The 72089-nt window shown below is 36.3% G+C and overlaps 4 protein-coding genes and 1 pseudogene across 5 annotated transcripts in view; 1 reads left to right on the top strand and 4 right to left on the bottom strand.

Annotated features, from left to right (window-relative positions):
• Positions 1–4033, bottom strand: part of LOC130989436 (peptidyl-prolyl cis-trans isomerase FKBP18, chloroplastic-like) — a 4163-nt gene extending 130 nt beyond the window's left edge. The window contains exons 1-7 of the mRNA XM_057913441.1: positions 3897–4033; positions 1617–2072; positions 936–1006; positions 738–824; positions 468–617; positions 331–390; positions 1–204 (exon numbers count right to left, since the gene is read on the bottom strand). The exon at positions 1–204 is cut by the window's left edge and continues 130 nt beyond it. Coding sequence (XP_057769424.1) covers positions 142–204; positions 331–390; positions 468–617; positions 738–824; positions 936–1006; positions 1617–1848 — 663 coding nt within the window. The 5' untranslated portion in view covers positions 1849–2072; positions 3897–4033 and the 3' untranslated portion in view covers positions 1–141. The remainder of the gene's footprint in view (positions 205–330; positions 391–467; positions 618–737; positions 825–935; positions 1007–1616; positions 2073–3896) is intronic.
• A 16465-nt stretch (positions 4034–20498) lies between these two features.
• LOC130989419 (uncharacterized) lies at positions 20499–21941 on the top strand. Its single transcript, XM_057913420.1, has one exon. It carries the CDS (start codon positions 20675–20677, stop codon positions 21716–21718), a length of 1044 nt encoding a protein of 347 aa, XP_057769403.1. The 5' UTR covers positions 20499–20674; the 3' UTR covers positions 21719–21941.
• A 769-nt stretch (positions 21942–22710) lies between these two features.
• Positions 22711–26498, bottom strand: LOC130989438 (uncharacterized). Its single transcript, XM_057913443.1, has 2 exons — positions 26217–26498; positions 22711–23381 (listed from the first exon to the last, which is right to left on the bottom strand). Exons 1-2 carry the CDS (start codon positions 26337–26339, stop codon positions 22905–22907), a joined length of 600 nt encoding a protein of 199 aa, XP_057769426.1. The 5' UTR covers positions 26340–26498; the 3' UTR covers positions 22711–22904.
• A 9165-nt stretch (positions 26499–35663) lies between these two features.
• LOC130989375 (probable phospholipid-transporting ATPase 8) lies at positions 35664–42279 on the bottom strand. 2 transcript variants are annotated; one of them, XM_057913335.1, is made up of 11 exons: positions 41154–42279; positions 39083–40440; positions 38850–38960; positions 38478–38754; positions 38279–38367; positions 38096–38204; positions 37818–38018; positions 37568–37693; positions 37138–37236; positions 36815–37006; positions 35664–36439 (listed from the first exon to the last, which is right to left on the bottom strand). In XM_057913335.1, exons 1-11 carry the CDS (start codon positions 41544–41546, stop codon positions 35882–35884), a joined length of 3513 nt encoding a protein of 1170 aa, XP_057769318.1. In that variant the 5' UTR covers positions 41547–42279; the 3' UTR covers positions 35664–35881. The 2 variants fall into 2 exon arrangements, with proteins under 2 accessions (XP_057769318.1, XP_057769319.1); XM_057913336.1 differs by having other exon boundaries at positions 39083–40489; positions 41154–41289.
• Positions 42280–53414: 11135 nt separating this feature from the next.
• On the bottom strand, positions 53415–54022 carry LOC130990873 (geranylgeranyl pyrophosphate synthase, chloroplastic-like; annotated as a pseudogene).
• Positions 54023–72089: the final 18067 nt, after the last annotated feature.

Genomic DNA, 72089 nt, shown 5'->3' with positions numbered 1-72089 from the left:
TTCTCAATCGTCAAGCTAAATGAATGCACAAGCTCACCTCAAACACATTTTGTTCAGCTAATAGCATAAATGAATCAAGTTACTCGTGAAGTTATGGGAACATGAGATTATACACGAAACATTCGATCCAGCCGTGTCTTGTCACTTGCCTTCGGGTGGTACTACTTCCAAAAGCTCGATATTTAGCTCAAATTCAGCCCCCGGCTACAAGGTAAATCACGAGATGAACCGCATCAAATCACACTTGATGATCTATTGACTAATGAATCAATCTAGTTAACTCAAGCCTAAACCAAGTTCATCAAGCAACATAAGGGGTGGAACTGTTACCGGGATTTCATTCATTCCTTTCGGCCCATAACCAGCATCCGGGGGTACAATCACAGTTCTCTACATTCCACAAAACAACAACACAATGAAATGAAAGAAAAACAAACAAAAAAAGCACAAAAACGAACAAAAATTACCTTCCCTCCAACTCTCATGCCCTCTGTCACCACATACATAGCTTTTGGAGGTTTTGGTGCAGCCTGTGCAGAGAACAAACCATTCGGGCTGTCCACAAACTCACGCTTTCGCTCTTTCCCCGGCACAGCTCCAACTTGGAACACGTAAGGCTACTTGAAACGCACAAAGAACACGAGCATCAGCTATTCGTGCAGTAGTGGCTATCCAGTCGTTCCTCAACACTGCAAGAGGGGTGAGTTAAGATTAAGACGTGATAAGAATGTAACCACCTGGGCAATGCTTCTATTCCCGGCCAAGAGCTTGGATTCCCGGCTCGACACAGCTGTAATGCCGCGATATAAACAATCAAAATGCACCTGTTTAGACACCAAGAGGGCAAATAAGAGGGGGTTTTATTGGATGAACATAAAGGGGAATGAAGATTTTCATGTAAGCACAGAACAGTATTCGTCTCATTCTAAACGAACCTGCACAGTCGATCCTTTTTCGGCAACTGGACCCTTCCCTTCGACAATATCATAGTACTTAAGCCCATCAGCTGCTCTACAGCTGAACTAATTAGTAAATGGAAATAGCTAGATGCAATTTTTTCTTTTTTCTATTGTATTTTATGTCACATTTTACATCATTACGCGATGCAGCTTGATTGATCTAAATAAACAACTGGTATCTATTACTCCACATACAAGCTAAAGATATGAAGAGTGAGAGTGTTTATTTATATACATTTATCCAATCGAAGTAGAAACATTCTTAGCAAATAAATAAAGAAAAAAACATAAGGCACTCCAAAAGAATAGCACAAATTGATATTCGATTCCAAACCAAACAAAAGAAAATGTAATTTTACTGATTTTTCATCTGCCATATACTAAATTGGCGATCTTCACCTCATAAAAATCCCAATCTTGAAACAGCTCGCATTTTTTTTGAGAATTATCATAAACAAATTAAGTAGAAGCAAATAAAATTAGGCAAAACTTGCATTACTATGGAAATCGGGAAGACAAAGATTCAATAAATGGCAGATGAAGAAATCAGCTAAAATCCACTAAACCACAACCCCTTTAAAGTTCAACATAGACTTGCAGAGAGTCAGAGACACAAATTCTAGAGAGATAGAGAGAGAGAGAAAGAGAGAGACTAACGAGTAACGATATAGTCTTCAATAGGGATGGTCTTCCTACTGCGTCTCTCTCTAGCTAGTAATGTCTGAGGAAGAGCAACGATGCAGAATGGTAGAACAGAGATGAGAATTGCACACCTTCTTGAAACTGGCAATGGCGGAACAGCAGCATTTTGGTATACGTAAATTGTGGGTTCTGAAAATAATTGGGGGATTTTGGGAATAAATTTTTGGAGGGTTCTTGAAGAAGCCATGACCGTTGGAGAGACACCAACTAACCAAAGATAATGCAGTTTTCTTATGTTTATCCAAACAGAAAGAGTGTCACATCCTAATCTAACTAAACATTTAAATGTAATTTAAATATTTTTTAAAAATAATATTAGATAATATATTAGGTATAACTACACATAATAATTTTTAAAAAGGTGACTTGATGCACCCATTTGATCCTCCACGCGCCTCCAACTATAATTACCTGAAAATATTAAATATGAGATGAATATATAAAATCTATATAATATATAAAAAAGCAGTTTAACGGCATCCTATTTACCGTCATTTTTCTAATAGAGTCTTCCTAATATTTAACGGAAGTTTGACAGTTTATTTAAAAATTTTGTTTCTTTTTTCAACTTCATTATCCTATTTTTTCGCTCAGAATACAATTTTTATCCTTTTCTTTCCATCACTTCCTAATTTTTATTATTCTCTCTCTATTATTCGTGGCTAACAAACAAGCCCACGATCCTCCACCAGATCTTCCAACATTTTTTTTTATTTAAGAATGAGATTTGTTTTTTTTTTTTTGCTTTGTTTTCTTCTAAGTTAATTTCTAAAACATTGTAAAAGGGAAAAAAAAAAAAGAGAAACGTTTGCCATGATCTCTGAAATTCATAGAATGAGAATGGAGAAAAGAAATCAATTCACACCCGGAAATATCGTGAACATAAAAGAAATCTCCTCGATAACAATAATATATATATATATATATATATATATATATGTGAAATAATGAAAATAGAGTTTTTGATTGTTTTTATATTCAACTAAGCTGTAGGAAATTATATTGATTCATTTTAGAACTCTTTAATACAATAAAGAAACAAAATATTTGAATTAATTAACATTTAATGAATAATTTTCAATTTCTCAATATACTATAATTATGATTACACTTTATATAAAGTTGAAAATTTATCTTTTTAAATTTTGGATTTTTATTCAGTAATTGATGTGGATTATTTTATTTCATTTTTAGAATATATTTGCATTTGTTTGTATTTTAATTTTATTTAATATTTATATTTATTTATTTTAAAATGTTATTTAATAATTCGATGTTCGTCGTGCATCGCACGAGTGGGTATACTAGTATACTCAATGTGGGAATATGTCATAATTGTCCACGTTAATACAATGGTCAACACATACGTACTACACTGAACATTCATAACTAAAATTCGCATGATGGCATACCAAGGACTTTAATGTCCTGGACCCATTGAGGCCTTGGCGAATAGGTTGCAATCTTAACTGTAACATGTAATCGCATTGTGGCATACCCAGGACGGTGAAGTCTTGGACTTATTGAGTAGGCCCCGAGCGATATAATTTAATTCACATATGATAAACACATAATATTAAAATGGAAAACAATTAACCACATCATGTACTTAAATAAATCCAACACCTGAAACTTGAACTTCAAAATTAACTGTGAGAATTTAAAGTTTACGTCCTAGTCGCGCCGCATCTAGTCAAATAAATTCAAATAATAATACATAAGGGCCTAATTGAACTTTAGAAAAATAATTTAAATCCTTGATATTTATTCCATGAGGCCATTAAAATCATTGGTCTAATGAATTAAATAGTAAAATATTTTTTCTTCTAAAAATTTGACTTATACTTAATTTAGAAATCGAGTACAAAGTATTAGAAATTCATGCCATAATGCAAGCCCAAAAGATGTGTTAAATAAAAGGCTAAAAACATTTAGCCCAGAATAAATCTGAAGCCCAATAAATCAAAATTAACCTAGGCCCAAGCCCATTTCACATCCGCCTTCATCCAAATTTATACTCACAAAACTCACGCACCAAACACACTCCCTCACAGTCACAGCCCCTGCTTTTCTCCTCTTCCCACCTATTCTATTTTCTTTTCCATGTAATTAATAATATTCATTCTATTTGATTTATCTTATTAATGCATCAATAAAAGCATAGGGTATTTCGTTTCTGCCTAAAATAAAATAATTGGTGTACTGAAATGAAACTACAGAAATATTTAAAGTTACCAGTTCGAAATTTGGAAGATGGAGAAGTCAGTTGCTGGCTTATGAATTGGGGAGGATAGAATGAGATTGAAATAGATAGGGTAAATTACACAAAAATGAAAAGTATAAACAAATAATACTTAGCTCTTCAAGAATTTGAAAGTAAAATATGTGGCTGCAGAATTGTGAGTGTTTAAAGGGATCCGTGGCTGAAAATGAAAGGTGAAATTAAATGGCTGAAGATGAAAAATAGAATTAGTTATGGGCTAAGGAAGGAAACACGTAATTGCTCTGAAATTCAAGAACCGGTAAAATGAAAGATGATGGGCTACTGAGCTCTTATTAAACTCTAGCCCAAAATAAGAAACTATGTAAATATTCATTCAAGGCCCAAACTTAGGATGTTTAAGAATAAAATTGAATTTCCAAAAGCATAATACCTAATTCAAAGCCATATTCTTAACTAGGGAGACAATTCATAATCTCAATATTGTTGTAAATATATCTTCTAGATATATCTTATGTGTGTTGACCAAGAAACCTAGAGGGAGAATAACACTTGACATCTTCAAGCCGCCGGAGTTGACTGTCCTCCGTTCACACCGGACGTTCACACCGGACGTGTGTGAACGTTCACACTGGACGTGTGTGAACGTTCACACCGGACGTTCACACTTGGTTTAACACCTATAAATATGGGTGTATTGTGAACTTCATTGAAAGCTCTAATCTATTCTCTCGCTTCTCTCAAGTTTATAACATCTCGCTTCTCTCTAGTTTATAACACGTTATCAGCACGATAGTTCTAGTCCTCTCATCTTCCTTCGATCGTAAAAGGATTGGAGGTATGCCCTAGGAAAGAATTGTGTCTTTCCAATGAGGTACGACTAATTTTCTTTTCATCTGAATTTCAATCCGTATAATTTTAGTAATATATATGCTTTGCATAACAGAGATTGAAAACGGAATCATGGTAACATATATGCTTTGCATAACAGAGATTGTTATTGAAATTTGTGCAAATTCCCCTTATATTTGTGGTTTGATGCAAATATGTTATATTTGTTTATTACAAATGATATAATTTTCGTTATTCTTGAAGAAATACAAATAATCCTAAAACTTATATTTTGATGCTATTAAAATAGCATTTGTTTGATCATATTAAATTAGTGATGCATTTCGAATGATATTGATCTTAATCATTCCACCAAACAAAAGTGAATTTTGATTGGAATTTGGAGGATATAAAGTAAATTTTTGATCTGTACTTAGAGGGAATATGTCATTTTATGTAAACTTGTATTTGATGTGGTATAAAAAGTCAATGTGAAATAGTAGATTTTAGAAAAATAATAAAGAAAAATATGAAAAGTTGACGCAAAATAGAAGACTATTTTGATAATTGGAGACATAATAGATTCGCCCGATTATGTTAAAAAGATAAGATGCCAATAGATTTAATCTCAATATTTTTGTGCACCCTTTCGGTGAGATGACAAACATATATAATTGGATTTTAATTTATTTTGTTTGTTAAGAGTGCAATATTTGATTGGATCTTATTCTACAAAATCTTGAATATGATTTACTACTACGTGGCAATTCTTGTTTCATATTATTTTATATAATCAGTAAACTTCGATGTTCTACTACTTGAATCACTATTGATATTATCACGTATTGGGAATTTTTTTTAATTCATAGTGGATATATACTTTGTATATTATATATATACAACGTATTTTTTTTAAATAATCTTGAAAAACTCATTGATGCTATTCAAATAGCACAAGTAGTATTCCTGAAGAATATTACATTCAAAATCTTAAATTGATGCTATTAAAGTAGCACAAGTAATATTCCTGAAGAATATTATATGCTCTAAGAGCAAGTAAATTAAATATTTGGATAACATATCCTTGAATCTTTATCTATTTGATTCATATTGTTGCTCCCGATGTAGCACAATCAATATTCCATGAAGAATATTACATACTCTTCAAGAGCAATCCATATTACATGCTCTTGAAAATTAGACCTTGAAGGTCAAACGGCCCTAAAGGTCGAATGGTTGTACTCTTTTTCCCTTACTAAGTTTTTTCCTACGAGGTTTTCTTAGTTAAGGTTTTTAACGAGACAACTAGTGTAATATATGAGTAAATATATATATCTTGTACTCTTTTCCTCTACCGAATTTTTCCCATAGGGTTTTTGCGGAGAGGTTTTTAACAAGGCATAAACATCTATACACTAACATCATATGGAATCTTATGATATTTGTCTTGGTGATAGTGACAATACACAAATTATTCTGCAAAAGAATAAGTATTTCCTTGAGTTGACATTAGATGAAAATAATGTTAACACAATATCAGGTGCATCAAACATCATTGAAGGCTCCGGAAGAGCTTGTATCATTATGCTAAATGATACTAAATTAGATATTGAAAATGCCCTGTACTCTAGTAAGTCTAAAAGGAACTTACTAAGTTTCAAGGATATCCGCAATAATGGATACCACATAGAGACAATTGCAGAAGGTAGCAATGAATATCTTTACATAAATTCTTTTGTTTCAGGCTATAAGCTGACAAAAGAAAAATTAGCAACACTACCTTCTGGAATGTATTACACATTCATAAAAGCAATTGAGACAAACCATGTCATGAACATAAAGTTCAATGATACAAAAAGCTTTAAGCTTTGGCATGATAGGTTTGGACATCCTGGAGCGACTATGATGCGCCGAATAATCAATAATTCATATGGGCACAATATAAAGAATCAAAAGATTCTTTCTACAAAGGAATTCCCATGTGATGCTTGTGCGCAAGGCAAGTTAGTTATTAGACCTTCATATACGAAGGTTAATACTGAATCTCCATCTTTCCTAGAAAGAATTCAAGGAGACATTTGTGGACCTATACATCCACCTTGTGGACCTTTTCGATACTTTATGGTATTGATTGATGCTTCTTCTAGATGGTCACATGTATGCTTGTTTTCTACTAGAAATGCAGCATTTGCTAGACTACTTGCTCAAATCATAAAATTAAGAGCTCAATTCCCAGACAATTCAATTAAAAGAATTCGTCTTGATAATGCTGGTGAATTTACATCTCAGGCATTTGATAACTATTGTATGGCTATTGGAATTGAGATTGAACATCCAGTAGCTCATGTCCATACTCAAAATGGTTTAGCGGAATCATTTATTAAACGTCTTCAAATTAGTGCTAGACCATTACTTATGAAATCAAAACTACCAACTACTGTTTGGGGTCATGCCATATTACATGCTGCAACATTAGTTCGACTAAGGCCATCAACAAATCATGAATACTCCCCAATGCAAATTATCTTTGGCCGAGAACCCGATGTTTCTCACTTACGAACTTTTGGTTGCGCGGTTCAAGTCCCAATTGCACCCCCACAACGAACAAAAATGGGTCCCCAACGAAGACTTGGGATATATGTTGGATTTGATTCACCATCGATTATAAGGTATCTAGAACCTTTAACAGGTGATTTATTTACTGCACGTTTTGCAGATTGTCATTTTGATGAAATGACATTTCCAACATTAGGATGAATAAATCTACATCCAGAAAAGCACAAGGAAATCTCTTGGAATGAGAAAAAATTATCACATTTTGATTCTAGAACAAATCAATGTGAACAAGAAATTGAAAAAAAAAATCATTCATTTGCAAAATATTGCAAATCAAATTCCTGATGCTTTTGTAGATACAAGAAAAGTGACACAATCTCACATACATGCTGCAAATACTCCAGCTAAAATTGATGTCCCTGAAGGACAAATAGCTTTGGCAGCAAATGAGTCCAAAATTCGTCAAAAACATGGTCGACCAGTTGGTTCCAAAGATTCTATGCCTAGAAAAAGAAAGGGGCAAGATGGAAACCAAACAATGACGAAAACGACTAATCAATCAAATGAAAGTGATGTAATTCCTGAAGAATTACAAGTATCTGAAAATCATGAGATCTCAATAAATTATTTACATCAGATACTAGAGAGAGAAAATATCATTGTTGATGATATATTTGCCTTTCATATAGCTCTTCATGTTTTAAATGAGGATCCTCAACTAAAGTCTGTTGCAAAATGCAAACATAGACTTGATTGGCCAAAGTGGAAAGAAGCTATAGAAAGGGAATTAAATTCCTGTGATAACCGGAAAGTATTTGGGCCTATAGCCTTAACTCCGGAATCTAAAATCCCTGTTGGATATAGATGGATTTTTGTTAGAAAGAGAAACGAGAAAAATGAAGTTACGAGATATAGAGCAAGACTCGTAGCACAAGGTTTCTCACAAAAACCAGGAATTGATTATGAGGAAACATACTCTCCAGTAATGGACGCTATTACTTTTAGATTTTTGATTAGTCTGGCTGTGTCACAAAGGCTTGATATGCGCCTTATGGATGTAGTGACTGTTTATCTATATGGGTCATTAGATACTGACATATATATGAAAATTCCTGAAGGATTTAAAATGCCTGAAGGATTTCAGTCAAAACCCAAAAGCATGTATTCAATTAAACTGCAAAAATCATTGTATGGGTTGAAACAGTCTGGTCGTATGTGGTACAATAGACTGAGCGAGTATCTTTTGAAAGAAGGATACAAGAATGATGAAATATGCCCTTGTGTTTTCATTAAGAAAACCGAAAGTGGATTTGCAATCATAGCAGTTTATGTTGATGATTTAAATTTAATTGGGACTCCTGAAGAGCTAAATAAAACTGCTGAATATTTGAAGAAAGAATTTGAGATGAAAGATTTGGGAAAGACAAAGTTTTGTCTTGGTTTGCAAATGGAACGTATCCGTGGAGGAACGTTTATCCATCAATCCACATATACAGAAAAAGTATTAAAACGCTTTTATATGGATAATGCACATCCATTAGCATCACCAATGGTCGTTAGATCTCTTGATACTAAGAAAGATCCATTTCGACCACTTGAAGAGGGTGAAACGATACTTGGTCCTGAAGTACCATATCTAAGTGCAATTGGAGCATTGACTTATCTGGCTAATAATACTAGACCAGATATAGCTTTTTCTGTTAATCTTCTAGCAAGATTTAGCTCTGCACCCACTTTGAGACATTGGAATGGTGTTAAGCACATTCTACGTTATCTAAAGGGTACCATTGACCTTGGATTATATTATCAAGAAAATTCTGATAATACTCTAGTGGGGTATTCGGATGCAGGATTTTTATCCGATCCACATGAAGCTAAGTCACAAACTGGATATATTTTCACATATGGTGGAACTGCTATATCATGGAAGTCTGTGAAACAAACATTGACTGCAACATCCTCAAATCATTCTGAAATCATTGCAATCCACGAAACAAGTCGAGAATGTGTATGGTTGAGAAATGTGACGAGTCATATCCAAGAGTCATGCGGGTTAGCTTTATCAAAGGCCAAACCAACTGTTTTATATGAAGATAATGCTGCTTGCATCGCGCAACTCAAGGAAGGATACATCAAAGGAGATAGGACGAAGCATATTTCTCCCAAATTCTTCTACACACACGACCTTCAAAAGGGTGGCGATATCGACGTGCAACAAATTCGCTCAAGTGAAAATCTGGCGGACTTATTCACCAAGGCATTACCAGCATCGACATTCAGAAAGTTGGTATACGAGATCGGCATGCGTCGACTCAAAGATATTCAATGATTTCAAGTTCAGGGGAAGCAGTTGTACTCTTTTTCCTTCGACTAGGTTTTGTCCCATTGGGTTTTCCTAGCAAGGTTTTAATGAGGCAACATCTTTTATTTTAGGGATTGGTCAATCAAGGGGAAGTGTTGTAAATATATCTTCTAGATATATCTTATGTGTGTTGACCAAGAAACCTAGAGGGAGAATAACACTTGACATCTTCAAGCCGCCGGAGTTGACTGTCCTCCGTTCACACCGGACGTTCACACCGGACGTGTGTGAACGTTCACACTGGACGTGTGTGAACGTTCACACCGGACGTTCACACTTGGTTTAACACCTATAAATATGGGTGTATTGTGAACTTCATTGAAAGCTCTAATCTATTCTCTCGCTTCTCTCAAGTTTGTAACATCTCGCTTCTCTCTAGTTTATAACAAATATATAAATATTTTCAATGACTTTATAATTTAAAATTTTAAATACTTTATAATAATTGAAATAATGATTTCAGATAATATTGTGGTTTCGGATTATTACAAGAGAAGTTGTACTGTCTGCTTTGAATATGACACGTGCGATCTGAAGAGTATAATTTGATAAAAAAGATAGCATACGGAAATTGTAGATTATTTTGATCACTTAATCTTCCATTCTTTTCTTACAAAATATCTCCATGCATAGAAGTTGGACAACATAATTGTCGTGTTTTCGGATTCGTTGCTAGCGGTACATGTGGTTCATGAGGATCACCAGGGTATGGACTCACTCCGTGACGAGATGTTTGAAGCTTTCCAGCATGCTAATGATCATATTGTTTTAAAAAAATTTCATGTTCGTAGAGAAGCTAATAGACTCATTGTTTGGCGAATTCTACCACTTGATCGGATGGTGTAATGATCTGTAGATTGAACTTTCCAATTTGACTTACGGATATTGTTCATCGTGATTTAATTTAATATCCTACGTTTCCCCCCTCAAAAAATGAGATCCTTCCTCTTAAATGAATATATATATATATATATATATATATATATATATATATATATATATATATATATATAGGAAGAGGTTCAAGAAAGAACCATAAATAAAAAAAGAACGGAGAACCATTTTCAGCCATTCGATCATCAAGATCTACGGTGGATGCATCATCTCGTTGGATGAATATAGAACCTGGGTTCGAATTCTAAAGGGAGCATTTTTTTTTTAAATTTTTTTAGGTGCATTAATTTTAACAGCGAATGCATTAATTTTTACAGTGAATGCATTAGATTTTATGGTTCTCTCGTTCTCACAAATAATGTAGTTCTCTCTAGAACCACACCCTATATATATATATATATATATATATATATATATATATATATATATATATATAGGCCAAAGTTCAATGAAGAAGGCCTAAATGTAAGAAAGAAGAGAGAAGTAATCTCATCCGTTGATCTTATCTAATCTAACGGACATGATTTGTTCACGCCATGTTCAACGGATTTTTTCGTTGAACATATGGGGGGTCGAAACCCATAACCCCCAAAAATATTGTATATGTTCACGAATGTTCAACGAAAAAATCCGTTGAACATGGCGTGAACAAATCATATCCGTTAGATTAGATAAGATCAACGAATGAGATTACTTCTCTCTTCTTTCTTACATTTAGGCCTTTTTCATTGAACCTAACCCTATATATATATATATATATATATATATATATATATATATATATATATATATATATATATATAGGGTGTGGTTCTAGAGAGAACTACATTATTTGTGAGAACGGGAGAACCATCAAATTTAATGCATCCATTGTAAAAATTAATGCATTCGCTGTTAAAATTAATGCACTAAAAAATTAAAAAAAAATGCTCCCTTCAGGATTCGAACCCAGGATCTGCATTCATCCAACAAGATGATGCATCCACCGTAGATCTTGATGATCGAATGGCTGAAAATGGTTCTCCGGTCTTCTTTTATTTATGGTTCTTTTTTGAACCTCTCCCTATATATATATATATATATATATATATATATATATAGGGGGCGGTTATTCAATAAACCACCCTTATTTTAAGAATTACGAACCAGCAAAAATGCATGAATTTTATGTATAACACGCATGAATAAATTGTACAAAGGCATGAATTGCGAAAAATAATTTTTTGTTACCTTTGGGATTCGAACTCAGGACCATGAATTTATCCAACAGGGTGATGAATCAATCGTAGATCTTGATGATCTAATTGATATTTTAAGAAGCGTTCTTATTTTAGCCTTCCCCTATATATATATGGTCTTATTCAACAAAAACAAACCCCTATATAGAGAAAGGAGACACATTTTAGTGCGTTAGAACAAGTTTGATCAAGGACTGTAATTAGTAGTTAGATTAATTAATATATTTTCTGATTTTTAGTTTCTATATAATCTGTTCGTAAGGTTAAATAGGTAAAAGAACAATGAACTGAATTTGGCAAGGTACATAGAATCCCTGAAATTACTCACCTTCCAAATCTGCAGAAAACTGTGGTTCGTTAGAATGAATATCGATTATACGTATACTTTTCATTTGTATTCAATCAATTATAAATTTAGGTTATTGAGTTTTTGTCTCCTCTACCGCCGTCGACGAACGCTGCTTTCATATCCGCAAACACCGAACAAGGAAGTTGGGTAAATTCTTTTTCACAATTCTTGTTCATGTGATTTTTGTTGTCTATTAGAGTATGCATTTAATTTTCAATCGCGTCAAACACAGGTTAGTGAATTCAACTTATTGATGAACACAGTGATAATCAAAAAAATTTAGAGATTAATATGTATTTTAGAATGTATATATTTTAAATTTATGAGATATGTGAGGCTTGAACTATTATAATAGTTGTGTCAGTGTATTGATTTAATACTAAAAATGTCTGTAGAAATGATATAATTTTGTAAATCTACTCATCAACTTATACATTCTAGACTTTCATAACTTATAATGATGCTCGAAACACAGTGATTGATGAACTAGATATCATATATTTCCTATAAGTTATTTTCATATAGTTAAAATGCATAACACAATGTCAAATTTGCTTTTATCACATTATATACACAAGTATTCGACATATTTATGTTGTGGTCACAAATTTATATAATACATTATTGTATGCTTCTGAATATGCTTCCAACAATTCATTGAAAGATTAATTTTTTATTGGTGACAACAATAGATCCTTTGCGGCGAGCAGAGATTGTGTATGCAAATTCATTTAGTTTGATGATGTGTCTAAGCATTACTCTGGAGATATGATTGGGGTCACAACAAAGAAAAAAAGAATGCAAAAAACTAAAAAATTGAGGTTCCCGTAGTTTGCGCATCAAAGCGGTTAACAAAACAAGAAAAATAAATAGCGCTCTACAACATTTATTCAGCTACATTTAACAGGTATGTTGTTTTTGTTGAATCCTATAATATGTTTTCAATTTATTCTTTAAATGATGTAGGCTTGATATACTATATTTTTGCATGAGGGTGCTGAGCTGAATAGATTTGAGGTCGAATCTCTGCGTAAAGGGTGCATTGTTGATCGAAGTATAGTAAATGCTTGGAATATATGTTTGAATAATAATGAAGATTTGCGATCCAATTCTTCACCTCTACACTTTTTTGCAAGTACAAATATCTACGTAAGTGTTGATTCATTATTATATTACATATCGGTCTATATTTAGAGTGATATTTTTCATTGTTTAATATAATGATTATTTTTCTATAGAATCATTGCATTTGTCGAACCGATATTGACTACAGCGAACAAAGCAATGCTTTCAACCTTGCATTGTCCACTGAATTGAAGATGTTACCTCGTGCTCAGTTGAATCTAATAGATCTTGTATATTATATATTACTAAAGTTATGTGTACGTGGTTTTAAAACTCTTTTTCTTCACACCTAATTTTGTATTTTATTGTATGCAATTTTTTCCTAGTGTATAGTAACCAACTATACTTCGTTGTTGATACGAAGAAAGCACAGATTTTCATTCTGGATAGTATGTTCGATGGGTCTGATCCATCTTCCAACACCAAATATGAAGTTGTATACACAAGCCTTGTAAGTGCAATTAAAATAAATTATCTTCGCGTAACGAAGATTACTGTATTGGTTCAAATTCATTAAAATTCTATATTTTTGCAGCGTCGTTTGGTATCGAGTTACTTGAATCATATGAGTCACGATCAAAAGGCATGGTTAGTGGGTAGATCTAAGATGCAAATTGTGAAGATGAAGTGGGCAGACAAAACGAATATAGAAGACATTGAGATTTACTTGATGAGGCACTTCGAAACTTTCATAGGTGATGTTTCAGTTGGGTGGAATTGCATGTCATCGGTCTCTCATGTTAAACAACTTCGTGTGATGCACGTACGATATTGTTCAACATTGCTGGTCTGGGAGGGGAATGAGTTTGCTGATCACGTTGTGAAAGGGAGTTCCAAAAATTTCAAAGATTTTTCGAGTAGATCTTCAATGAATGTTAACTCTATGTTATTAGGGTAAGAGTTGATCAGTTTATTTAATGGTTGTCGTTTTTTGGATCTTACTATTTGACTGGTCTGTTCGTCTATGAAACAATTAAATTCCATAGATATTTTTATTGAAGTAACTATTTTTGTTCATTCAAGTAAGTATTTATGTTCGAACATCCTGGACAATTTCAATTTCAAAAAGGAGTTGTTTGTAACGTTTGACACAGATGTTCATAGCGTAAAATATTTATGTTCGTTATAAAAATGAATTAATGGGAAATAAATGTTGACACATGTTCCAAATTTGTTCATTCAAAGATTTCTATCTTGACGTTTAATTTGAGCATGTGAATTTAAAATTGTCCAACCAACATGGTAAAATATGATTTGACAAACATATTGAAACTAGTAATTATGCTCTTAAACCCATTTTAGTAGATGTGTATAGTATGACCGTTTGTACCTGTTCATTTGTTACATAATTGAGGTTCGATACATATGTCTTTCATCTGCACTCAATTAGGTGTTATTGCTTGAAAGTATACAGTAAAATAAAAATTATTACAAACCTATAGAATAGTTAAATGTGTACGGTATGAAAATGTGGTACGATACATCTGCCGTTCACGTTGTTCCAGGTATGTACTAATGTTCATATGATTGATAAATGATGTTCGTGAAATATACTTTTCATGTTCGTTCGTTTCATTAGTTCAAATGATTTAATGCGCATATTCATTCAAAATACATAAATGGTTATCAAAAGTCATGCTTATAAAAAAAAATCAGTGTCATAAAATGTTCCACACATGTTCATTCGGTGTACTTGTTATCTCACTTAAATTGAGCATGAGAATAAAAAGTATTAAATTAATTAAATAAGATAAAGATTCCAGACACATGTTTATTGAGATTTGTAGTCATGTTATAGTGCACATATCAATAAATGTAAATATATCTGCCGTTCAATTTATCCATATTTGAGGTTCGATATATCTGTCGTTCATGTTCAGTCAGCACTCAGCAAGGTGTATTTGTTCGGTATCATATCAAAGTCATTGGAGTTCGTCGTTCAATTTATCCATAGTTGAGGTTCGATACATATGTTGTTCATGTGCACTCCTCCATATTGTTCAGTAGTATACAGTAATATAAAAATGATTACAACACTATAGAATAGTTAAATGTGCGCGGTATGAAAATCTGCTTATGTTTGAACATGTTCACTGAAAAATAAGTATATGTTCTTATTCCCCTTCAATTAATTATAGTATATAAAAAATTAATTATGATTGATAAATGAGGGACGATACATCTGTCGTTCATGTTGAATCACTTAAGTACTAAAGTCTGTTTGATCGATAAATGATGTTCGTTACATATATATGTTCATCCGGTTGCTTATTAATGTTCGGATATGTACAGTAATTTAATATTTTTTCAGAACTATATAATTGTTACATGGTATAGGGATCAACGTATATTGATTTTATTCAAAATGCATAGTTCAACTAATTTAATGCTAATATAAATTACTGAACTTGTTCACTTCTACAAATACCTATTAGAAATTGTGTTTTTTTGTTGTTTGGTACATTATGTTAATTGAGTATATGTTCATAATATACAACTATTATGTTCATTCATTTTCTTAGAATATTCACTATTTTAGTAATTTAGTATGAATATTAAATCAGATATAAACATTAAAAGTCTATATACTGTGTACCATTTCATATACTTCTACTAAATACATTAATCCAAAAAGTCTACGCAAATCGTCACTTGAAATCACACATAAATAAATATAAATAAATTATTTCATTATCTTAATAAAATATTTAAAAAATTCAAACTTGTGAACACAAGTGTTTTGTCATATATGATATCAAATCTTCTAAAAAAACGAGATTTGATTAAATCTATATAAGGTAATTAGCGGATATGATTAAATAACAATTGACTAAAATAGCCTTTGACTTTCTCTACTTATATAATTCCATCAGATTTGCTAATGAATCTCAACCATCAGATTTCATCAAATCAACGTACGAGATCATGTCTCCTTTCTCTATTTAACTTTGTGTTTCCATATAACTACCCCTTATATATATATTACTATAATTAGAGATGTCAATCGGGCCAGCCCACCGGGTTTCGGGCTAGCCCTATCGGGTTTCGGGTTAATCGGGTGCGGGCTAATCGGGCTGGGGATTTTGTTGGGTTATAAATTTTCAACCCTAACCCTAAACGTTCGGGTTTCGAGCTAGCCCATCGGGCTAGTCGGCTTAAATGTGTAAAATAAAATAATCATTTGTATTTTGTTATTTTTAATGATATAATGTATAAGAGCATCTGCATCGGTTACACGATAGCAGCCTACTCGTGTAAGGCTGCTATCGTGTAAGCCGATGCAGCCCTCACTTACACGACCATTGAAAATAGGCGCGTGTTTTACACGCGCCTTTAAAAAAAATTGAATATTTGAATTTTGAATTTGAAGGCAGCTTTGATTGCCTCGGTTTCCGTGCCAAATTTGACCGTTTGAATTTATTTATTTATTTATTTATTTTAATTTTATCTTTTCTTTATATTCCATCTTCCTCCTTCTTCTTCCTCACTTTCACTCCACAATTCTCCTCTTTCAATCTACACTTCAAGCCTTTTCTTCTTTTTTCTTCCGACAATGGCGGAATCCGACCACGGTTCTTCGTCTGATTCATCCGACGGTGTAGCTCACGCGATCATGGAGGAGATATAGTTGCAGAAATAATTGCTTGCTCACATCTACGCCCAGCCGGCGCCGGAGGCGGGACGTGTGAAACGTCCCCGGCCTTACGTCCACCGTGATCGAGAGGAAGCCCATCTACGTTTTATACAAGACTACTTCAATGACAATCCGACGTACGGACCTACATTTTTCCGACGGCATTTTTGAATGCAGAATGAGCTATTCTTGTGCATCGTCGAGGCTGTTCAAGGTGAAGATACTTACTTCCAGATGACCACTGATGCAATAGGTCGGTACTCTCTCTCCCCGTCGCAGAGATGCAAGTCGGCTATCCGCCAGTTTGCCATCGGCGTCAGTGCGGATACTTTTGACGAGTATCTCAAAGTCGCCGACTCCACCGGGCGTGTATGCCTCAAGAAGTTCTGCAAGGCGGTCATCCGGGCTTTTGGAGCCCATTATCTGCACCATCCAATGCTGGAGGACATCACACGCCTTACCTAGATGCACGAGGCGCGACACGGATTTCCCGGGATGCTCGGGAGTCTTGATTGTATGCATTGGGGGTAGAAGAATTGCCCTTTGGCGTGGCACAACGCATATACACGCGGTGATCAAGGGGAGCCAACCTTGATCTTGGAGGCTGTTGCATCCCACGATCTGTGGATTTGGCATGCCTTCTTCGGTGTCGCTGGTTCGAACAACGACATCAACATTCTCAACCAGTCGCCTCTCTTCGCTGACGTGTTGGATGGAACGGCCCTGCCTGTGCTCTTTCAGGTGAACCATCGCTACTACCAGATGGGCTACTACTTGTGCGACGGCATATATCCGGAGTGGCGTTGCTTCGTCAAGAGTCCACCGATGGCGACAAATCAGAAGGAGGCGAGGTTCAAGAAGATGCAAGAATCGGCACGAAAGGATGTCGAACGTGCCTTTGGAGTCCTTCAAGCTCGGTGGGGAATCATTCGCAGTCCCGCACGGAATTGGTACCTGGAGCACCCCCGGGACATCATGCTGTGTTGCATCATTCTCCACAACATGATTGTGGAGCACGAAGGTGAAGGAGCAACCAATTGGAGAGATGACGACGCGGGACATAGGGCGTCTAGCAGTGACTCGACAGAGAGTGGTTGAGCAACCCCAATTTCATTCGAGGAATATGTGCAAAGAGATACCCTTCTCCGAGATGGGCAATTGCACGTCGGGCTCCAATATGATTTGATGGAGCATGTTTGGGCACGTTTCGGACCTCTAGGGCTGGAATAGTTATTTGTAGGATTTGTTTTTATTTTATTAAGTTTTATGTAATTTTTAGGATTTCAAAATTAATGCAATTTAAATTTGAAGTAAATTGTGTGATTTAAATTTATGAAATTAAATTTAAATGAAAAATGGAAAAATCAATACTAAAACTATCATGTAACCCCAATGCAGCCTCTTTACACCATGTGGCCCCCCCTCATAAAGTAACCTATCATGTAAGCTATCATGCAACACCAATGCGAATGCTTTAATGTATAAAATATACATAGAAATCAAAGATATAAATTATATAGCAAGCATGAAATGCAAAAATATAAGATATTGAAAAAAACATCAAGATTGCATAACATATAAAATAAGTTGGTAACAATAAAATGTTCCAACTTTGTTAACAAAAAAATAATAAAACATCCAACAATAGTTTGAATTCATAGAAGCAAAGCATCTCAAAAATACAGAAAATTGAAATGATGAGACTTTATAATATTTTGTCATTTTTTTATTTTTATATCTAAATATTTAATATTAAGTATTCGGGTTTTGGGCTAGCCCATCGGGTTAGTCGGGCATGCCCTATCGGGTGCCGGGTTATTCGGTTACGGGCTAATCGGGTTGTAACTAACTTTTATCGAGTTGAAAATATTCAACCCTAACCCTCTCGGGTGGCGGGTTAATCGGGCCAGCCCACGGGTTTCGGGCTAGATTGTACTCCCTCCCTCCATCCCAATAATGTTGTCCTCTTTCTTTTGGGCACGGAGATTAAGGAGTGTAAAATTAGTGTTGTAAAATAGAAGGTCCCACATGTTTAAGAAAAAATAAGTATAGTTTAACTCCCTCCCCAAACATGTCTCTCTCTCTCGGCACTCTCTCCCTCATCATACACAATGCAGACGTCGCGCCGCCGACGATACCATGTTTAACTCCGGAGACGGCAACAGTAGGCGGAGCCACACCTGCGTGCAAGACCTAGTCCGACAGCCCCACCTCTTCACCTGATTTCTCTCCTCTTCGCTGCCTCATCTCTCCCCCTAGTTCAGCCCCAAGTTCTCATCTTTCAACAATTCCACGAAACCCTCAGCCCCCTAATTTTTCTTCAACAAAATTCTGCGAATGCAAAATTCACCCAACTACAAAACGAAATCAAGAGCACAAAGTAGAAACAACCACATTAAATTATACGTATCAAATACATATAATAAACCCAATAAACCCTAGAACGCAGACATACTCAGCAAATTTCGGGGAGATGCGAGAGGGCAGATGTGAGATTTACAAAGAGGGAAGGGGGAGACGGTGCCGGCGGAACAGAGGGGGAAAGGGGGAGGCGGCGCCTGTGAAGTTACAGAGAGGGAAGAGGGGGAGCGAATTTACAGAGGGGGAAGAGGGAGAAGGCGCCGATAGAACAGAGGTGAAGGGAGATGCGGCACTTGTGAAGTTATAGAGGGGGGAGAGGGGAGCGGATTTACAGAGGGGGAAGAGGGAGGCGACGCCGGCAGAATAGAGGTGAAGGGAGCGTGCGGCGCCGATGGAGCGAATTCAGAGAGGGGGAAGAAGGGAGGTGGTTAGGGATGGCAATCGGGTACGACGGGTACGGATAGTGACTATCCATACCCATACCCACGAACTAAATATATAGTGATTTTTAACCACGAAACTATCCATGGATATCAAATGGTATCCAAACCCGCCACCCGCGGATACCCTCTACCCGTCGGGTATCCGCGAACCCGCTATCCGGCGGGTATCCGTCACCCGCTATCCGTCGGATAACCGCAAAATAGAATTTAAATATAAATTTATAACAAATTTAATACAAAAAAAAAATCAACACAAATAACATAGTTCAAATATATTTTAAATCTAAAATGTGGTGGCCCATATCTAATAATGTAAATGCAAAGTCCATATTTTAAACATATTTTGTGGGTATTTCACGGATATATGACAGGTAATGGATGGGTATTTTTCGCGGGTAATCGGGTTTCGCGGGTATGGATAATAAGTATCCAAATTTATACCCACGAACTAAATGGATAGTGAATTACAACCACGAAATTATCTGTGGATATCAAATGCCTCTCAAACCCACCCTAATAGGTTCGAATTTTCGTGGATATCCGTTACCCGCGGGTAGATTGCCATCCCTAGAGGTGGTAGAGAGAGAGAGCCGAATTCAGAGAGGGGGAAGAAGGGAGGTGGTAGAGAGAAGAGAGAGAGAGATAGCCGAGTAGGTTGATTTAGAAGGGGGAGGGGGATTAATTAAGATAGTGTTTAATTAGAAATTAATTAGTCCCTAAAATTTTTCTAAAAAGGAAATGAGACAAGATTATTGGGATAAACAAAAAAAGAAAATGAGACAAGATTATTGGGACGGAGGGGTATAATAAATTGAAGCATAAAGAAAAGAAAATAGCAAAATATTATTAAAAGAAAATATCTTATCCGTGAATTATTTATTTTCTTTTTGGAATCTTGATTTAAAAATTCCTGAGTTAATCGGAACGTCAACACAACATCCGAATTCAAGCATTAGATTTAGATCCAAACCCTAACCGCAGAATCCATAATTCCTAAACATGTTGAAACAATTGGTAGTAATCCATCTCCTACTATTTTTCGCCGCTCCAATCCGCTGCGGCAAGCCCCACGCCATCAATTTCCGATGGCCGAATCTCTATCCGCAGTCCTTCGCCTGGGACCCCAAATCCGATCACTTCGTCGTCGGCTCCCTCCGCCACCGCCAGATCATCTCCGTCTCCGACGCCGGCGTCGTCTCCTCACTCCTCTCCGACGCCTCGCTCCCCGCGGACTCCTCCTTCGTCGGAATCTCGCTGGATCCCCGCCACCGCCGCCTCCTCGCCGTCGTCCGCCGCCTCTCCCCTCCCTTCTCCGCCCTGGCCTGCTACGACCTCCGCACCTTCCGCCAGCTCTTCCTCACCCCGCTCGATAACCTCCTCCCATCCGCCGTCGCCGCAAGCGACGTCGCCGTCGATTACTCCGGCGACGCCTACGTCACCGACTCCGCGAACGACGCGATCTTCAAAGTGAGCGAGCAAGGCGAGGCGTCGATACTGTCCAGATCCAAGCACTTCAAATCCGAGGCCGCCGCGGGCGGGCTCAACGGCGTCGTTTACGACACCAAAGGCTATCTGCTGGTGACTCAGTCGAGCACGGGGAAGCTGTTCAAAGTCTTCACCGACGACGGCTCGGCGAGGCGCGTGATTCTGAACAAGGAGCTGACGGCGGCCGAGGGCATCGCCGTTAGGAGGGACGGCGTCGTTTTGGTGGCGTCGAAGCGTAAGGTGTATTTCGTCAAGAGCGACGACAGCTGGAGCCAGGGAGCGGTGTTTGACGAAACTGCCCTCGAGGAGGGGCACGCCAGCGCCGTGACCGTCGGGGCGGATAATAGGGTATACGTGTTATATGGGAATGTCGACGAGGGCATGATGGGGAATTCGGAGAGAGAGGAGTTTGCCATTGTACAAGTGGAATCCGAAGCGGAGGGTAAAGAAGAGAATGTGTGGATTTTCGTATTGATAGGTTTGGGATTTGCTTATTTCTTGTTTTGGAGATTCCAAATGCGCCAGCTTGTGCAGAACATGGACAAGAAACATGCTTGATTTTTTTTTTTTTTTTTTGAGAGGAATGCTTGATTTTTTCTGTTATCTTTTCTTTCAGTAAGTTTGATTGAGTAATAGGTGATTTTATTTTTTTGTGGAGGAACTAGGAAGTAGTTCATAAGTTACTATGTGTTTTCTTACACTTTATCAGTGGACTTGTAATATGTAAAGATACATGCTCACTTGACACTTCTAACTCCGAAAAGAAACTTCTTGGAATCAAGGGAATGAGGCTACAAATGGAAAGTGAGATTCAATCTTGATCGCTTGGAACAAACTCTCTACTTATCAGGTGGGAGCTTAATATCATCTTCAACTTCTTTATTTACAATCACATCTCAGATGACTATCTTTATTTTCGACGAAAATCACGGCGCTTTCATGGGATAAATTCGGAATGGGGATTTTCCAAGTTTATCACTACGAAGAGTTTGACAGAGCCAAGCAATGGATACATTTTAAATGGCAAGTGTATGTTTGGAGCTCAAGTTATTGAAAAGCAACCACCACTCATTGAGAATGTGTCTGCTTACATTGTCAGGTTCACGTCTCCGTGAATGGAGGATTCAAAATTTCTCCAAAGTCGGAAAATTTTGGAACTTTGAAGAGTTCTTTGTTGGAGGATATAATTAAGAATACATGGTGATTTAAGGACTTCGTACAACTTGGTGTTATGCACAATTCCAGAAACGGGTTTCTTGTTTATTACTGCTGCCATTTGGAAATACATTTACGAGAATAAACATATACTATATTCTTTTTGTTATAAAAAACAGAAAATGAAAATCGTAATTTCTTTGGATGTTTAGTTTTCTCAGTTAGGGGAAGTCTTTAGTTTCTGGATTGTGTTTAACTTCTTTTACTATGCTATTGTTTGCTAGCTTAGATTTGATTGGGATTTAAAAAATGAAAAAAAAAAATGCTCCGTTCTAAATCCAAATAAGGGCGACTATCACTAAGTACAAGTACAACAATATGACCCGTTTCTGTTCTAAATAATATTTCATATTTTTATATTACGACCAGTAATTAAAGATCCTGAACAGAACAAGAAGACGAAGCAAAACAAATAATGTCGTAACAGAATGTCGTTATTGGCAATCCATTGGTGAACCAAAATGTCATGATACAGACAATGCGAATACCAGAATGGTAAATCTAGGTTTTCTGAAATGGCAGGATTAGGTCATGGGAAAGTGGTTTCAATAGATTTACCATTTATGATACCTGGAAGTGCTGGAATCACTGGCCCTTCACTTGGAGCTACTTTGGACTCTTGAGTTGTGCTTGGTTGCTCTTTTTCATCTTTTGCCTCCGCCTTCGTTTCCTTGCCACCGTGTTGTACCTTTGGTTTGGCTTCGCTCTCATCTTTTTCTGTTGGCTTTGCTTCTTTTGTGTCGCTTTGTACCTTTGACTTGCCTTCTGTCTCATCTTTTGGTTTCTTTTCTTCACCTTCATCCTTTGGCTTTGACATACCAGCCATTCGCCTCAGCTCTTCTAATTTCTCCAGAATCTTCTGTCTCATTGTCGCATTTCTAGTGCCCGCTTCAGCAGATGCTGGCAGCACAAGAGAGAGAAGACCTACAGACGCAGCTGTTAACTGCATCATTTCTCGTCTAGATGTAGCAGATAAGCTTCCCTGCAATAGTTCCTTTCCTTTCGCCTACAAGCGACCAACATAGATAAGACAGACAACAGGATTGAACAGTCAAAATGATGGTAATAGAGACAATTCATAAGTATCTTTTATCGAATTAGCCCAAAGTTTTTGGTTAACTTGGTGAATTCAGATGCTGCTCAACAAGACATGCTAAATTATTCTGTAATTAATCTACTCAACTCAAGCAAGTCTACCATTCAAAGGAAAAAAGTAGTTTGCATTGGCTCTATCTCAATTGACACAAGCATGCTTCAGCCTTAATAGAGCCAGAAGCAATCAAAGAGATAAAGTATAAATGCTGAGGCCGTGAGACTGAAGGAGATCCAAAACACCCTAGTTCAAAGTAGTACTAATTTAGTATCATATAACTTATAGATATACAATTTAGAAGTTGACCCATACTTTTAGCGGCAATGGCAAAGACACATGCAAACTGATAAGTGGATAACATGTACAGACAACAGCCATGGACACACATTAGGTATTTTCTCATAAGTACAAAGACTTGAGAGCCTTGCAAGATAAATTTTCAGTTAGATAGCACACTGGCAAAATTAATTGTCTAGTTACTATTGGACGGCAAACAACTTGCACTCTGGTGGGAGTAATTGAGCCAAGCTTCTGGGGGGTCTGGTTGAATGACTCCAAAACTCGCTGCAGTGTTATTATAGTAGTTATATTATTAATTTTTTTTAGGGGATAGTGAAGTGTTTGAATACGGGGTAAATATAGATTGGCAGCAAGCAAAATCTAGAAGCGCTTTTGAACTTGAAAAATGTAACTGAAAAATTGCTACAGGCGGATGTGTATCGCATTTTTTTTTAATTCAGCATATGTATCACAATAGTTTCACTATTATTGTGAGCATTGAACATCTAAACAAGTTAAAAAATTAAAATTCATTACTTGAACGAAGATGGTACAAACCTGGGGGCAAGCAAAACAATAGAGGAATATAATCCTGCTGAAACAATCTATAGCCCCAGTAATAATTTATATCCATGCATTAATTTGCGATGATAGATCCATGGATTTCAATCACCTAATCATCACTTTCACGTAACCATTCAAAAACTTGGTTTACATTTTTCACTGTTGCAAACCTAAGTAGTAATGAACCAGGAAACATAGATGAGATCTCCAGACTTTATAGCATATGTAACTTTTTTACTTTGAAAGTGTTGTAGCTGTAACATGATTCCATATATAACATACACATATTCCATTGCGACGATTGCTTAAATAACATAAAACACTAGAAACACATTTTCAATCAAATAACTACTCAATTAAGGAAGTTGGTAAATTGTTGTTATAAACCATAGAATTTGTTCAACTTGTTAACTAACTATCTTCAGAAATGAATACTGTGGATGGGAAGAATTTCTGAACTGTGATCAGCATGTTGATTTTCAGCATTGCCTAATCTTTTCTTGTAGGGTACATGATGCATCCATGCTATTATTGATGGGAGCATAAAGCATTTTTCAATGTTATACAAAAACTTATAGAATAACTTTTCTGTACTGAATACCGATTAAATTATTGTAAAGCAATTGAAGATAGAAGGTTGGAAGAGTTTAATTTACCCAATGTATTCCTTAAGGAATAGAATTTAACATAGCGAAAATCTAAGTAAGACATTAAATCTTCATGTACAATGATCATTTGGTGGTGACTATAAAGGCAATGGCCGGACTCAGAGGCACTCTTAAGATGTAGTCTCAATGTGAAACACAACAACAAACATATAATTGTGTAAAGACTAGCAGGTCAAGAGTTATAATAATAATAATAACTCAATTAGAAAAAACATCAGTTTATGGTGTTGGTAAAATGTCTTGCCAGTAAAGAAGATGGTCAAAGTATGGATGAACTTATAGGGCTCTAGAAGAGAAGTGACCACAGTTTAACACTGTGGGTAAGGCAAGTGGTATTGAGGGTTTCAAATGAACCTAATTATTACTCTTAAGGTAACATATGAAGACTTTACAATTATACCATTCCCAAAATTATGGACTTCCTAGATGGTTGCAGTCTTTAAACATGGTCAAGAACTCAAGACAGAAACAGAGCCATCATCCATTACATTTGAGTTTTACTTTAGATGCTGTGGATTTATTTTGTCGCAAGGGAAGTTAGTCAATAAGCTCCTGTTTCGCGTTTCCACCTTATCCAGCTAATGATTTACATGATAGCTCCAAAAAACTCAGATTATCCTAGTAGAGCAAAACTCTCAAGCTCAACATTCTCCTCTGTTCCCCACGCAAACTCAAGTTTTCTTCCGTCCGCGATCGAAGTCAAATTTTTTTCCATAGCGGCTAATTCTAAAATCACATAGCGAAACATTCACGTGCACCATATCAAAAAATTTCAGTGATACAATCAAACCATGGTCAAGAACAGTGACAACAATGCCTCTCAGTACTCTCACAGTCTTTCACCACACTCTCTAATTCAGAAACCACCATATACAATGTCTTTAGAGACCATTCAAGCTCCAGATGTGAAGAATAGCAGAGTTAGTTGTATCAAACGACAATATGAGCTAAAATCGCAGCCACATTATATAAAACGTTTTGCACCGGAAGAAACAAACTACGAATGCGCAATCTGCAATGGATCCAGTATCCCTAGTATAACAATATGTACAGGCATTTAATTACACACACTAACATCCAAAGAAGCGCACACAACACACAAATATGCATACGCACAAAATTAGATGAAGCGATCATGATCCTTAAGTAGAAATAACTTAAAATTAGGAATAAAAAACGTAGTAGAGAGTGAGGAAGAAAAAATAGGGAAAGTTAATATAGTAGTAGAAAATAGAACCTGAAGAGGAGGTTGAGCTTGTGTATTCATCATTGCGACTTTAGACACTTTGGAGAGCGACTCATTTGGGCCGGCGGCCGGAGGGATCCGGCAGGCAATTGGTTTCAAGGTGGAAAACGACATTTTCCGGCGTAATCAACAGCTCCGATGGTGGGTAGGTGAACACAATTAAAGAGGCGGTTTCAATAAACTCGCTCGGTTACTATATTAGCTTCTTGAAGTCCGTACGATACTGCATCGAAAATACTAGTACTCACATTTTTTATTTTTGTTCCATTTCATAAAAAAAATACTCCTATCACTTTTATTTTAAAACTAGTGTACCACCCGTGCATCGGAAGTATTATATGTACTGTAAATTTTATAACATATTAATAAATACTCCCTCCGTCCCTGAAATAAGTTCCTCTTTTTCCATTTTGGGACGTTCCCCAAATAAGTTCCTCTTTTTTTCTTTCTATTTTTGGACAACTACCCCACCACTAATAATACTTTATTTATTCTTACTTTTCACTTTTTCACCACTCCCAATACTAATTACTCCCTCCGTCCACGAATTAAAGCCCCGTTTGAGGGTGGCCACGGAAACTAAGAAAGCTGAAAAATATGTTGTGGATGAAATATAAGGGTAGTTGACTAAAGTGATAAAGTAGTTGACTAAAGTGTTAAAGGTGTTGTGTGGTGGGTCCACTAGTGATAAAGTGTAATAAATATAGAATATAAAAATGATAAAGTTGTTGTAAGGTGGGTCCATTAGTGGCAAAGGGTAGTAAATATATGAAAAGATGAAGAGTAAAAAGGTACATAAAGCACAATAGGGCTTTAATTGGTGGACAAAAATTTAAGTGCAAGTAGGGCTTTAATTCGTGGACGGAGGGAGTATAACATTTTTTCACATTTTCACCACTCCCAATACTAATTATAACATATTTTTCTCCACTATCAATACACTTTACCATTTTACTTAAAACTCGTGCCGTCCCCAAAGAGGAACTTATTTTGGGGACGGAGGGAGTATAAGTTTTTAAAGTTATTACTTTTATTAAGAAATAATAAAATGTGAAAAACTTCCAAATTGTATTGTATATATAAAGTTTTGAAACTTGACTGTATTTGCAAATTTTTCAATTACGAAGAACGATTGGATCAAATAATATATGCCCGCTCTCCCCCTCTCCCTCAAAAAAAAATTCTTTCCACCCCATCAATTAGATAAAATATTTTTATTATTAAAAGTGTCATTTGTAATGTTTTATTTATTTTTACAAAAAATATCTTTTGCGAATGATTATTATTTACTCTTATAAAAATCGCACAAGGATTATCACGACATCTAATATAATATAATATCTTTTGCGAATGATTATTATTTTTTAATTGATTGAAATAATTATTGTTTATTTATTCATTTCAAGTTCATTATATATCGAATTAAATAGCTTTCAATGATCTTTCATTTAAGATGCATATATTGTCCAAGATGAAACCACACAAAAACAATTAAATTGTGTTATGTGTCAGAAATAAAATAAATAAATATAAAAATAGTACACACTCGTAAATAGTTTTCAATGATCTTTCATTTAAGATGCATATATTATCCAAGATGAAACCACACAAAAGCAATTAAATTGTGTTATGTGTCGGAAATAAATAAAATAAATATAAAAATATTACACACTCGTTTTTAGAAATACGTCCGTCCATATTACATAATAATTGACAGTATCTTTTTAAAATAATATATATTAGCATATATTTTACTATATCGTCCATATTAAAAAAAAAAAAACCACTCTTCAAAATATGGTTTTTAGTTTTAAGGAAAATTTCATTACTTATATTTATAAATTATTTAATATGTTTAAACTTTAAATTATCATAATTTCTCATTTTAAATATTTTTTTACATATTATATTAAATTTAAAGTTGTTTTATGATATTTTATTCAACATATTTTATATATCTACAAAATAAGAGAAATAAAAGCAGGAAATTAAAATTTTAAAATAATGCTGCATAACAATAGCAACAATTAGCAATTTGAGGTTCTCAAAAAGAAAAAGATTTGAGTTTGTATAACTTGCGGCAGTTTGTATTTGACTTTTTAATGGTAATAAACCTTTTCTTATTTGATCGTGGGTGGTAAAGACAATTTCAAATTCCAAAATTACCCTTCAAATTAAATTTATTGACATTTACTTTGCTTTTTATATATAAAAAGATATGACCTCACATATTATGGGATTGGTAATGAGATTCAATGTCTCATAATAAATTATATGTACCATTATATTTCACTTTTTATATCTGTCAATGAGACTTTGCTTTAGTAGCAAAGTTGAGACACTCAAACACTCTTCTTTATAAAAGGTCTTGAGTTCAAGATGATGATGTATTGTTGTTGTACTATATTATTTGGTGTTGTGGTCTTACACGCAGGGCGTTCTCGCTTACGATTCGCCTGCGTGCAATGATGTTTTCCCACCGTTAAGCGGTGTTGAGGTCTCGTCTACGTGCGAGTTGCATAATTGATTGTATTCAAATACCTCTTGTAACTTAAAAATAAAAATAAATATATATGAGATAAATTACGATATGTTTATTTTAAAAATATCTATTATTTTAATAATATTTTTTTATAAAAATAAAATTTACTATAATACTATGTACATTATACATAATTTTTATTTCAAAAAATTATTTTTTTTAGAAAGTACGACTTTGAATTTATCAATCTAATAAAAATAAAAATTGTAAAAACAATAGTTATATACTCGAAACTAGATGAAATAAACCCTAGTTATTAATCACAAAAATAAACTAAAGTATATAAAGTTGGAATTGAAGAGAAAATATATAGAAAAATAAATAAACCTCAAAGCGAGATATAAATTGGGATATCAAGTTAGGTACACTGAATCTCAATCACATTAACTATAGCACATTATCACTTATTCTAAAACAATAGTGAGTTCATTTTTCCACTCAACATAGTATCTACCAAACATTTTTTAGAATCCGTGTAATATTCAAATGATATTCTTTTACGAGACGAAGGGAGTATGAAATAAGAGTGTACTTAGTCTTTGAAAGTTACTACTTTAGGTCATGTTCGGTATAAAAAAAAAGGAAATAAGGGGGGAATCCAATAGAAATGGAAATGAAATGACAAACTTTATTAATTTCTATACTTGGTATGCTTCAAGAATATTATTTCTTCATCTCGGAAGAATATGTTTAGTTTGTTCGACATAATTTTTAATAAGTCTAAATATATGAATCTACCCACTTTGATAATATGTCTATGGAAACTATCCACCCATATAATATGTCTATGGAAAATACCCAAAGTACAATTGATGTTGATAGGTAGGCATTGAATTTTGCAAAAATTCTTACACCTTTCTTACACAAGTACAATTGTGTAAGAAAATGTGTAAGATAGATAGTTAAGAATTGTTCAAAATCTGAGAAAATGACATTAATTGCTAACTCACGTCACTTTCATGCACTGTAGGTTTGAAAAATTTGAAAAAATAGGCTACGTTTGTGCGTTATAAAATATCAATAAGCAGGCAAAAAATTCCTATTTATGTATATTATGAACAAAAAATATTTTAAAGTCAATGGAGTAACAAACCTCCCATAAACCCTAGCCGCCTGCATAAGCCTCGGGGTATTTTCACGCGCGGCTTCTGTAGGAGGCTAGGGTTTATGGGAGGCTTGTTACTCCATTGGCTTTAGAATATTTTTTAGTTGACAATATACCTAAATTTAAATTTTTTAGAATTTTTATTAATGTTTTATAACCCACAAACGTGCCCTCATTTCGTATTTATTTTTTTTATATATATATATTTTCTAAAAAAATATATATGAGTGATCCAAAATGAGGATATTTATATAAATAATTAAATAGATATAATCGAATATATATATATATATATATATATAAAACAAATACGAAATTAGGGCACGTTTGTGGGTTATAAAACATTAATACAAATGCTAAAAAAATTCAAATTTAGGTATATTGTGAACAAAAAAATATTCTAAAGCCAACGGAGTAACAAGCCTCCCATAAACCCAAGCCGCCTGCAAAAGCCGCGCGTTAAAATACCATGCGGCTTATGCAGGCGGCTAGGGTTTATGGGAGACTTGTTACTTCATTGGCTTTAGAAAAAACAATTTGTTCACAATATACCTAAATTTGAATTTTTTAGCATTTTTATTAATGTTTTATAACCCACAAACGTGCCCTCATTTCGTATTTATTTATTTTATATATATATTTTCTGAAAAAATACATATGAAAGACCCAAAATGATGATATTTATATAAATAATTAAAATGACCCAAAATAATTCACGGATATATATACTGGAAATAATTCACAACAAATAAACAAGAGGAATCCACATTGATTTGTAGTAATCCACATTGGAACCAAAAAAAGATAAATGTACGCCTTTTGAGATAGATTGGACGGCTCAAGCTCACGGGTTTTGCAAACAAGAATTTGACCCAATGAGTACAAGAGGAATTCACGGCTTTTGTAATTCACGGGTTTTTAAAGAAGAATCTCACGCCCACAGGATGCAAAACCCGACGATTGACCTCACGACCGAGGTTGGTTATTTTCTGAAGCAGTTTTTACATTTAATCATTTTTTTTTACTTAATACTAATATTAAAATATGTGCAGGTTGTTGATATGTACATGATGACGTTGAGGCATAGGTTGATGGCGCATGCTGACTTGATAGATGGGATTGATGACAGGACCACTGTCATATTAGATACAGAATTCTTCGTAAGCATTAATTATTCTACGCTTACAATCAAATATTCCATTAATATAATGGTTTTTTTTTAAACAGATATATTTGGAAAAGGAATTCAAGATCCTCATGGATGCTGCTCGTGCAATGTTCCCCGATAAGAAAGAAACAAGGATTTTGGAAAGTGACATGCCTTATCGTAACTGGCTCCCACACCCCAACCGCTTGTATGCAGTGTATGGCCAACGAACCTCGTCGACTCAAAATGATTGGATGGATGCCACACAGGTACTCATATATGCCTACATTATAAATGCTTTCGAAGCTGTTGATCAATGAAGTGTTAACCAATTGTATTTGCATGTGCATGTCATTATGCCTATATTGATAGACGACCGTTTCATTACCTGTAGAGTGGATATGCTCACGGGTAACTGTGATGTCTTCGACGCTCAGTGGTTCAAAACGTTGGCGCAACCGCGCCGGACCCAGCTGATCCAACTGAAGCCGCTGCAATGCCTTTTTAGTAGGCTGCTTGACGTGGCTTACTGGTTTGAGAGGACGAGGATTGTCCATAACCCAATAGAGAACCTCAGCTGGCGTAAATTGAACATCCGCTACGCCGATATGACTGAAGTGTTTCACCAGCCTGACCAGTGCAGCTCTGGTGTCTATGCGTGCATGTCTGTGGAGCATTTGATTTCAGGGTCGCCGCGCATTACGTGGGGCGATCAGCATGCCACTGACTATAGGCGCAAGATAGGCAGTAGCATCTACGAGTTTTGCGTACCATTAGATAGTTGATTATGTAGTTTTGACATTTTTATGACTATTTTATGAAAAAACAATCCTAGTTGCATGATATTTGAATATCTGTAATTCAATATTTCATTTCACTTTTTTTATCAATTGCATCTTACATAAAACTGAAAAATAAGCTCAAAACACCAACAAGCCTCCCAAAAATGAAGGTCTGGAGGCATAAGCCGTTGACCAAAACGTCAAAGGCTTTTAGCGCCGGCATATCATTTTTGGGAGGCTTGTGGGTTTTTTCAGCTTATTTTTCAGTTTTATGCATGACAAAGGCTTCTTAAGTTATATTATGTCATGTACTCAACTTTTGTTCTAAACATTATATGTTTGTCAAATTTCTCAGTCATAATTACAACTCATAGTTGTCATGACATGTCAATGGTGGTCATAACTATAGAAGTCTAATTTCTATTTACAATTTGTAAAATCTGAGAGTTGAAAAACTTCTAAAACATCATAAAAACTCCAAAACTCCAACAAGCCTCCCAAACATTTGTGTTCGCGATCACTAGCTGCCCGTAAAATTATGAACGGCTTTTGCTCGTGCACTCAACTTTTTGGGAGGCTTGTTCAAGTTTTAGAGTTTTTATGTTCCCTTACATATGTTGCAATTGCTGATCCAAAAGAAAACCATTTATTATTATCCTTCATGAACATATCAATTAATCCAATAAGTGTGAATATCTGTAATGTTATTTTTCACTTGGGTATCGATTGAATCCTATATAAAACATGTAATTAATATGAATTAACCAACAAGCCTCCCATAAATGAAGGTCCTTCGGCACAAGCTGTGAACCAAAAAAGACAAAGGCTTGTTCTTAAGTACTATATCATTTTTGGGAGGCTTGTTGGTTAATTCATATTAATTCCATGTCTTACACATAATAAAGGTGTAATAAGGTATTTTTAATCCAAATGAATAATATTTAGCGTACTTAATAACATCAACATAAACTAAATACAATAGGAAATTCATCTACTCATCGTCAACCGTACCCTTGCATGCTCTACGTGTGTGACCAGACTTATTTAATATCTTCATAAAATACTTTTATTATTAAAATAATAACTTATTTCATAAATATAATGTAAAAATAACGATACATATGTTATAAAATATCAATACGAAGGCAAAAAAAAAATATTTATGTATATTGTGAACAAAAATAAAATTACAAAGACAACAGAGTAACAAGCCTCCCATAAACCCTAGCCTCTTGCAAAAGCCGCACGTAAAAATAACCCGCGGCTTATGCAGGAGGCTAGGTAGGGTTTATGGGAGGCTTGTTACTCATTTGGCTTTAGAATATTTTTTTTTTTCACAATATACATAAATAGGAAGAATATGAGATAATCACCATGAATATAATGTAAAACATGCTATTTTCATTAAAACCAACATACAATCAAACATGAAAACGATAATTTATACGAAGAATATGAGATAATCACCTTTTGAGGTAGAAATTCAACACAAATTGCACCACCTCTCGCAAAAAACCACTTCTCAAATCTTTAGGGATCTATTCTTCAATTAATTTATTCTCTAAACTCACGAAAATCTATGAGTATTTGAATTTATGTTTTCTCATTCACACATGCAGCCTTTATAAGGACTAATATTAGATTCCTTAGTACAAATTCACGTGAAATGTATTGTTCATTTAGTACAATTCAACCTATTATTTCATGTGTAATGGAATGCATGCATAAAGTGAGCATTAAAGCCTCACTACCATCCAACCTTTTGCAGAGTCATCTTCTCTTACATTTCATGTCAGCATGTACTTTTTTCCTGAAAAATTAACAAAAAAAAATACAAATACAAAATAAGGATATGTATGTTACGATGAAACATTCGTGACAATGCGAAAAATTACAAAATAATATATATTGTGAAACTAAAAAATATTTCCTACCTAGCAGACCAACAAGCCTCCCAAAAATCGTTCGCCGGAATCACTAGCCTCCGGTGAATTTACACGAGGCTAGTGACGCCGGCTAATAGTTTTTGGGAGGCTTATAATTACATTTTTAGCTAGATAACATTATATTGGTTCAGAATATATGAGGTTGGATATTTTTAATTGATAATTTCCTATTATTTTATGTGCAATTCTATAATTTTATGTGTAATTATATTATTTTATGTGCAATCAAATCATAGATAAATTGAGTATTATTACCCCCACTACAAATTTTGGCAGATTCACTCTCTCTCATGTTTCACATCTATGTGTACTTTTTGTACTATAAAAAGAATGAAACTTAAAATTTATAAAAATAACGATACATATGTTATAAAATATCAATACGAAGGCAAAAAAAATAATATTTATGTATATTGTGAACAAAAAAAAAATTACAAAGGCAACAGAGTAACAAGCCTCTCATAAACCCTAGCCTCCTGCAAAAGCCGCGCGTGAAAATACCTCGTGGCTTATGCAGGCGGCTAGGGTTTATGGGAGGCTTGTTACTCCATTGGCTTTAGAATATTTTTTGTTCACAATATACCTAAATTTGAAACTTTTTTCCTGCGTATTGATATTTTATAACGCACAAACGTAGCCTATTTTGTCAAATTTTTCAAACCTACAGTACATGAAAGTGACGTGAGTTAGCAATTAATGTCATTTTCTCAGATTTTGAACAATTCTTAACTACCTATCTTACACAATTGTACTTGTGTAATAAAGGTGTAAGAACTTTTGCAAAATTCAATGCCTACCTATCAACATCAATTGTACTTTGGGTATTTTCCATAGACATATTATATGGGTGGGTAGTTTCCATAGACATATTATCAAAGTGGGTAGTTTAAAATCCCACCCATTTAATAAATGTTAGGTTTGTGTGTTGTGAATTAAGAAATGAGTCCACTTTTGTGAGTGGAATGAAAAAATAATTATGGACTATATTGGTAAATTTGCAAATAAGTGTTGAAAGTGAAGATAAAAATAGTGGGATTGTGTCTAAAAATGGATTGTGAATACTCTTATGAAACAGACGAAAAATGAAAGGGAACATACTCTTCGGAGATGGAAGGAATATAAAATTTCCATTTTATATCATTCTCTTAAAACACTTTTTAAATATGGGGTTAATTGCATACATAAATTACCAACTTTTAATAAATCCTAATTTTGCACACGAACTTTAAAATCTTTATTACAATTACTCAATTATTAGTATTTTTTTTTCTCATTTTGCATATTCATTGATTTTTCATCGTGGTGATATAGCATAAATATACTCGCTTTGCATGAATATGCTTGTGTTGTATAATTATGATCATTTGAAAAATCGAACTAACGTCATATTGTATGGTTGGATGGTAACAACGTCGTTTCAAGCTCAAAATTTGACCAAAAAATGAGCAAATATGTAATTGAGTAATCTTAAAATTTTCTCTCTCTAAATTTCTCTCCTCCAAATTTTTCTTTATCTATCATTCTCTCTCGATGATTTTCTTTCTAAACATTATCTCACTAAAATTTGTACTTTAAAATTTCATCTTGTAAATTTTCTCTCTAGAAAATTCTACCTCTCGAAAATTTATGATGCACGAGAGGACCCTCAGTCAGATAGTTTGTAAATAAGGCGACTATCACCTAAGTACAACAATATGACCAATTTCTGTAATAAATAAATCATATTTTTATATTACGACCAGTAATTAATTATTGGCAATCCATTGGTGAACCTACTTTGGAGTGTTGAGGTGTGCCATCTTTTGGTTTATTTATATCCATGCCTTTGAGATGATATATCCAAGCATTCAAAAACTTGGTTTACATTTTTCAGTTTTGCAAAACTAAGTAGTAATGAAGCAGGAAACATAGATGACTTTATAGCATATGTAAGTTTTTTACTTTAAGAACTCAAGGCAGAAACATCCATTACATTTTGAGTTTTACTATACAATGCCTTGAGAGACCATTCGAGCTCCAGATGTGAAGAATACCAAAATTTTCAAGAAAAACAAATCTCTCTTACAACTTACAATCAGTTGTAACTGTGAATTGGGCTTCACCATTTTGAATCCCAACAAATGATCATACTTTACTATTTACACAACAATGTATCTTTCTCCCTCAATTTACCATTTCGATCGTCCGAGGTTCCCCTTTGCCATAGTTGGATAATGTCGTGAGGCATAGGGAAGAACCACGTCTGGACCGTCCTGTACAAGAGGTACGGCAGCAGGCAGGATACGACGACGAGCAGCGTCCCCAGCCAGAAAAATGGGCTCGGCCCGCAGGCCTCGATGAAGACCTGGTAGGCCGTCGTCGAGAACAGAGGCGGAAAGGCGCCGTAGATGAGCAGGAACGCGTACCAGACGGCGATGCTGCCCCAGATGACCAAGTGCTGCATCCACGTGAAGTAGTTGATCGAGAGGGCCATCTGGCAGTTGACGGTCCACACGACGCACGAGTACATGTAGACCCCGAGCATTTCGAAGTCGAGCACTTGGCCGTCCCCGCGGAAGGCTTGGTGCACGGCCGAGCTGGTGGTGAAGAAGAAGATGACGACTGAGCAAATGATCCCGTTGAGTATCCAACCGAGAATCCGCGGCCAACTGAAGAGGATGTCTTGTATTCCTTCTTTATATAACTCGGGATTCTGTAACGCATAAAATATCATTCGTTCGTGCAACATCTACTACTGCATCTACTTCCTAAACATGCCTCGTTCGACTAAGTCGGATCCTCTATTGCATCAATTGGATTTACGGATGATTGTCGTTGACAAGCGGCAATCATCCGTTGATACAATGTGCGATAGATCAGAGTCAATTCTAGCATTTCCCATATAACAAAAGGAAATTCTATCTATGTAGATAAAAATCTGAAAATAATAGCCACTTTTGACGTGATCAGGGTACGAATCCAAATCCTCCAACTAAAAACAATTACGTGAAAAGGAAACGAGACTATAATTTTGGGACGGAAGGAGCATCTAGTACGGAACGACGAAATGAAGGGTGGTTCTTATTACCTTGAGACAGAGACGCGGAGACACGTCCTGATCGAAAACACCAAGAGCTATCACGGGTAGCGAAGTGAAGAACACGTTGTAGCACGACATATACCAATCGTTGTAAGCTGGTTGGCCGGAGAAGGAAGCGTAAGCCTCGAACCAGAAGAGAGTGAACCCGAACGCAATGTTTTTGTAAAAGAAGTAGCACACCTGCATTTTTTAGCAGATGAAGAAAGAGCATCAGATTGTTGCGATAACATATAGTCTAGGACGACATTTCTTGTTTTAACGTGAGTCGTAAATGTCATCAACGAGAAGGGAATAGAGCAACAAAACTATACCATCATAGAGATTCGTCTATAGCACCAGTGTCCGTGAACCAACAAAAGGCGTTCCAGATATCGGAACTGTGCAATGGCAAAGTCACTTGACATTGCAGCCTGAATAAAATCCAAACAGAATGCGTCATGTTTCGAAACACGCGAGTATTACATCTGTAACGAGCATCTGGATCGTGTTATAGAATAATCGGGGAGATATAGGGACAGATATACAAGAGGAAAAGTTATCAACAAAACAATATAGATGAGGCACACTCCGGTACATCCAGATGCACGCTGCATCCGCCCCAATTAAATCCAAATTGTAATTAACAATTCTGATTAAGGATTAATAACACTGAACCTTTAAAGATTGTCTATTACAATTGTAAAAACCGAAATTAAAGGTGACAATTACAATTGTAAAAACCGAAATTAAAGGTGAGATTACCTGCATTCCTTCCACGCCGCTGATTCCAACCCCGATATCAGCTTCTTGAATCATGCCGACATCATTTGCCCCATCGCCAATTGCCAGCGTCGTCCGGCCCGTACCCTTCTTAACCAATCTTGTAACCTGAATATCTTCAACAGTGACATTGCATTATTTGATCCTAGCAAATTCTAAACTTACGAGAGTATAGAAAAACGTAATGTGTGTGTGCGTGCGTGCATGTGAGAAGCACGGAGATAAGACATACAAGAGCTTTCTGTTTAGGCGTGGATCGACAGCATATAACAGAGGCACAATTAATTGCAAGATGCAAAAATGGATCCTCCAAATTCTGGCTCAGAACAAATGTCAATGACTTGCCATCAATTATTAAAGCAGAGCGCCCTCCAGACGAACTAAGTAGCCGCGTTCCTCGTCTGATTTGGTTCGCGATGCTTTCACGTGAAGCCTAACGTGGCCAGACAGACAAGACCAGTTAGAAGAAGGTGTATTTTAACAACAGATATGGATATTTAGGACCATTACCTTTGCAACGGCCTCCTTGTCGCCTTTCTTTTCTAGCTCGGTCATTTCTGGAGATTCTAATGTAATCACAATTTGCTCCATGTCCTCTCGCAGCAAGCTGCAAGCATACCTATAGAAAAAATATGGTAGTTTAAGATATCTCGTCGCTTTTAATCTTATGGCCACAGTGACAATTAATCTTACCCGATGTTTATGGCTGTCTCCATCTTATCACCTGTTATCACCCAAATCTTGATTCCTGCCTTTTCGAGCTTTTCAATGCACTCGGGGACCTAGAGAACGCATACGAGTAAAGAAGATCAAGAACGGACACATCTAGACGAAGAGCATACATTTCATCGTGAACAAGAAAAATGGAAGATAATACAAGTTGGAGATAGACCCCTTTTTGCAGTTTGTCCTCGACAGCTGTAGCACCGAGGAGAATCAAGTCCCTTTCGATCTTATCAGCAGCCGCTTCGATCAATGCATCTCTATCAATGCCTATGGTCGCCTTGGCATTCAAAAACTCTTTCTCCCACAAACTGAACTCTTCTTTGCTAAGCTCACGGTATGCAAGTACTAGAGTTCGTAACCCTGCTTCAGCATATCTTTTGACATGATCCATCGTGACAGCTATGAAATCTTGCGAGTTTTCCGAAAGCCTTTCGAGCATTACACTGCACAGAACGCACAAGTGTGGAGAAAGTAAAGGCTCATGTTGAAAAAAACAAGACACTTCTAGCGGATCGGGGGTCCTCAAAGAGAAATATACCCGTCGGAGCCCTTGGACAGAAGCAGCAGCTGGTTTTCGACATTTCTTACAATCACAGACATCCTTCTACGATTACTACTAAACTCCAACACGTGGAGAAGCTCGTACTGTCTGTAAAAATAGCACCACATAGTAATTAGGGTAACATGAGTATTGGTCGACTTTTTGGCAAAATAACACGACATAACAAAAGAATTCCCAAAAAGAAGCATAAAAATTCGAAAAGGTTGCACCTGTCGATTTTCTGGTTGCTCTCGTGATCCAATTCACGCAAAGAGATGTGAGATTGTGTTCTTTCATACATCTCGAAGCCAAGCTCCCTAGCAGAAATAACAAAAGCAGCTTCATCTGGCGACTCGGCTTCATACAAGATTTCCTTTTCCTCATTGACCTCAGGAATGGCTGTATGGCAGAGAGCCAGAACTCGAAAGAACTTCTGGATCATATCCGCACGAGGCTCATTCACCCACTGACCATTCATGATCCGATCATCGTGAAAGTTGAAGCCTTTAACCGATTTTCCCGGTGCCATGCCGTCGTCACTCTGTATGCTAGTAGATGAAGTGACTTCAGAGTCATCAAGTGCATCCCCTCTTCTCTTTGCAAGCACCCTCTCCACTTCCGTCAAACCACTGCCATATGCGACTCCAGCAATCGAGCATTTGACAAACTCCATCGAGTTGCACGTTAGCGTACCAGTCTTGTCGGAAAGTATAGTATCCACCAGACCAAGCTCCTCGTTCAAATTCGACGTCTTTGCAGTAGCCGGCCCATCCGTTTCCTCATGATACATATCAATATCTTGATTGATAAATATAACTTGCAAAACTTTGACTAACTCAATAGATACGTATAGGGATATCGGTATCAAATATCCATACAACATAAGCGCAGTCAGGAAATGTAGGAATGCAGCCAGCGCCGATCTATTTGGGTCGTAAAACGCAGTTGTCTGGTCCGGTCGAAGATACCACCTCCTTAACTCTCCGTCATCATCAATGTCATTCTCCGTCATGATTCCGAAGAAGAACGACCCAATGAGAGATACGAGCACTAACAGACTGAAAAGGACATACACGATTTTATCCATCTTTCTCTCAATCTTACTCCTTTTCGAAGGAGGCTCGATAGCATTCTGCATAACTTTCGTATCATGATCAGTGAAAACGACCACACCATAGACGTACTCAGTGTTTCGCAATTTAGAATCCCTTAGGAGAAACTGCTGCAGAGAGACTGGATACTGCTGACCATCATGATAAAAAGTTCCGACAAAAGAATAAAGATCCTCATTCGGGTCCTCACACTTGATAACGGCTTTAAAGTGCTTGAAGGAATCATCCTCGTGCATGTTGGATGTAACATCCAAAGCGTGCTTCACCTTTAGATTAGTCTCCCCGTCTAAATTTGTAGTTTCAACATAACAAATCCCATCCTCGTAACTCGAAGAGAGAAGCAGCATATCCGCAGGAAAATGTTCATCCTTGTGAACTTTTACAAGATCACCGACTCTTAACTTCTTCCATCTCGCAATTTGGAATCCATGATTTCTATCATAGACTTCAACCTTCCTATTATTGGCCTCTATATCCTGAAAATATTTTGGTAGATCACAATTCATTACTCGGATCAAGCTGTACCTATGAAACAAGAAAATAAGCAAAAGTAATACGACCACCGAAGAAACAAAGCACCTCTAATTCCTATACAATGCACAAAAATGCAATGTTAATCAGCATCACGTTTTATTTTATGTTTGCGAATAAAGTACAAATTTTGCCAAGCCCAACGAATTGCATTCACATGGCTAAAGGTGACACCGTAATTATCACAATAACCCTTCTATTAAATGTTTGGCAAACGATGAATTGCATAGCCTGGTCTATCGAAAAAAGTTTCTCAATCACAAAAGTAGTGCAAACTATGGATTGTTTCCGTGAACATCAAGGTTTTCATCCTTCAAATTATTTTTGAAACATTTGGTTAATTCCCCTATAAGGCTGCCACAAGCTTTTACCTCGTCTAACCTTCTCTAGTTCAAACAATTCTAACATTTTACATCACCATCAAAAAAGGAAATTCAACCAATATTCCAATTCTACCAATTGCTTTTCCTAATTGAGGCTACAATTGCACAATCCAAAGATAAATTTTCTACTACACAACATCAACGAAACAAGTAAAATTAACATACGAGGAAGCTCTTCCATCCAAAATTAGAAAACAAACAGAGCAAGATCTCTAATAAAGAACAAAACAAAAGCTAAAGCAACCAAAACAAAACGAAGCAATGAGAGTATAAACCTGCTTCCTACGCCTCCAATCTTCAATGGCTTCCTTAACAATGGTTGCCCCAATCACCAACATCAAAGGCAGGAGCACACTATACGCAGAGTACGGCGCCAGAGGACTATAAGACACACAAGCCACCACAAGAAAGTATATGTTGGCAACCCTCCTAAACTGCTCAAACAACGACTTTGGAATGAAATTAATCGCGGTGTACTTGGTAGTCGAGACATAGTTACTCGGGTACCTAGGCAGAATCTGCTCTGGATTATCAGGGTCATTACAATACACCACTCTTGAGTAACCCTTCAGCCCAATTTGACTATGTTCATCCCCAAAAGATGATCTAAAACAAGAAAACGAATACAACCTACTAAATCGAATCACTTTCTTCCTAGGACTAGCCATACTTCCCCTGTCTTAAACCTTATCCAAATTCATAACCCTCCCTTAGTAATGCCACAGCAGTTATGAATTTATCCACATTAAACAGCTGTAATAAACAGATAATCAGTCCACAAATGAGCTGTAGCAAGAATTTCAAGAATCACACATAGTCACAAGAAGAAGAGAACAAAAACACAAAGGGCACTACTAACCCAAATGGGAAAGAAAAGGAAAGGGATTGAATCAGCATATACAACTAAATTGAGCTGTCAAGAAAACCTCTAGGAACCCTAAAAACCTCAACTTTCCCCCACAAAAAATTCATTCTTTACTTTGCTAGCAAGTTCTGGAGGTTTCTTCCTCCCCCCATTGGCGTGTAGGCGGCGAACAGCATATGTGATCGCGATGAGAGAGAAAGGCTCACGTTTGTCTCTTTCTTGGCGTTGTAGAGAGAGAACAGGTGGGAGTTTGGAGTGTTAGTTTAGCTACTTCGAGGAACTCTTGTGACTCGAATTTCTTTGGGGATTTTGAATCAACAGTGAGCAGAAAGAAATGGGGGTGAAGATGACTGAATGAGAACAAAAAAAAAACAGTGAGAAGATTTGTTCGGTTTTAGTTAATGTTCATCAGCTGGCATGATTAAACTGTTGATGCTTTAAAGAATTAATGTCTCATCGTAGATTTCTTGCATACTAACTCCATTTGTATTAGTCTTAATTTTTGATAAGTATGATTTTGTTTGTGACCTTTCATTTCTTTGGAGACTATTCTTCAAAATTAATCGTTTATAAATGCAGGAATTTAATCATTTATGCATGCGCCAGCCTCTACTAGAATAATTATATATTGCTGACACGACAAAGATTGCTCTGTATCTTCACCACAATACAAAATTTGTCTTCTGATTATTTGTACAAGTTAGGTAAGTTCTGAAAATGAAATTTAGATAAATATATGTACTTGATAAATAAAGTTATGACGTTAAAATTAGGTCGGTGCAATACAATACACGACGAGAATGATAAAAACTCCAAAAGATCTTTTAATTGGTCTAGTAAGTATTGCCTCTAAAAAGAAAGAAAAAAAATATATAAATATAGATTTTCAGATAAAATAGGATATCAAAGTTTGTTAATTGGTCTAGTGGTGGGCATATGTATATATACATAACGTGCATTCTATTGTAGATTTTTTATGTAATCATATATTATTAATCCGTGTGGAATTAATAGCATATGTATATTTTTCTAAAGAAAATCCGTAATCACCTCAAAAATTCTGCCGTATAAATTTATAAGTATTTTAATGAATTTGATAAGCGGAGTATTTCTTTAGGAGAAATATAGATAATTTAAAGGTCATACCACGATTATCAATAGAATCACCCTAATTGCTGAAATCTTTCTCCACGCCTCTAGGGTTTGAGAGAACTGACTTCCGCCTTCGAGCGTTCTTCGTTCCCCTTACCAGAAGGGTTTGACTTGTTCTGTTTTTTGGGGTTTCAATATGGATCCAAACGAAATTCAAAAACTGGTGGACCAATTAAAGCTTTCGGAGGAGGCGAATGATACTACGGTGTCTCTTTCACCACAATTAACTGATACTCTCCGTGATGACTCAAAATTCCTTTTGGTTGGTAAAGTGTTTGCTGGTAGGCAGATCAATAGGGACTTGTTAATTGCTCATTTACCCATTATTCTGCAATCGAAACATCGTGTAGAGGCAGAGATTGTGGGACCAAATATCTTTATTGCCAAATTCCTATGTTTGGCGGATAAGAATCAAGCACGCCATGGAGGTCCATGGCATCTATTTCAGGATTTAATTTTGTTCTCAGAGATTGAAGGGTTTCAAAATCCTAATGAAGTGAAATTTGATTTTTTCACGGGGTGGATCCAGTGCCATAATCTTCCGATGGCATGTATGCACCCGGATGTGATACGGAAGATCGGAGAAGGGATTGGCCATGTGGAGGAAGTCGATATGAATGCGGGCGGACATTGCATTGGTCGTTTTGCCAGGGTTAGGGTCCGATGGCCCCTATCTAAACCCCTTCAAAGATGTGTTCGTCTCCTTCCGGATGGGGAAATGTATGGAGCGATTATTATCCTTTTATTTGAGAAGCTCCCTAATTTTTGCTTTAAGTGTGGCAGAATTGGACATCTCTTTCGTTTCTGCGATAGTACTAGCTCGTCTCAAGAACCGATGAAATATGGTACATGGTTGATGGCACCCAAAGGAAATGAGTTTCGTAGACGACAACCTGTTTGGGAGAAATCCTTGCAGGGAAATGATGTTCCCACAGGTTCTACCCATTCTAAGGGTAGCCCTGAAAAAGTTATTGCTGCCTCGGCTATGACTTTGGTTGACCGAGAAGTGATAAAACCTCTAGATGGGGCTGCTGATGCTCCTGTGAATCTTATTGCTGAGAAGAACATTTTGGAGATGGAGGTTTTCATTGATTCTGGAATGGAGAGACAAGGCGAGAAAATAGAGTCAGGGGAAGGGCGAGAGATAGATAGAGGATCTGTTGTTAAAGAGGTGAATGAGGGGTTGGGTCAGCATTTTTCGACCTGGAAACGAAGAGCTAGAGTTCCAAAAAAGGGAGGGGAAGCGAGAGGAGGGAGAGGTGGCAGGGGAGGGAGTGGCTGGAATGGCTCACCGATCATTAGGAAAGGGGAAAAAAAGGGGTTCTCGGGTCTTGAAGGTGATAGGAGGATTGGTGAGGATGGGGTTGGGCAGGAGAGTGTGAGGGAGACAGGAGATGAAAGGGGTTCAGGACCAAAGAAGAGAGTCGGGGGGCCTGTGCTTGAGACGGAATCGGGTACCCCCATGAATAAAATTCCGAGACTTTCAAACAATAACGACTTGGCAACATCGGCGGAGGCTGCGGTACAGCCCCGCCGAGCCAAATGAATTGCGTAATTTGGAATGCGCGGGGGATGGGGAAACCACGCGCATTCCCGGAACTTCGTCGGATGGTGTCCGGTATTTCCCCGAAATTACTTTTTGTGTGTGAAACGAAAACTAATGCGAGGAAGTGTGACAGATGGAGATCTATACTGGCTTTTGATGGGCTTTTCGTGGTGGACCCAGTGGGGGCTAGTGGAGGCCTTATGCTTTTCTGGAAGCATCCTTTAACGGTTGACATTAAAAGTTATTCTCAAGGACATATTGATTGCATGATTGCTTGGGGTACGAGGAGGTGGCGGTTTACGGGTTTTTATGGAAATCCGGATGTCTCTAAAAGGCATCACTCATGGGAGCTCCTACGACGTTTGGGTGAAGGGATGAGTGATGATATCCCGTGGATCGTGGGTGGAGATTTTAACGAGATTCTTTGTCAGCATGAAAAAAGTGGTGGTTTGAAAAGAGCTTGGCCTCAGATGAAGAATTTTCGATGTGCTATTGATAGATGTGGTCTTAAACCTATTAAAAATGATGCTATTTTTACTTGGAGTAATAATAGAGATGGTGAGGAACGTATGTTTGTTCTTCTTGATAGATACCTTTTCAATCATCAAGGGGTGGCAGTTTTTGGGGATGCTAGAGCTAAGGTGTTGGATCATTATGGCTCAGATCATCGTGCTGTTTTGTTGAGATTGGAAGACAAGGAAGAGGGGTCTGCTGTTGGGGGGGTATAAAAGGTTCTTCTTTGAGCAGAAGTGGATGCTTGCAGAGTCTTTCTCTGCAGATCTCTTGATGAACTGGCGGATGTCTGGTGGAGCACCTCTTCATGAAAGATTATTGTCTTGCCAAAGCTTTCTTAAGAAATGGGAGAGATCAGACTACAAGAATCCTACTAAGAGGATTGAAGAACTTAGAAAGCAAAGAGTTAGGATTCTTAATAAACTTAATTATAAGGAAACTCTTGGGGAGCTTAAAGACTTGGATTTGGAGCTAGAGCGGCTTCTTGAGGCAGAGGAAATTCACTGGAAACAACGCTCGAGGGCGAATTGGCTCGGGTTGGGAGACAGAAACACTAAATATTTCCATACTTTTGCTTCGGAAAGAAAAAGGAAAAACAGAATTTCGAATCTTGTGGATTCTTTCGGGGAATTAAAAAAAGATGACAAAGATAAAGCGAAGATTTTTCAAGTTTATTTTGAAGAGCTGTTCAGAAGTGAAAAACCGAGGGATGCTGATTTTTCACAGGTTACTAGCTGTATTTCTAGAGCTTTTGATCATGATTCTCGTCAGTTGTTGGCTGCGCCCTTTTCTATGGAGGAGATTCGAAAGGCGGCCTTTCAGATGAACCCTCATAAAGCTCCCGGGCCTGACGGCTTCCCACCTTTGTTTTTTCAGAAATATTGGGGAGAGATTGGAGAGGCCGTTTCCGAAGCGGCCTTGAAAATTCTGAACGAGGGTAAAAGTATTGAGGAATGGAATAAGACTCTAATTGCCCTTATTCCTAAAGTGAAGAAGCCTACTCGGGTTTGTGAATTTCGCCCTATCAGTTTATGTAATACCATTTACAAAATGGTGACAAAGGCGGTGGCTAATAGATTGCGTGATGTTTTGGGGTCGATCATTGATGAGACTCAAAGTGCCTTTGTTCCGGGAAGGCTTATTTCTGATAATATTTTGATTGGCTATGAGTGTATGCACTGGTTGAGGAACCAAAAGAACGGGAAAAACGGTTTTGCGGCGGCCAAACTTGACATGAGTAAGGCGTATGATAGGGTTGAATGGGGTTTTCTCAAAGCGATGATGATGAAGATGGGTTTTCCGATGTCCATGATTAACACTATTATGAATTGCGTCTCTTCGGTGGAGTTTTCTGTTATTGTGAACAGTAAAGTGTTTGGATCTTTTAAGACGTCGAGGGGATTGCGGCAAGGGTGCCCCCTTTCCCCTTTTCTGTTTGTCTTGTGTGCTCAGGGTCTTTCTGCTTTACTTCATGAGTTTGAAAGCCGAAGATTGTTTGAGGGGCTAAAGGTGGCGCGACATTGCCCTACTATTTCTCATCTTTTCTTCGCTGACGATAGTTTGGTCTTTTTTAAAGCGAATGAAGACGGTGCTAATGCTATTAGATCTGCTTTGGACATTTATTCTCAAGCCTCCGGACAGATTGTTAATGTGGATAAATCAGCGGTGAGTTTCAGTCCGTGTTCGACTGCAGAAAACAAGGAGGAGGTGGTGTGTTCTTTGGGGATTAAGGAGACTAATGGACATGCTGTTTATCTTGGTTTACCCACGGTTATTATGCGACAGAAACGTTTACAATTTGACTTTCTTCGGGAACGGGTGTGTAAAAGATTGAGTTCGTGGAAAAACAAACAGTTCTCGGCAGGGGGAAAGGAAGTTTTAATCAAAGCTATTATTCAAGCTATTCCAACTTATACTATGAGTTGTTTCAAAGTTCCAGATGGAGTTAGGAAAGATATGGAGAAGGCGTGTGCGAATTTTTGGTGGGGAGAGTCGAATCAAGGGAAGAATATGCATTGGTCTTCTTGGAAAATCTTATGTACTCAAAAATCCAAAGGCGGCATGGGTTTTAAAAATCTTGAGGCTTTTAACCGTGCGTTGTTGGCTAAGCAGGCTTGGCGGATCATTAAATATCCTAACTCTCTTTTAGCTAGAATCATGAAAGGGAGATATTTTTTGGACCATGATATTATGGAGGTCTCGCCTACTTCTAATGCTTCTTACTCTTGGAGGTCTATTTGTTGGGGTAAAGATCTTCTTGCTGATGGGTTACGATGGAAGATTGGAGACGGAACTCAAATTCGGGCTTTTGGAGATGCTTGGCTGCCGGGTGGAGTTTCTGGTGTTGCAGCGGGTTTTGGTGTGGTGGATTTAACTCTTCGTGTTGCTAATTTTATTACTAAGCAGAGAAGATGGGATGAGGGAATGGTGAAGGAGAAGTTTCTTCCTTTTGAGACCCGGGCTGTGCTCTCTTTGGATATTCCTCAGGAAGAGGCGATGGATACTAGATTCTGGAAATTCGATGAGAGGGGAAAATTTTCTGTGAAATCCGGGTACCTTGCTGCTGTTGGTTTCTATGAACCTCATCCCACGACTACCTCTATCTCGCAAAAAGATTGGTGGAGTGCTATCTGGTGTGGAATTCTTCCACCAAAGATTAAGATTTTCATCTGGCGAGCGGTTAACAACTGGATTGCGACTGATGAGAATTTGAGACGTCATCACGTGCCGTCTCACGGTATTTGCTCTTGGTGCCTTAAGGAGCAGGGTTGTTCTGTGCATTGCTTTTTCTTATGTCCCACTGTGAAGCCTTTCTGGAAATCCTCTCCCTGGTGGAAGTTCCTCAAGTTTTGTGGTCCTTTCTCGATGGATGAGGTTTGTCGCCGTGTGTTGGAGGTTTGTGGGGATGAGGATTTCGCCCTGTTCTGTGTTTGTTTGTGGTGGGTGTGGAGAAGGTTGTGTGATATTAAGCATGGTAAGGCGGTGGAGATGGGTTGCGATATGATTGGTTCTTGCTCTCTGTTCTTGAATAATTTTTTAGAGGCTAGAGAGAAAGTGAACTCCCAGTTACAGCTCCTGCCAAGAGTGGGTGACTCTCGTTGGATCCCGCCGCGCGATGGCTTTCTTAGGTTGGATGTTGATGTCTCTGTTCAGGACGGTGGGCGCCTTACCGGTGCTGGTTTTCTCGTCCGGGATTGTCGTGGCAGACTGGTTGCTGCTGGAGCTCAACGGATTGGAGGTACACACACAACTCTTTTGGGTGAGCTTCATGCTCTTCTACTTGGGATCGACTTCTGTTTGCACCATGATTTTGGCCCTCTCGTTGTTTTCTCGGATTCCTTGTTGGCCATCCATGTTGTCCATGATGAGAAGATCAGTCGAGAGTCCTTATGTGAAGATTTGCTCTCTGCTTTTAATCACGCCAAAGATGTTTTTGTTTCTGAATTTAGACATGTTAGACGTGAGGCTAATCAAGCCGCTCACTGTTTGGCAAATTTCGCCTGTTCGTGTAATGATGTTATGATTTGGAAGTCGACGTTCCCTCGTTGGCTTTTGGATATAACTCATCAAGACTTCTGTTAATATAAGCTACGTTTCAAAAAAAAAAAAAAGGTCATACCACGATTGATTCAAATCTACTAGTATTAATTATATGTATTACTCACTCTACTATTAATTCAATACAAATGAATCAAAGAGCAGTAGAGCACCCACTGATATATTAATCGAAATAGTGCAAATTTTGATTGCATTTGATCTAGCAATCAAGTTCTCCCTTCGTTCCATTTGAAAATTCCTACTTTTTAATTTGAGTTGTCCTATTTGAAATGCATTATTTCATTTTGAGACATTTAGCACATAAAAAATATTTTTAGCATAACTCATAAATTATATTTATTTCATTTCAATTCAATAGATCATAAGATTTAAACGCCGGTGTTAAAATACGAATAATTTGTATTAATAAAATAAAAAAAGAGAAAATAATTGTTTTTAGTGTATATTTGTCAAGAATTATGAGAGGGAATATATTCAGTATAAGCGAAATTATAAATAATTATTTGTGAAGCACAATAATATTTGATATACATAATCAGCTATGCCGATGTACACTATGCCATATAAGCTACTCACTATATTTGTCAGTTTATATTAGACTAAGCTTATTTTAAAGAGCTTATAAAAGACGTAGTTTCTTAAGAGCTTATAAATTGTCAAAGTGTTTGGATAATTTAATTAGCTTATAAGCTAGAGAGAGAAATTTTAGTTAGAAAGAGAAAATCTTTATTAGAGAGAGAAATTCGAAAATAGATGAAATTAGAATGATCGATATATGATCAAAATAGAAACTCATAGTTGAATTATTTTCGAAAAATAAGTACTACTACCTCCGTCCACGAAAGAACTTCCTATCTTTCCTTTTTGGGACGTCCACAAAAAAACTTTCTACCTATTTTTGGACTATACTCCACCACTTATAATTACTTACTTTTCACTTTTTCACAACTCCAAATATTAAATAAAACACATTTTCACCACTCCTAATACACTCAACAACTTTTTATCTACTCTCAATACACTTAACAACTTTTTTCTTAAAATCAGTGTCATTCCCTCTTAGGAAGTTCTTTCATGGACGGAGGGAATATTATTTATAAGATAATGAGAAAATAAGTTGCGGTGGATGAACTTATATTTTTTTGAGCTTATTTTTAGAGTTTATAATCTCAGCCAAACACCCTCTGAATTCGATAGAAATATCCAAAAAAAAATCTATTTTATTATAAATATTTTTCATATATATAAATCACCTGCGCTTTTAATACTCGTACCTAAAAATTACAAGGGGTTTGAAGCCGCACAAATGGAGTTATGCTTAATTGCGATACACATATATAGGAGTATCTTATTACAAACAATTTACATACCAAAAACAAGTAAACAACCAAAGAAAAGAAAGTAGGGTGGGCAGCAGACATAGGCTAGTTGGTTAATTGACCATCGTGACTGCGTGGCGCAATCTGGACCGTCGATCAAGTTCGGACAAGAAGCAGAAATGGAATTATATTGTACGACTACGACTGTACAACCGTATGCTGACCAGCACGTATACGACGTCGTTCTCTCTACATATGCGGTATTGTACAAACTAAACTAGAAACCAAGGCCCGCTGACGTGTCATCAGCGCCGAAGCCGACGCCGATACCCATCCACTGCGACGCATTTCCATTGGATATAATGTGATTTTAATTTTCCCTTTTTAGATTGTTTTTTTTGTTTTATTAAAATAGTGAGTCGTTGTTAATAAAATTTTAAATTGTAAAATAGCGTCTGGTGTCACGATTGATGATCTCGACAATTTTAGAGTGGATTTGGTGAGATATTTGAAATAAATGAGCTGATTTTAAGTGTTTTTGGATTTGAAACATTCATTAGTTGGAACCCACTGTTTGGATTTGAAGTAGACCCGTTTTAAAATAATTTTTCATGAATTTGGAATTAATTTGGCAAAGTTTGATAAGGCATGTGATATTTAATTTTACTTTAGCCCTAATCTTTTTTTTTACATATATAAATTAGATAAAAAAAATTAAGACCGCGACAAAGGACTCGAACTCAGAACTTCAGATTTTGGGCATTAACCTCTTATCTAGGGATGTCAATCCAGTCTGAAATCCGTGGACAAGAGGGTTATGTCTAAAAATTTTCAACCTGATAAAAATTACAGCCCAATTAGCCCGCGAATTCGATATGGTCGGCCCGAAATTAACCCAAAATCATATAGGTTTGACCCGGAAATAATGTACATGTTCGCTTGATTATATGAAAATTATCTCGTTATTTGATTTTCAACTTCATTACTTTGCTTATGAAAATTAGTAAAATAAGTATTTTTTTTTTCAAAAGTTTGTGAAATGCATTTTGATGCAATATTAGAAATTCAATATTAGAATGTTATATTCATCATTTCATTTCTCTATATTTTTTATCTAATACTTATAAAATATTTAGATGTAAAAATTTAAAATTAATACTTATTTAATAAAAATATTGCATCTTTATATCTCTAAGACTTGCACATTAGTTATTATATAAGTCGATGTTGCAATGTTATTTATTTATGGTGTATTTATTTATTATAAATATAATATTATCAATAAAAATATACTAGTTAATTTTTTTAAAATAAATTTTTGAGTCCGACTTGCCCGATGTGCTAGATCGAAACCCGAATATTTAAAGTTAGGATTGGAAATTTCTAATTCAATTTTTTTCCAATCCGATTAGTCCGTACCCGAATAACCCGTAACTTAATAGGGCTAACGAGAAACTTGACGAATTGATTCAATTGATATTCATGCTCATAATGCTATGTCAACACACGTATACTTATTTGAATCATAGTTGTTATTGAATGAGTTTACACATTAGTGATATTCAGAACCGATCATCTACCCACCGTGGACAAGCATAATGTGCCCACCATTGATGTGGCAATTTTAATTAGGAAAGATAACTAATAAATCTTACTCTAATTAAAATGATCTCACTATAATTACAATTGTCACATCATGGTGGGCACGTTATGCATGCCCACGGTGGGTAGGTGATCGGTTCTGTAGTAATATTTAATGCAAGTGTCCGAGTGGGTAGCGTGTGTTTGTGTGTTTCTATACTATAGTCTATAGTGTATAGTATGAGAGTAGAGAGGGGCGGAATTGAAATAAATTTGTTATACGATATTATGATATATTTCATGAACAATAGATATAAATAAATTACTCTCCGAATTCACGCGAAACACCCTATTGTACAATTTCCTCACGCAAAATAAAAAGGAAAAAACATTGAGATAATAAATTAATGCAACTACATGCATGGGAAAAGAAAAATTAATATTGAGGAGCACTTTACACTTAGTATCTAGATAAAGTATATTCCATTGTATTTTGTTATGGCCATTAATTCATCCAACAATGTTATGAATTCACAGTAAATTTTCATAATTTAAGGACTGAAAATGATTCATAGTATTTTAAAACTAATTTTATTTTAGCCCATAGAGAGAGGATCAAAACATAATCCTAAAAATGAGAAATGAGATTAAATCTAGAACATCAAATATTCAAATCCTACAGTTGAGATTAATCATGTGAATTGAGATTAACGAATAAGTTAATAAAAATGCACGAACAACATTCTCACATGGGTTTGAATTCTTGAGAGACAAAATTTTACCACGTTGATTTAATACGGTTATTCGTGCGTTATAATTGATTTGTCTGTATCGACTTGTTCGTAAATTTTATTAACTTTGTCCATTGCATTAATTTTGTCGTAGATCTTAGATCTGGACCATAAATATAACAATCATATGGTTATAAGTCATCTCATTTATTAGAATAAGGTGTATTCTCACTCTATGCACCCCACACATATATAAGGATGAGTTGTAATAAAATCCAAAGTTATTGTGATAATGATAATCAAATTTCGTAAACGTATAATAACATAATTCTTGTTGCATTTTACAACAGATATATTTACATTCTTATATTCACATCTTCATATATTATATACGTACAATTTCAACAATTTGATTTTTATATAATATAGGAAGATGAGAAATGTAAAAATGCAAATACAATTATTATAAAATGTAACAAGAATTATGTTATTGTGCATTAACAAAATTTTGTTTTCATTTCTCACAATAATTTCAGCTATTTTTACAATTTCTCTCTCCTATCCCTAACACACGTTTTTCACTATCTTTTTATACAAATTCTCTCTCTCTTTCTCTCTCTCTCTCATATTTTTTAGTGATTTTCTAAAAAAAAATTAAAGTTGATACATAGAAAGATATTTTATATGCATCTTAAATTAAAGATAATGACAATATCTTTAATTTGGTATAAAAAATTATAAAATATGAATTTGAAATAAATAAGTTATTATAATTTAAAATTTTATGGCAATTATTTTTCTCTCTTCTCTTTCTTTTTCTCTATTCTTTGATATTGTTATCTCTTCCTTATTTACGTGATCATTATTAATTATTATTGTTATTATATATATTTTTTCTCTCTCTACTACAAAATTTATCTATTCTCTTGCCTCTTTTGATAAAATATAAGAGATGAACGATGAGAGAGAAAATATTGTTGAAACTTTAAATGCACATATATTTTTGTTCCATTTTTTAAAAATTATTTTATGTTAAATTAAATAGGGTTAAGGTGCACATCCACCCCTGAACTAGACCCCCCTAGAGCGTTTAGCCCCCCATTCTCGATCTTGGTGCAAAAACCTCCCCCATAGTCTAGAATAAGGGTGCATTTAAACCCATGAAGAAAACGGCTGTTTAACGCCGTTACCTTTAAATTTTTTATTTTTTTAATTTTGAAGTGGGTCCCACCATTTTCTTGTTTGTCCTCTACCTGAAGAATCACACTGCCTCACTCGGCGGCCACGCCATCGATGGCTGCGGCGAGTTCATGCCGTCCCCGGCCTCCAACTCGACCGGCGGGAGCAGCCTTGTGTGAATCAAATTAAAGCAGCTGCTCCTGCGCTTCCCAATTGAGATCCTGGGCGAATTCCTTGGATTTTTTGGACGCTGAGAAGCTTAGGATATGTGGTCTTATTGGTGAAATTCGCTCCCTTAACCACCGACCCCTACAACAAAGCCGCCGTCTTGTGGAGGTGGACGAACTCCAGGTGATCCAGCCCTACATCCGCCATCCTCTCCGAGCAGATATCCACCACCTGCCCCCGCACCAGCCCCTCTGCCCCGATCGAATTCGCCAGCTCCCCCAAAGCCCTTAAGATCCTCTCTGGCGGTGATCCCCTCGTCGCCATCGCCACGTGCTTGAACGCCAACTCACAGGAGCGCGACGCCAGCCAGGACTGCAACGTCTTCGCCGAACACCTTGTGGTTCGTCGGCTTTCCGTGGCAGAGGTCGTCGTTGTCCTTGCAGGGGAGGTCGTCGTGCGTCAGTGACATCGTGTGGATCATCGCCATCGCACAGGCAGTCGGCATCGCCGTCGACTCCTCGCCGCCGACCAGCTCGCAGGTATTCTCAGTGGCTTCAGTGGATGGACAATAAATGGTGGGACCCACGTCAAAATAAAAAAAATAAAGAAAACGGCGTTAAACAACCGTTTTCTTCATGGGTTTAAATGCACCCTTATTCTAGACTATGGGGGAGGTTTTTGCACCAAAGTCGAGAATGGGGGGCTAAACGCTCTAGGAGGGTCTAGTTCAAGGGTGGATGTGCACCTTAACCCAATTAAATATTTTGTCATGATCATTAATTTAATATGTATGTTAAATATTTTTCATATATAAAAAGAACGTGCAATATAAATGTATTACATATAAAAAGGTCATCTCCCTGAAAGTTTTGTTGCTCTCGCAAACAGAAAAATATTGGATAGAATGATTGAACAATCAACCCAACATTACCGTATGAAAAACAGAAAAGCAATATAAAATAAAAGTACGCACAATGGATTGTTTTTATACTTGAATGTTAATTAATTGCATTTATATATTCACTATAAAAATCCTTTTTAAACCACTCAATAGAATCTCTCTTATTGAACGGTAATGATAGAAAAAGAAATATCTTCTAATCATATCAATAATGCTAGCAACAACTAGACTTTAATGAAACTATTCTATGAAAAATCAAACATACAGATCTATCAACTAGCCTTAACAAACGAGTCTCTCATTCAAGGAATGTTAGGCATACTAATCTCCCACTCAATGTGTGTTTTGAACTAGATGTCTGGTAAGATGTGGGAACAATAGCTTTGAGCTCCTGCATTTGTATATGTCCTTGTATGGACTGGTGCCGAATGCAGTGAGCTTTGCCCCTATTTATATATCCAATATATGCTTGATGGGCAAGAAAAACGTGGCTGAGGACATGGGTAATGGACGTGCCTTCTAGGTTTAACTTAGAGCCAAAATAGTCTTGTTGGTTAAGCAAATTAACGAACATCCCTACTTTAATGGAAGACTAAGTCTTGCAAGCTTTAAACCTTCTCATTCCTTCTTTGTAGTATCCGTAGGTATTATGACCAAGTCTAAATTAAATCTCCCCTTCCTTTCTTTTTAGATATTCGAAAATATAAAAATATAGAAATTAATTCTCTTAAAAATATTTAATGAAGAAGATAAAATCAAGAATTTATTCAAAAATGAATAAATAATTATTAGAGTTAAAAAAAATTCTAATACTCCCAAACTAATATTGTTGTACCATTTACTTTTTAAACATCATGAAATTTGATTTATGAAAAACATATTCAATTACATCTTAAATTACAGATTTCGAGAAAATCTTTAATTTATGGTAGATTTAATCAAAACTATTTTTAGAACGAATAAGTCTTTTCTTCATGTTGACATACTATAATTTTTTTCAACAAATTTTTTTATTAAATTTATTTTATTTTTGATAACATTTTTTAAGACTTTATTTACACATAATTTTAGTTCTAAATAGATTTTAGTGCAGTTAAGGAGAAATAAATTTTAATAATTAATTTTACAACTCTTTACTTTTAAAAATGATAAAAAAAAATTAATTTAGAATGAATAATTATAATAATTTAATGTTCTAAATTATATTTTGTCCTTTACTCTCTACTTTAATGAGTGTTAACTTTCTCTTTAATGACATGTTTACTTTTTTTCTACTCCTTCCGTCCACCAATTCGTGTCAATAATTTGCCGTTTTGGTTTGTCCACCAATTCGTGTCCTACCCATTTTTTAGTAACTATTTCCTTGACAAATATGTTGGGGTCCCGGAGGGTTGACTGACAGGTGTATGGGGGGATACACATGTGGGCTATTTTTCGCAAACACAATAAACTTAACCAAATTGCGGTTCGAAATAGGTTGTAGACTGATACTGAAAATACTTCAGTAAAGTGACATCAGTCGAGCATTGGGCTTAACTGATATCCAAGTAAGGCTTCAGTCTAGTTTGTAAAACAAAGTAGAGTTATTAATATCTCTGACTATCAGTCATTAGTAGGATTAATAACTCAGTAGTGGAATTTAAACTTAATGCGAATAGCCTTTAGAAAATGTTTGTCACTTGTAAAATCCTTAGTTACACTTTTCAGTTAGTCTAGTTAGATGAAAACAGTTTGACACAAGTAAGGAAATAACTGAAAGCAGATAAAGAACACAAGGATTTTTAACGTGGTTCAGAGACATCTCTCCTACATCCACAGCTAGATTATTTGTCTGACAAAGACTCTAGGCTTATGCTTAGAGGTGCACAACAAACATATCAATCCACCCTGAATTGGATTTAACACTTAGCACGCCCTGACACTGTCGTGTCCAATCAGCTAATGCTAAGGTAATTGGAGACAAAACCTTTAATCTGCTCCCTCTTGGTTTAAACTGGTACCAAGGTAACCGCCTAATTTAGTTTTCTGGTACTAAACAACAACCACTCAAACTCTCTTTTCTCTCGGTTGAAAAAGGGGTTTGGACTCTTCCAACTAAGATTACTGAGAACAGGCTCTCATGTAATCCATTTTAGGCTTAAGATAAAACAAGAAGTGCTTAGTCTATTAAGAGAGTTTAGGTAATCAGCTAGACTGATTTTACCATGTTGATTACTCTTTTCTCCGATTCGAAATTTATCTATCTATGGAAGAAGCTGGCTCTTGAATTTGACAGAGCTTCAGCGTATGTCTTCGAATCGGTGAAGATTGCAGTTGTTCCTCGAGCTCTATTTATAGGCGAAGTCTTGAATAGATCCGTTGGAGAGATGGTCTTCAGGATTTCTGCCGTTGTGAGATAATGTCCCTTCTTGGGCTGAGGTGGCAATCTTCGGATACTCCATTTGACAGAATTTTGAATTATTTTTTCCTCGGAGTATGGTACTTCTGCATCTTTACACGCAAAAGGAAGCTCTGGTACTTGCAAGGACGATCTTCAAATCTTCAACATTTAATATTGTTGTACTTGAGCATTTAATGCAGCGTGTCCGGTACTCTTCTCTTTAGTCAGATGCAGAATGTCGACTGGTATTTGACTAGTCTTCAGTTCAATGCTGAAATTGAATTGTGTGAACATCTTTAACTGATGACTGATGACTTCCAGTCAGGATGTGTCCTTCAGTTAGTTCAGCGAAGTGTGCTTCAGTTGTACTGTCTTTGATCTTCAGTCTTCTGTTCCTTGTCCACCTGATCTAAAGTCTTTGCAGCTTCAGTCAAGGTCTGTGAGGACTGAAACCCTTGGACCTACAATAGAGATAAAGACAAGCGAAGCATTCTAATGGTTTTGGTATCATCAAAACTGGTTGGATATCTTTTTGTCCCAACAAAATAAATCAGTTTTTCTTAAAAAGTCGTGTCTCCTTCTCCACTAAACAAATAAACAATACACTTTTTCTTAAAACTCGTACCCCATTTCCCTATGACGCAAATTGGTGGATGATGAAGTATTATATTAATTTAAATTAATTTTCTAATTTTTTTTGTATTATTAGATAAAAAATAAGTTAAATATCATGTGTTTGTGTTTACATATTTTTTCAGAAATTATACTCCCTCCGTCCCAATGAAAGCGGTGCGCTTCTTTTCGGCACGAGATTTAAGAAAAATAAGATTGTAGTGTAAAAGTGTGTAAAGGTGTGTGGGGCCACATTGTTTGTAGTGTAAAATTATTACTAAAAAAGGAAATGCACCACTTTCATTGGGACAGCTCAAAAAGAAATACGCATCGCTTTCGTTGGGACGGGGGGAGTAATAGTTTAAATGTAATAGAGGTGAAGGAACATATATTGGTTCATTCTGTAACTCTTTTTTTAAAAAGTAATTTTTTTATTAATTTCAATATAACTTTGTAGATGAATAATTAGTATATATATTGGAAATATAATTTCAAATATTATTTTTTATTTATACTTGTGTAGTAATTATTTATATATGTATTATGATGCATAATACTTTATAATTAGCGCAAAGGTGCAGATTGATCCCTGAACTCGACCTCCCTAGAGCGTTTACCCCCCCCCCATACTCGGTCAAGGTGCGTTGACCTACCTGAACTCCCGAGAAAAAGGTGCAACTAAACCCACGAACCAAACGGCGATTTAATGTCGTTAAACGATTTTTTTTTTAAAAAAATTCTGGTCATCTTCTCTAGTTGGATTCCTTCAATTTTCCGGCGATATTCATCTGTCGAAAGGAAAAATCTTGTCGGCGCCACTTCTCCTCCGACGAGCGCCCCACTTGAAAGATGAGAGTTGGAAGAATCCCGCTTATAAGGAAATCGAGAAGTTGGTAAAGCTGCAGAGATCATGGATGTCATCACCATTAAGTTCAAACTGTGAAGGAAGGGGGATTTATGTGTACGAGCTGCCACTAAGGTTCAATAAGGAGTTGGTAGGCGAGTGCGAGAGCATGACCGGGTTCGGGTGGGGTGATTTCTGCAAGTTCTTAAGCAACGAGGGTCTGAGGGAGGCGGTGGAGAAGCTGGGCCGAGGATGGCACAACACCCACAATTTTGCGTTGGATCCCATTCTCCACTCTCGCTTCGCGAATCACAGGTGCCGAGTGCGGCGGCAGCGGCAGGCCAGCCTCTTTTACGTGCCCTACTACGGTGGCCTCGACGTCCTCAGGTGGTGCTGGACCTCCTGCGGTGGCTCCGGATCCAGGAGCTCTGATGCCAGAACGCCGGTAAGGACCACGTGTTTGTGCTCGGAACCATCACGTGGGATTTCAGAAAATTGGACCCCGATTCCTGGGGTACCAATACGTTTCTATTGAGGAAGGAGATGCAGAATCTGATGAAGCTCTTGAAATAGCGGCAGCCGTGGCACATGAACGACGTCAGCGTACTGTATCCCACCTTTTTCCATTTGGTTGGGGTGGGGCGCTCGTCAGAGCAGAAGTGGCGCCGGTAAGATTTTCCCTTTAAACAGATGAATATCGCCGAAAAATTTAAGGATCCAGCCAAAGAAGATGACCAGAAAATTAAAATAAAATAAAATTGTTTAACGGCGTTAAACCGCCGTTTGGTTCGTTGGTTTAGTTGCACCCTTTTTTCGGGAGTTCAGGGAGATCAACGCACCTTGACCGAGTATGGAGGGGTAAACGCTCTAGGGGGTCGAGTTCAGGGACCAATCTACACCTTTGTCCTTATAATTATAATGTATAATGCTAATTTTCAATATCGAATAATTTATAATTATTTAATAACTATAACTATCATTACACTTTATACAAAGTTGAAAATTTACGTTTTTAATCCTAAGTTTTATTGAGTAATTGATGTGAATTATTTTATTGTATTTTTAAAATATATTTAAACTATTTAATATTTATTTATTTAAATATTTTGTTTAATTTCAATACTTGTCATGCATCGCACAGGAGAGTGTACTAGTTTAAATAAGAACTGAGAACTGATAACATTGCACTAACGTATAAAATTACTGCATTTATCGTGAAATTAACTATATTTTGAAAAATAAAAAATAAAATAAAATTTTCGCCCTCTTCAAAATTCAAATCCAAATCAAATATATAATACGATTAGCGATCACTGCGCTCCCCTTAAATTTAGGTCTCACGTAGCGTGTCTAAGAATTCAGTATTTAAAATCCCTGCAATTCTAGAGCTTCTAGCTTAATATTATATATCCTATGTGGCAAATTAATTATACATGATATATTTTATTTTCATTTTACATTTAATATGTATCCTTAATCCTACACCACCTGAAGGATTTAGCCCCACGTGGATCGTTTTTCGGATATCTTAATTCACCATACAACGATTAATTCCTAACATGCTCCTATGAATTTAAGTGTTGCACATTGGAGTTAGAATTACTTACTTGTGAATTGGATGCAGAGGTTGTTAACGGCTAAATCGAATGACTCCAGTTCTGACTTCTGAATTGTATCTCGCTCAATTCCCAACGTTGGATGTACAACGAACTATGAGAACTCCCACAGAGAATTCGACCACCTTGAAATCGGCGCCCTCTACTGCTCTCTCTAAAACCCTAATTTTTGTGTGTATTATTCTGAGAGCAGATAGTTGTATTTAAAGATAAAACACAGTCCTAGGGCCCCAATAACTGTAAAATGCATCCCTTACTCCTTACTGGGCTCAGGAGACTTTGGGCCAACCCTAGGATCCGATACAAGGAATAAAGATGAGCCTCTAATGAATTAATTCTTATGATCAACCCAGATCATAATTAATTAATAAGTATTAATTCACATGCAGCCTCTTTAGCAGCTTCGGAACCATACAACCTCTTTAGCAGCTTCGGAAGCAGCTACATACTCGGCTTCCATGGTGGAATCTGCAATGCACTTCTGCTTTGCACTCCGCCATAATACGGCTCCACCTCCCAAGGTAAACACATAACCAGATGTAGATCTCTTCTCTTCCCGGTCAGCCTAGAAATTCGAATCGGTATAACACAAAGGAGTTAGACTGTCTGACTGATAAACTAGCCTATAGTCTCGAGTCCTTTTCAGGTACTTGAGAGTATGCTTTATCGTAGTCCAGTGTCCTAGTCCAGGGTTTGACTGATATCTCGCAACCATGCCAACGACATAGCAAATATCAGGTCTCGTGCAAAGCATCGCATACATGAGGCTACCTACAGCGGAAGCATATGGTACCTTCCTCATTTTCTCAACCTCACTAGGCGTCTTAGGACACATGTCCTTAGACAGAGGAATGCCATGTCTGAAAGGTAGCAATCCTTTCTTGGCAGTTTGCATGCTAAAACGAGCAATCACAGTATCAATGTAGGACGCTTGAGATAAGCTCAACATCCTTTTCTGGCGATCACGAACAACCTTGATTCCTAGGATGTACGCTGCATCTCCTAAGTCCTTCATCTGAAACTGTTCGGATAACCACTTCTTTATGTCTGATAATAGCGCCACATTGTTGCCAATGAGGAGGATATCATCTACATAAAGTGCAAGGAAAACCACGTCACCATTGGCATCTAAGCGGTACACGCAACTTTCGTTCTCACAACGATTAAATCCATAGTATTTAATGACCTCGTCATAACATTTGTTCCATGACCTCGAAGCTTGCTTAAGTCCATAAATGAACTTTTTAGCTTTCACACAAGATGCTCTTCGCCCTTCTTCATAAATCGTTTGGGTTGCTGCATATATATGTCCCTTCCGTCTTCAAGGAAACCGTTTAAGAAAGCGGTCTTAACATCCATTTGCCAAACCTCAAGGTTCATGTGGGTTGCTATGGAAAGGAGTATTCGGATGGACTTAAGCATGGCAACCGGCGAAAAGGTCTCATCATAATCTATACCATGTTCCTGGGTATAACCTTTCGCCACCAGTCTAGCTTTAAAAGCTGCAACTTCGCCATCCGAATCTCTCTTTCTCTTGTATACCCACCACCTGCTACCTATGGCCAAAAAGTCATCTGGTAACTCAGTTTTCTCGTATACCTCCATAGCAGTCATGGATTCTATTTCAGTAACCATGGCGTCGTACCAAGAATCTGCATCTGCGTCTTGCATCGCTTGTCTAAAGTTATTAGGGTCGATATCCTTTTGTTCATCAACAGGGAGAAGATCCAAAGATTCTCCCAAAAACATAAATCGATTGGGTTGATGGACAACCCTCCCACTACGACGAAGCGGTGGTGGTACAGTTGTAATAATAGTTTGTGCAGTGTCCTGTGGTGCAATCTCTTGCACACTTGGCTTGTGGCCTATCCATTGCCTTCGATTTCTTGAAGGACAATCTCGGACTTAGACTTGTGTTTATCTATATAATCTTGTTCCAAGAATCGTGCGTTGGTGCTAACAACCACCTTCTGATCCTTAGGATTATAGAAATAACCAACTTTCGTTCCCTTTGGATATCTTACAAACAACATTACTTCGCATCTAGGCTCCAGTTTCTTCGTTTCCTTGTCTAGCACGTATGTAGGACAACCCCATACCTTTATATGGTTCAAACTGGGCTGACGCCCAAACCATAACTCGATAAGAGTTTTAGGAACCGATTTGGACGGCACTAGATTCAGCAAGTAAACCGCTATTTCCAAGGCAAAACCCCAAAACGAAATAGGCAAAGATGCATAACTCATCATTGACCGTAGCATTTTCAAAAGAGTTCTATTTATTCTCTCCGCTACACCATTCTGTTGGGGAGTACCCAGTGCAGTCAATTGGGATGTAATCCCAGAGTGTGACAAGTATTGCCTGAACTTGTTCCCAAGGTATTCGCCACCGCGATCAGATCGCAATGACATGATACTTTTACCCAACTTCTTCTCCACTTCCGCCTTGAGTTCTTTGAATTTCTCGAAGCATTCAGACTTGTGGTGAAGTAAGTAAATATATCAATATCTTGAGTAATCGTCAATAAAAGTGACGAAGTACTCATACCTTCCACGAGCTTTTGTGGACATCGGTCCACACAAGTCAGAGTGAATCAATTCTAACACATGCGAGGCCCTATTCCCCTTTGCCTTAAAAGGCCTTGCCGTCATCTTTCCTTCAATACAGGATTCGCAGGTTCTAAATGGAATGGCTTGAAAATCCTTCAACGTTCCATTCGACACCAGCCTTTGGATCCTGTTTAGACTAATGTGGCCTAATCTTAAGTGCCAAGCATGTGTATATTGTTCATGAGAGAAATATTTTCTCTTGTTCGGATTTGGACAAAATTGTGATGTAGATGCAACATGGACAGAATTATTAATCGGACATGTAATAGTATAGAGAGAGTTGTTCAAAATTCCGGAACAAATAATCACGTTATTTTTCATGATAGAAACACCTCTATCAAAAGTAACTGAATATCCATCCAAAAATAATTTTGAAACATAAATTATGTTCCGCCGAAACTCCGGCACATATAAAATATCTCTCAAAACTAAAATGTCATCACCAAAACATAAAGATAAATCTCCAATTGCAACAGCTGCGACCTTCGCCGCATTACCTATGGAGATGGTGATCTCATCACTTGCCAGTTCCCTTGTCGGCTTGAAGCCCTGCAAGGTGTAACAAACATGATCAGTTGCCCCCGTATCCACTACCCAAGAATGAGTAGAAAACGAAGCTAAACATGTCTTAGTTACTGAAACTTGTGACGTACCTTGTCCCTTTGCCTTTAGCACCGTACAATCTTTCTTCCAGTGCCCAGTCTTGCTGCACTTGAAGCACTTTTCCTTCTCTGTTGGCTTCTTCATGCCGCCGGTAGGGCCGCCCGCTCCGCTACTCCCACTAGCTTGCTTACCTCCCTTGCCCTTTGGACCTTTCCACTTCTTTTTGCCGCCTTTCGACGAAGAAGCAGATCCCTTGGCAGCGACAAACACCTCTTTTTCTTTGCCCATGATTCCCTCTGCCATAACTAGAGCATTCAACAACTCATTAAGAGAATAGTTAACCTTGCTCATAATGGCATTGAGACAGAAGTTCTCAAAAGACTTGGGGAGAGTGTTTAGGATGGTATCGACTTTGGCTTCCCCTTCGATACCACCTCCGAGCAACTCGAGCCTATCAAAAAGATTTGTCATATGCATGACATGCTCGTGTACAGAACTGCCCTCACTCATCTTACATGCTAAGATTTCTCTCATTATGTTAAAGCAAGCAGATCTTTCGGACTCCCCAAACACCTCAGTGAGGTTCATCATGATGTCAGCCGCGTCATTCATGACCTGATGTTGGAGTTGCAAAGTTTGTGACATAGTCGTCATCATATAGCACTTGGCCATATTATTTGACTTGTGCCACCTTTTATGCGCATCTCGTTCCTCATCAGTTGACTCATCAGTAAGGACCTCGGGACGTGGAGTAGTGAGCACAAAACTGTGCTCCTCAGCGACAAGAATATACATAAGATGACGTTTCCACTCAACATAATTCGGACCAGTGAGAGGATTGTTTGCAAGAATAGAGATGATAGGAGACATAGACATATATGAAAGTAAACAATTAAACATGTAAGAACATGAAGCACATAATTCGTAACAATAATATTGTAACCTTTTGATAAAACAATATTGATTGAAACCTCCAACCGCCCAAGGAATCTCATATGCAAGCCACGCGTGTGGACGTTTACACACGAACTCCTCAACCAGACTATACATCTAGTCTTTTAATTTCCATCCATGTCAACTTAACCTTTTGACAAAATAAATTAATAGTTGAACCTTAACTAGACCATATCATCATCAAGAAGGGACTCCGCGGGGAGTTGTACATTGTACTTGATATGATATCTAAGCAATGACCATAATTTAACCTTGACAATTAAATTCTCGAAATTAACATACTCACTAGGACCATGCCGCTTTCAATTTAATTTCTTGGTTATCTTATTTAATTCCATTCTCCAAAGTACTCGTGAAAATCATACAAGTAAGCCACGCGTGTGGACGTTTACTGCATAACTCTCACTACTTTAATGGATTTAAATATTTTTTATAGAAACCTCATCTGATAAACTTATGAAAGAACAAACATGAAGTAAGCCACGCGTGTTGACATTTACTCTCATCGCCAATCACTTTGTCTAGAGACCGCTTGTGGAGGTCTAAAATAATTTTTAAGCACCATAAAAATTATTAAAAACAACTTAGTCTTTTTCTTTCAAAAGGTTTGATTATGATCAACACATAATCCTAAACATGCTCTACTGGAACGCAACACGCAAAACATGCTCGCAGAATTCTAAAACATGCTTAAGAAAATGATAAACCTAGCATACTTGTCTAAGCGCAGTTAAAAAACACATATTAACAAGCAAAGACAACAACAGCATGCAAAGAGCATAACAGATTAACCCCACGACATGCAAAGAACAGAATAAAAGAAATAAAGTTCTTCGTGACCCATTCGTGGAATCCCAATTCTAATCTATTACATTTAAAACAGAAAAGAAAAACCTAAAAATGAAAACTCAGCCCGAAACAACTCCATCAGGCCTGTCTTTGAAACTAGGGTTTGGGAACCCTTAGAGTTTGCCTCGAGATTCGTGCGCCACCTCCTCGGCAGCCATGGCAGACCCGCGCAGCCCCAGGCGCCCAGCTCGTCTTGGCAGAAAGAGCAGCAACAGCTCAGCAGACAGAGTAGAAACAGCTCGGCAGACAGAGCAGAGACAGCTCGGCAGACAGAGCAACAACAGCTCGGAGGCCAGGGCAGCAGTAGCTCGGCAGACGCGCGTGATAGCACGCCGCCTCCTGTCATCCACTCAAAAAATCTGTTCTTCGTTCTTCGTCTGATCGTCGTCGTCTCCGTCTCATTTTTCGGTAATTACAGATTACAACCGAAAAACAAATGCAATTGAAATTCTAATCTAACCACAAATTTTCTCGTGGTGAAAAAACGATTACAATGTCAAAATGACGTGTCCCACGAATCAACAGACCACGAAGAATAGCAGCAGGAAAAAACAACGCATATTATTAATCGTACGTGAATTAACTGACAGAGCCAAGAAAATCAATCCAGGCTCTGATACCAATTGAAGGATTTAGCCCATCGTGGATCGTTTCTCGGATATCTTAATTCACCATACAACGATTAATTCCTAACATGCTCCTATGAATTTAAGTGCTGCACATTGGAGTTAGAATTACTTACTTGTGAATTGGATGCAGAGGTTGTTAACGACTGAATCAAATTACTCCAGTTCTGACCTTCTGAACTGTATCCCGCTCAATTCCCAACGTTGGATGGACAACGAACTATGAGAACTCCCACAGAGAATTCGACCACCTTGAAATCGGCGCCCCCTACTGCTCTCTCTAAAACCCTAATTTTTGTATGTCTTATTCTAAGAGCAGATAGCTGTATTTAAAGACAAAACACAGCCCTAGGGCCCCAATAACTGTAAAAGGCGTCCCTTACTCCTTACTGGGCTCAGGAGACTTTGGGCCAGTTCAGGGATCAGATACAAGGAATAAAGATGGGCCTCTAATGAATTAATTCTTATGATCAGCACAGATCATAATTAATTCATAAGTATTAATTCATTCCACTAGAGAATCAATACTAACTTACCCCTTTATTACCGATGGTGAGTCGGGGCTTGTATTTAAACTTATTAAATCTCCGTATTTAAAATATCCGACATCCATTAATTAATTAAAGCTCTGACAGCTTAAAATAATTAATCTCTTTGTAATCCTTAAGCAGTACCACTTAAACCTTATTATTGCGTCTGAACTTAATCAACCTGCAGGGTTTAACGCAATAATCCTTATTGAGCTCCTTAAGGGGATGTCATTATCCTATACCGGATATGGGTACTAATATAGATAACCAAATATCATATATTGACCGCTATCACCCAAGATACAGAGTACTCAAGTTAATATATAACTCTCACCCATAGTAAATCAAAGTGATATACGAATCAACATATATATCTGAAATCTTATTAGTATTAAGATTTTATTAAGTCACCGAGATCTTGATGGGTGACGGGTATCCGTGAGTCAAGTTTATGGGTGGCAAATAGTAGTGTACAAAAAGTTGAAATATTCTCTAAAATTTGTTGTAGTTTCGTGGTGATTTATTTGTTGGGTACTTTATTGCATTTGTTGGGTGGTTGATTGCAGGATGTCGACGCCGAGAAGCAGCAACGCCCCTACCTCTCAAGCCTCGGCGAGTATTCGACGGGTAGTGGGTGGCGGGTAACCCCGGGTCGCGAGTATGGGTGACAAATAGTAGTGGGTGGAAAATAATTTTTATTTTTAGTATGATGAAAGTCCTCTTTAATTTATTTTTTCATTTTAGTATGATGTGTAACGTAGACTTATATCATATTAACAATTTTTTTAGTGAATAATATCCATAATTTATAAATATATTAAGAAATAATTTTTACGTTTTTTTATATAAATTATAACATCAAATAATACCCGACGAATTACACGCTAGTATTACATTTATACATCTATAACTTAAATCTTCATGATCAAAAACTCGAAAATAACTTTTTATTTTTATTTAAAATAAAAGTTCTCATTTAAACCTCCCCTCACACGTAGACCAAGTGTCTTATTTGAAAGACTAGTATGCCCGTCCGTGCGATGCACGACAAACATCAAAATTAAACGATATGTTTAAATAAATAAATATAAATATTAAAAAGAATTAAAATACAAACAAATACTAAATATGTTTCAAAAATAAAATAAAATAAAATAAAATAATCAACATCAATTAATCCAATAACTCAAATTTGAAAACATTAAATTTTCAACTTTATATAAAGTGTAATGATAATTATATTTATTAAACAATTAAAAATTATTTGATAAAATTAGCATTAATTTATTATTATTATTATTATTATTATTATTATTATTATTATTATTATTATTATTATTATTATTATTATTATTATTATATGTCATAATAAATCAATAAATATTTTCATACACAAACATAAATAAAAATTCATATTCGAAATTATATTTTTAATATATAACTAATTATTAATCAACAAAGTTATATTCAAATTAATTTAAAAAAAGTATTCAAAAAAAGATTTATGTAATAAACCAATATACTTTCATTCACCTTTGTTACATTCTAAACCATTGTAATTAAAAAAATATGTAAAATAGAAAATAAAAATAAATACGTATATCAAATATATATATATATATATATATATATATATATATATATATATATATATTAGAAAAAAGTGAGCATGTCATTAAGGAGAGAGTAATAGAAAAACATTAAACAGAGTAGAGAGGAAGGATAAAAAATTAGTTTTAAAATTTTTAAATTACCATAATTTAATCATTTATTTTGTTTTTTATTTTTAAATTTTAAAATGTCTAAAATTTTATATAAAATCATAGCGAAAAAAAATTCAATTATATCTATGAAATCATACATAAACATGTTATGCACAAAAAAGAGAGAGGGTAAAACCAAAAAATAAAAGAAAATGAAAAAATAACATAATATCTAAATGAAAAAAATAAGTGAATGATATAACGAAAATAAAATATAATAAATCAAATTAAAATAGATCATTAAAGAAATCTATTTTTATCATCTTAAATCTATTTTACAGTTATTATATATCAAATTAAAGCTAATTTTATGGTCTTTAATTTGATATGTATATTAAATATTTTATTATTACTCATATTAATAATTTTCAAAGAAGAAAGAAAGAAAAATATATAAGATAAAAGAAAAGAAAAGAAAAGAAAAGAAAAGAAGAACATAAGCTTGAATTGGAAACTAAAAAACTGCTGACTGTGTAGTCAAAGTAAGTGGATATATATTTTAATATCCAAAATTTAAAAAATAACTATAATTTTAAAATATGGCAAAAAAAAAAGTAACGGTTAAACTGCTCTTTTATGGAGTATAATATATAGATGGCGCGATCTAAATACAAAAATGATATTATAAACAAATATAAACATGTGTGAAATTGTAATGGTCTAGAGAAAACCAATTATTCTACATTATAAAAAGAAATACTATGTATTGAGAAAAAAAATAGTGTGGAATTCCTATACGTGGCAGGCAAAGGGATCGGAAAAATTGGGCCATCTTATTTGACAAAACGAGACTACGTGCATATCGGTCCCAGCCCGTTGTAGTCGCCGGGCCCACTGCAGAAAATATAACCATTCAGCTGCATGGATATTATTGCAATCAAAGAATAATATTGCAATCAGTGACAGCTCACAATTAAATCTTCTAGTAAAATATTTATTTATTCACTTTTCCTAAGAAATAGAAAAACCTCTCATACACAATTTTTTGTTCCAGCCCAATTCAGTACTTCGTCAATGACATCATCCCAATTCAATACTATCTTTTTGTAATTGGTTATTAATTTATATATAGTCAATTTTGATTATATTTGAAAAGAGTATTTGATATTTTAAATTCGTAATGATAACAATTAAATAATTGACCTCAATTTAAGATATGACATGAACTCAATAACAAAATGACAAGATTTCGAATACGAAATTGAAAATAAACAAGATCAAGCTCAAATATTAAACAATTTTGTATCTTAGTCAAGTTCTAGCAACATATTATCGCACTTATGAGCTAAAAAAATCAATTTTTAACAAGTCACATTTGAGTTTGAGCTCAAATGCAATGTTCTTCGATAATTAACGAGTCGAATTCAAGTCTATCAACACTCGACTAGGCTTAAGACGGCTCACTAAAACCCTATTCATCAAGAAAGAATTTAAAAAATATTTGTATATGCTTTAAATCATATGATGCACATTAGCAACACTATTTAAGTGTTTGAACTCATTTTGATTATAAACTAATGACAGCATGAATTTGCAATTTCTCGCCACGTCGAGTGCTTTCCCATCTCTATGCCTAAGTTTGAAATTGGATAAACCCATAATAATCTTTTGGAATATCTTTGTTAATTAATATAGGCCCAAAATAATTTATCTTGCCAACTTCAATGGAAATTGTTGACATTATTAATAAAGTTAGTTGGGCTACATATATCCGACAAGCACATATGAACTTATTGGGCTGTAGCCCAATTGTATTTCTTGAATTATTTGACTATCCTGTTTACTCGTCTTAAATTGGATTATCTATATCAGATGATAATATTTCATATTTTGCAGCAATGTTTAGATTTTGCAAACAAATATTACATGCAGACTAATACAGTGGGTCATAATATCACTATAGTATGACTAGAAAAATGAAAAACAACCACCAAACCACTTTTTGTTATTAATGGGTTTTAAATACCATCCCACTAAGATTTTGACCATATTCTTTATAAAATTTCAGCTTTAGATATATTCTTAAAGCATTAAATGTTTTACAATACTCACTATATTATGTAGTGATCGATGATTGATTACTAAAATTTGATCATAGGAATAATCGGCGATGAGCAATAATTGTTAAGTTATAAATGAACAGCATCCTCAAAATGTCAACTGTATTAGAATTATTTTATTTCGATGACTTAATTAAATACTTAGAATATATATATATATATATATATAAATATATACATTCAGCTTGTAGCAAGAGTTGAACAATAATTGGGACAACTCATGTGATTTAATCATCAATACATCACTACGCCTCTCCAGTGTCCACCATGGCACCATCACGTTGATGACAAGTTGACAACATTATTGAATTGTAGTTTAATATTTTATTCACTATTAATAATTAAAAACGCCACTTTAGATTTACACACAATCTGAAAATATCTATCTATCTCATAGACACACAAACTTCTTTGATTTACTTTTCTGTTTTTTTTTTTTTTGATCGGGCAAAGTCATGTTAGATGTTAGTAATTAGTTCCCCCATCCACTCCAAGAACCACCTTATCTCTCCATTCACCAAAATCCACCTTATATCTCCAATCTCCAATTCGCTCCCAAGAGGGATCGAACCCGGGTCACTTCACTTAAGTGAGGACCTGGTGGCCAGTGGGCTAAGCCCCCTGGTTATTTATTCTAGTGACATATTTTATCCACCTTTTTTATTTTACACCTATATTTTAAATTTTACGCATAAATATCTGAATTTTATTAATATTTGATTTTGCACTCAACGATGAATTACTCCAAATTAAATCACATTTGACGTGGCACACACGTGTCTTAAAATAGTTGAACAACGTTGCTCTCAAATCTCTCTCGACATAGAAATCATCTAAAAAATGCTCAATTCGTACAATTACCGTTCGTTGGCGACCAATAATATCATTGCCCCGGATTCTTCTCAATTTCCACATCTGCAGAAATTTTATGCTTACACACTTAAAGGAAAGAATAATTTCATGTCGAGAGAGATTTAAGAGCGACGTCGTTTAACTATTTCAAAATATGTGTGTGCCACGTCAAAAATTATGGTATCACGTCAAATGTAATTCGGAGGTAATTCGTCGCTATGTGCAAAATCAGATAATTAACAAAAATTATAGTACTATATTTATGTGCAAAGTTTGAAGTATGGGTGCAAATAAGAAAATGAGAAAAATTTAGGAATTTACAGGCCATATACTCTTTATTCTAATACATGTTTTCGAGAATGATAACAAAATTACTTCAAAAATAATTACAAAGTTGGAGTCATATGCATTACTTATTTATCCGATTATTCTTTAAAATGAAATAGTATGGCGTGGTTGTAGGGTATCTACGCCTAGCCAGGGTTCACCGCTTGGTTCCCGAACCTCCTGTCTTCCCCACTTCGTGCTCAAGCACTTGTCTCGTCTTCTTCTTCGTATTCAGTTCCTTCTTCCTCTTCAGCTTCTGATCTGCACAGAAAAGGAAAGAAAAGGAGAAAAAGATACAAAATAAAGAAGATAAAGTAAGGAGAATTCAGAGAGGGGAAAAGGTGTCCTCGGGACACGGTGGGGCTCAGATTTTCCCCTTGAACTCGGAAACCCTTCCGGCAGCAGTTCGATCAAGACCAGGTGGTGGATATGGAGCAGCTTCTCAGATCTCAACAGAGCCACCAACAGCAGGAGCCAAGAACAGAACTCCGGCGGCTCAGATCTACCTCAGGTAACCACCAATCAGGGCTCCGATGGTCTGGAAAGCCCGGTGATACCTCCACTCACACAGGAAATCCCGTACTACCAAAGAAGCAACACTTGAAAGGAATAGCAGAGCCTTTCTCACTTTGATAATAACGGTACCCCCAGCATGAGGAAGCATCAAGGTTTTAAGGGGAGCAGTAGCAACGGTAGGGTGGAATGCCATTGAAGGCGTTGGAGAAAACAAGGCAGAAGGGCGGTGGAAGGGTGGAGGAGCCGAGGAGTTGGGGAGAGAGAAGAGAGGGAAAGGGAAGCGGCGCAGAGGGAAGTGAGAGAGAGAGTGGGGCTCGGGTGGGGTATATCAGAGGGGGGAGTGGGCTAGGGTTTGGGAATGGGCTGGGATTAGTGGGTGGGCTCGGTTCTGGGCCCTGAAGTTGGCCCAGAATCAAAAAGAAAAAGAAAGGGAGAAGGAATGAGAAATGGGCCAACCTCACATATCCACCTTTGGCACATTGATCATTTAGTCACCAAGGAAGGGCCATCCTTTGAGTTGGAGTTGTCATCACAGCCCCTATTTTTACTATCATCCT

Source organism: Salvia miltiorrhiza, chromosome 6 (assembly GCF_028751815.1).
Source record: "Salvia miltiorrhiza cultivar Shanhuang (shh) chromosome 6, IMPLAD_Smil_shh, whole genome shotgun sequence".
Classification (NCBI taxonomy): Eukaryota; Viridiplantae; Streptophyta; class Magnoliopsida; order Lamiales; family Lamiaceae; genus Salvia; species Salvia miltiorrhiza.
This window is presented reverse-complemented; position numbering and strand designations above follow the sequence as displayed.

Coding starts and splice junctions, on each gene's coding strand:
- LOC130989419 (XM_057913420.1), top strand. CDS start 20,675: ATGTTGAAACAATTGGTAGTAATCCATCTCCTACTATTTTTCGCCGCT.
- LOC130989438 (XM_057913443.1), bottom strand. CDS start 26,339: ATGTCGTTTTCCACCTTGAAACCAATTGCCTGCCGGATCCCTCCGGCC. Junction 23,382..26,216: donor AAGCTCAACCTCCTCTTCAG/GTTCTATTTTCT, acceptor GGTCGCTTGTAG/GCGAAAGGAAAGGAACTATT.
- LOC130989375 (XM_057913335.1), bottom strand. CDS start 41,546: ATGGCTAGTCCTAGGAAGAAAGTGATTCGATTTAGTAGGTTGTATTCG. Junction 40,441..41,153: donor ATTGGAGGCGTAGGAAGCAG/GTTTATACTCTC, acceptor AAATATTTTCAG/GATATAGAGGCCAATAATAG. Junction 38,961..39,082: donor AGCAACCAGAAAATCGACAG/GTGCAACCTTTT, acceptor CTATTTTTACAG/ACAGTACGAGCTTCTCCACG.